At 46.6% G+C, this 72,089-nt stretch overlaps 1 long non-coding RNA gene and 3 gene segments (V, D, J or C); 3 read left to right on the plus strand and 1 right to left on the minus strand.

The window, feature by feature from the left end:
* The first annotated feature begins 4,147 nt into the window (after positions 1 to 4,147).
* Positions 4,148 to 4,871, plus strand: LOC119244064 (immunoglobulin lambda variable 3-21-like). The segment is given in 2 exon segments: positions 4,148 to 4,193; positions 4,564 to 4,871. Coding segments are annotated over 2 exon segments (354 nt in total).
* An 8,306-nt stretch (positions 4,872 to 13,177) lies between these two features.
* Positions 13,178 to 28,715, minus strand: LOC129145747 (uncharacterized). Its single transcript, XR_008551749.1, has 3 exons — positions 28,599 to 28,715; positions 13,567 to 13,623; positions 13,178 to 13,346 (listed from the first exon to the last, which is right to left on the minus strand). It is a non-coding gene; the product is annotated as an uncharacterized LOC129145747 (long non-coding RNA).
* A 22,423-nt stretch (positions 28,716 to 51,138) lies between these two features.
* Positions 51,139 to 51,869, plus strand: LOC119244066 (immunoglobulin lambda variable 3-9-like). The segment is given in 2 exon segments: positions 51,139 to 51,184; positions 51,562 to 51,869. Coding segments are annotated over 2 exon segments (354 nt in total).
* Positions 51,870 to 71,205: 19,336 nt separating this feature from the next.
* On the plus strand, positions 71,206 to 71,937 carry LOC119244471 (immunoglobulin lambda variable 3-21-like). The segment is given in 2 exon segments: positions 71,206 to 71,251; positions 71,633 to 71,937. Coding segments are annotated over 2 exon segments (351 nt in total).
* Positions 71,938 to 72,089: the final 152 nt, after the last annotated feature.

The following is a 72,089-nucleotide window of genomic DNA, read 5'->3' on the forward strand; positions in this document are numbered from 1 at the left end:
GACAAAGTTCATAGAAATACCACTCAAGTGACATCAGTCTGGATGACTTTTTTTTTTAGTTTTATATATGTATTTTACATAATTTTTCATTTTTGTACAATGTATACATTTTCATCGTTATTAGTGTCCCCGTAAAATTCCCACACCCCCCTTGATTTGATCCTACTCCCTTCTCCACCCCTGTAGTGTGTCTCTGGTTTATAGTTGCATATTGATTTTGATTTTTACATTATTATAATTAGTCGTTTTCCTGAGGTTTCTAATCAGCCCCAAAGAGCAGTGTGAACAGCCCCATGCACCTGAGCTGTACTGGTGCAGAGCAGTCGTGCACCCCACCCCACCTCAGGCAGCTGGGAGAACATTCAGGGAGAACCTGTCTCCACTGGAGGACCCCAGTCTTGGCTGTTTGCCCCCATTTTCCCTTCCCCAACCCTGCCTGATTTTGCTATACACAGAAGAGGGTGTCATTTCTGACCTTAGAAAGCCCAGGTCTAGCTCTATCCAATTCCCCAAAGGTGTCCTAGAGAATGTCATTCACCATCTCTAATTCTTTTCCCTTCCCTGTCAAATGTCCGTCAATGTTAGGTAGAGTGGGCGATGGTCACATTCTGGGGCTGAGTGAGATGACCCTGGAGCAGAGGCACAGGCAGCACCTTAGACCCCAGCTAGATGCCTGGAGATTGAAGTGTAGGGAGGGGGATAGTAACCATTACTTTGCCCTCAGCCCTTAGGTCACCTGGGAGGGGCCCAGGTCTGAATTTTTAGGTCACATCTGCCCCACCCAGCAACCTAGACACAAAGGCCCCTATTCCACTGTAATCCTATGATTACCTGGAAAATCCACCCAGTCTGCTGATATCACTTGATCCTCCTCCCAAGGTTCTTAGGAGAAAGTGTCACAGAGGAAGTGAACTATTTTTGAGTCACAGACACCTGACATCAGACAAACTGTCTTTCACATCAGACAAACCAGAACTTTCCCTGCTACAGAGAAGGGACTCATGTGCTTAATATACAAGTGAACAGTATGACACAGGCTTTAGTAGAAAAAAGAATATATTGTGACTTGACAGGGAAGAAGACATGTGGCATGGACACATCTGTCTGCCTCAGTGTGGCTCAGATTTGTTTGGTGGGAGCAGAAGAAATGAGAAAAAAAGCTTGAATGAAGAAGGTAGAGGTGGGCAGTTTAATGACTAGACACAAATCAGTCCCGGGGTGAAAGGTCTTGTCAAGTTCTGTTTGCACAGTGGCTGACTCTAGATCTAGCTGACTTGGAGTTACCTTCAGGTCAACATGTGGGGCATGCTCAGGCTGTGTGATCACCTGCCTTGGCCCCAAAAGCCCTTGAATGGCTCCCAGAGATCCCTGTCCCCGTGTCTGGTAACATGCTTTCCCCGAGGTGGCATTGGGCCCAGGCTGCTGGCACCTCTGACTTCTGGACAGAGGCTTCCCCTCCCCACCACCCATCTTCAAAGCTTCTGGCTTGGCTTTGGCACCCCCAAGTACATCAGGCAAGCAAGTTGCACCTGGCCCTAGATGTCGGGGGCTAAGCAGGGGCAGGACCAACCTAGGGCCCTTTGGTAACAGTTTACCTTGAAATAGGAGCTAGACAAGGCCTGTGTGATCTAAGCGGTTGAGGACAAATTGATTGGTTTTACCCCCAGAGGGAACTGAGTCAGCACTCCAGGATGGCCCTTCTTGTTCCTTGCTCCATCTTCCCACCTGACAGCTGCTCCCAGTGCCCCCTGCTGAGAGGGCCCCCCCACCTTTCACCACATAACACCTGCCTGTCATTTATCTGTTCTCAATAAGTATCTACAAATCACCAACCACTGAAACAAATCTTCCCTTTTATTATTTGTATTAACTGATGGAGTTCTGCAAATTCTGTTCCAAATACGAAGAAATGAAAGGCCTTCTTTGAAGTGTCAAATATACAACTGACAAATAACTGCATTACTCACTCTTGTCAGAATATTCTCCCCAGATACTAACTATTTCCTGAGATCCCAGACCTCTGTTACGATCTGGTTCTGTGTCCCACTTGGAGACCTTGCTTTCATTCATGTTAACAGAAGACCACAGCTTGGCTGCTCCAGCTCCAGCAAAGACACCCACAGCTAGCACAAATGAGCCACATCAGTCCAGAATCACAGTGTCATTGACTAGAACAGATACTTACATGTTTTGGGACAAAGGTAGACCTCATGGTCTTTCTTTCTTCCTTTTTTTTCAAATTTAAGTATTTATTTATTTATGCATACAAGACTAGGGGTATCAGCTAGCGTTAAGGAGAGGGGTTGAGTAGAGTCAGCAGACTGATTGGGGAGTGGCACAGGAAGATCTACTGAGATACACTACTGGGTAGAGCAGAAGGTAAGGCAGGAGAGGTCTGCTGCACCACGTGGATTAGTTCCCTGACCAGCTCGTGATTGAACTCATACTGCAGTGGCTGTGGATTGATTTGTAGTGCTGAGACTAAACCCCTTGGGCCACCAGGGTGGCCCCTTCATGGTCTTTGTATTCTGGCACTGACAACAGAGTCCAGCTTAGAGATGAAGGACAACACCCGGGGAGGATGTGGTGAGGACTGCACTGCATGTGCAACCACATGTGTTAACACATCTCTCTCTGGGCAGGCCATGCCACAGGAACTCAGTTGAAGTGGGCCCCACCCACAGTACAGAAAACCCTAGGAACAGGGATGGTGGGCGCTCATGCCATATGCCCAGGATGGGAGATAATCAAGAGCAAAGTGGGTGCCATGGGCATTACTGAGGGATGTTCTTCTGTCTCTTTCTTGGGGGCATCATCACCATGGCCCCATGAAAGCACTGCAGGCACCAACCCCTGAGTCTCCCCACACCTAAACTTCTTGGTCATCCTATGACTTTCCACTACCTGGTTGTTATGTGCTGGTGTCTCAGGTGGGCACTGCCCATTCCTCTACCAAATGGCGCTGTTCAAGTCTGTTTTCAGATGTGATCCTCTAAAGACTCTATGCCTAGTCTTAGGAAGACAGGGGCCAGATAGAGAGGGTAATTCAGCTGTGGGCCAGCACCTCATAGCTCAGGGAATCCCCTCCTGAATTGAAGCTTCTGAATCCAAATCTGACCAAAGGAAACCTCTGTGCCTGCTGCACCCAGTGCAGGGAGCCACCAGGGGGCAGCAGAGACCACCCACAGCAGGTTAAAGCCTCCCTGCAGCTTGTGCCTGGGGAGAGTCAGTCACCAGGAGTAACACCTGAGTGAACAGGGTCATTTTTCTGCAATGTTTCTCTTGACAATGATGTCCAAATTTCAGACTCCATGGCCCCCGATCTGAGGCTCGTAGAAATTGGCTTGTTTCTCTGCCTCTTTTTCCGGCATTTCCATACCTTCACACACAGCCCAGTCCGACTAAAGTGGCCTCACTGTCCAGGCCCTGGATGAGTGCCTGGACACAGCAGGTGTCTGATTAACTTATGTTGACTTGCTTACAAAAGAAGACAGCTTGTTACTTAATACCTCACCTCATCAACAGAACACAATTAGAGTGAACTCACAGAGGCGCTGCTCTTAGTGTCCTTCCCAGTCCTCACTCTCATGCAGCATTCCTGGATCCTGTGATGTCCGTGTGACCTGAGTGCACACGGAGGGTACTGAGGCACAGCCCCGGGACTGTTCCAGCAGCTCAAACTTGAATAAATGACAGGCCTCAAAACTCCTGGGTGGGCAAGTGAGGGATTTTATGCAGAATTTGATGCTCAGAAGCTGTGAGGACAGGGGAGGATCTGGACATACCTCAGCCTGGGAATGTCACCTGTAGAACAGGATCAGAACACACAGGCTTCCATGGAATCTGCTGTAGAAGGGCCTGTCCAGAGAGAGGCCAGGATAGAGTCTAGGGGAGGAGATTCAAGCAGACCATGAGACCAGCAGAGAAAGAGGATCCCTGAGGTGAGGGTGGGGACTCTAGAAAATACCCCTCCCCTCCCTGTGTCCTGGGGGCTGAGTCTTCTCTTAAATCACAAAGCTCCCCAAACAGCAGCCTGGGCCTGGCTGATTTGCATACCCAGCATCTCTCTCTCAGCAAGAGGATAAGACAGGCTTGCAGTGTGTCCTGCCCAACCTCAGCCTCAGGGAACAGGATCAGGGACACCACCATGGCCTGGACACCAATTCTCCTGGGCCTCCTGGCTCATTGCACAGGTGCTGAGCCAGACTCACTGCACCCCAGTGAGTGGACAAGACTGGTTCTGACTCAGGCAGCCCACAGCAGGGCTATCTATGGGGGCAGGGTGCTCATGATCTGCTCAGGATGGGGGGCTGGATTGGGTAGACCCTCACTGTGCTCACAACTTGAGGGGCTGTGCCTGCCAAGAGAAGAGGAGGGCTTGAAGTTCATTCATTTGTCCAAAATGCCATACATCAGCCAGGCTTATGGGAAGCTGCAGATAACAACGATGGAATGGGCATCCACAGGGTCAGAGCAGCCATGTGGTCTCCGCCAGGCCAGGCAAGGGGGGGTGCTCTGGGAATGGGTCCTCACGTTAACCCCCCTCTCCTTTTCTCCCTGCAGGCTCTGTGGTCTCCTATGAGCTGACTCAGCCTTCCTCAGTGTCGGTGTCTCTGGGACAGACGGCCAGGATGACATGTCAGGGAGACAACATTGGTGGTAAATATGTTCAATGGTACCAGCAGAAGCCCAGCCAGGCCCCTGTGCTGGTCATTTATGAGAATAACAAGCGGCCCTCAGGGATCCCTGACCATTTCTCTGACTCCAACTCGGGGAACACGGCCACCCTGACCATCAGCGGGATCCAGGTCGAGGACGAGGCTGACTATTACTGTCAGGTGTGGGACAGCAGCAGTGATTATCCACAGTGACTCAGGGCCATGGGGAAGTGAGACACAAACCTCTCCCTGTCCACATCACAGTCTCCTCTAGCCCCATGAGGATGGAGACACGGCCATGAGCAGTTCACCCCGGGGTCCCATTCTGAGATCCCTTGTGTCCCTGCTCCTCCAGGCAGCATCAGCACCAGGCAGGTCAGGAGGGTGAGACTGGGAAGGTAAGGATAGACAAACTGGAAGGGGGCACCCCAAGATCAGAAACCTGCTCTCACAATGCCAAGAGCTGGAGGTAGGGTGGCAGGGGTTAATATATCCATGAACCCAGTGATAGGCACTAAACTCACATCCTTAGGCACCAGAGACAGATCACCAAGCAGGAGCCCTAAGCAGGTGTCAGACTGCTGTAGGGGGTATCAGGAGCTCAAAACCTGAAGGTGAAGATAAGGAGTTTCAAGTCATTGTAGAATTTCCTGGTCCTTTCAAATTCCACATAGTTATTCAAAATCAACAACAAACAAACCACTCCATGAAGGAGTGAGCCCCCCAAAGAGAAGACTGTAGCAGTGCAGTCTCTGCACAGGCACAGGGCAGCATCATTCTGCTCACCTGTGCTTCTTCTCACCAACTCTCCCTCCGCAGGGCAGCAGCCTTCCTGCCTGCCTGTGACCTGTAACAGGCCAGGGCTCCTCTTCTTGACCTCCCTCAGCAGAGGCAGCTCTCCTCAAGGCCACCTGCTTGTGACCGTGCAGGCCTCTCTCTTAGCATACCCGTCCCTTTGGGGCAGCCCTTTCTGCCTGCTTGTGTCGATACAAGTCCTGTATTCTTCTCTTGCTTTTATAACAAACCTGCCCCTTGGATATAGCTAATGTTTCTGTGTCTTAGAGAAACTCGCCTGGGAAATTCTGCATGTACCGCTGAAAGGGGATCACTGGTAAACCTTTCCCAGGGTAACCCAAGGACCCCACTCTCCAAATCAACAACTTTAAAAGTGACATCAGACCACAGGATGGGGCTCCCATGTGCTTTCTTGCCCACAGTAGTTGTGGGCATTGAGGGCCCAGGTGGAAAGACTGAGGGTACAGAGAAGAGCAGGTGTAGAGAAAACCCTGAGCTGTGCATGACCCCAAGAGCACTGGAGGGCACTGGTGAGAGGGAGGATCAGGATGGGCTGGAGGAACAGATACCCGAGAACACAGAGAGGAGCTGCCTCTCTCTCTCTCTCTCTCTCTCTCTCTCTCTCTCTCTCTCTGCTCTCTGTCCTATAACAGATGGATCAGGATGGGCTGGAGGAACAGATACCCGAGAAACAGAGGGAGCTGCCTGGTCTCTCTCTCTCTCTCTCTCTCTCTCTCTCTCTCTCTCTCTCTCTAGCTCTCTCTCTCTCACACACACACACACACACACACACACACACACTATCATAGATGCTTTGGCCCAGTCCAGAGAGGAAAGCTCCTATTAAGGCATCAGGTTTCCTACCCAGGAGAGCTTTGTCTCAGTAGTGGGATAATGAGTCCAAACTCACAGCCATCCCTGGGCCTCCTAGAAAGTGTAAAAGGAAGTTGAGCAATGATTGAACTGTGCCCAGTCATTGTACAGATTAGAGATATTTAAAATGCTTCGAAATGAACACAGTCCTCCAGTCCCACACACGGACTCATTCACCAAACCTGGCATCAATCAAAACTTTCCTGAAGAGAATTAAGAAAATAAGGTTCTAATTAATAAGAAAAATATCAATGACCCAAAGTGGCCTTGAAATCACCCAGTGCTCTAATTTGTAGATAAGGAAACCAAATAAATGATTATGATGATTCCCACTTGTTTCTGAGAGTAGAACATAAAAAAAATATTCAGGTGTATTTTACAAATGAGCGCAGTAGAATGTGAGATTCTAACCCACCATTTCCCAAAACTCAGTAAACAACTAGCATAAGAAACAGGAAGGGTGAGGAACGCCACTAAAGAACAACAGCATTGTTTAGAACAGTGGAAGAGAGGGTGTTAAAAGTCTTCAGAGCTAAGGGGCATTATGGAAGCGGGACAGCATGAGGATGAAGCAGATTTTTCATGAGAAGAATGCAGGTGAGTGGACGGTGATTAACATCTCTAAGATGAAAAAGAAGAAAAGATCTAAAGGTTTACCCAGTTGTTTCGTTTTTCGTAATGAAAGGACAGGGTTTCCTCCTAGCAGAGCAATAAGACAGAAAACAGTAGTGAACCTCCTCAGGCAGAAGGAATAATAGCAGGGGCCTCCCTGGTGGTACAAAGGGTTAAGACAGAGCACTGTGAAGCTGTCCACAGATACTGCAGTAGGAGTTCAATCCCCAGGGAGGGAGCTACACACATGGCACAGCAGACCCCTCCTGGCTCACCAGCTGCTCCCCTCAGCAGTGTATTTCAGTCAGTCTGCCAGTTCTGCTCCCCACTCTGTCTCTGGTGAATCCTCTTCGCCCTCCAGGCCTCTGGCCTGTACCCCCAGTTCTTGTATGCATAAATAAATAAATCTTAAAAAAAAGAATAATACCAGAGAGAATCTGAATCTTCAAGAAGGAATGAAAAGTATCAGAAGTGGAACTGCAGAGACAAGACACTATTATTGAAATCTATTGAAAAGAACATCCCTCTCTCAAACAAAATGCACTGACCATGTTGGTTGGAATTTATAAAGTTGGCAAAAGTTAATTGTTTGACAATTGTAGCAATTTTTTTATAAAGATTGATTTATTTATTTATACAAGCACTGGGTACAGTCAGAAGTGTGGGAGGGTGAGAGAATTCACAGGAGCCAGAGCAAGGAACAGAACAGGCAGACTGATAAAATACACTGCTGAGGGGAGCAGTGGGCGTGGCAGGAGAGGTCTGCGCGCCATGTGGGACCCTCACTGGTGGCTGAGGATTGAATCGACGCTGCAGAGGCTGCGGGCAGCAGCATGGCGGCCCAGCGCTCAACCACTGTGCAACCGGGGAGGCCCAATTGCAGCAAAATTAATGAAAAGACGTGATGACAACCTGGTCAAGGGTCTAATCCTCTGATGTGACATATTGTCATAGCACCTAATTTAAATTGTGAAGTACAATAATAAGATTATGACAAATTGCAGTTAGTAAGCAAAGTAAAGGGGTAGATAAAGTGGAATCATAACACTATTCAAGCAAAAAGAAGCAGATAAATGAAAAAGCAAAAAAAAAAAAAAGATGGGAAAATGAAGTACCATCGATTGTTTAAAATAATATCATGGCATATTTAAAAAATACGAAGGTATATTGAAAATACATTAATGTCCACTTTTATTGTAAATAATCAAATATCACAACTTTAACAGATCAGCAGGTCAGGCTGAGCTTTCCCACCTCATCACTTCTCTGGTCACAGTCTGGTCACGGGCCGCCCCTGCTCATTGAGTGAAAGATCAACCTCCCCAGGGGACCCCTGACCATTCAGGACCCAGAGCTCTTCCCTGTGCAAAGACCATGACCCTGGGCAATTGCAGAGACCATAGAGACTAAACAGGGTTTCTTAGCCAGGTCAGGATCTCAAAAGCCTCATATCTCATATAAAACAGTAGTGAAATCCCAGTGTCATTGTCTGTGGTGTGTGAGCTGTCAAGAAGGACCCAACATGTAAAATGAAGGACTCACCTGTAAAATGAGACCAAGCTGTGATCACTCTTCCAAAGTGGATGGTTGTTTAACAAGGTAACTTCCATGCACTCAATAATGGACAAACAGCCAACAATACAGGCCACACACACACATTCTAACGACAGGCCCGGGATGGGACAAAGTGCACCTGGGATACAAGGGGAGGATGACAGGAGGAGAAAGAAGATGAGGGGGTCTGGGACTCACACCTCCTAGGTCACTGGAGTCAGATATCAACTCAGGCCCTGCTCAGCCCAGGCCTAGTCTCCTGGAAGGCCCCTGCAGTGTTGAGCCAGCCAGGACAGACCATAGGTGGGGACTACAGCTGTGTGGGGTCAAGCCCAGGAGGTGACTGTGACTGCAGAGCTTGGAGGCCAGCCTGCCTTTCTGACATGACAAGCATGTGGAAGAAGCTTAGGGTTCACCCCATTTTTCGTCAGGCACCTGTTCTACCCCACAGTTATTCCCCAACTTAGTGTGGAGCCCCACAGAAGGGTAAATTTCTATAATGGCCAAACCTTCCCAACCCACAGGGTCCCCGATGGTAGTAGGAGGGGCTTCTTCGATCCATCCCAGGAGTGAGCTACCAACACTTTCCTCAAGACAAGAGACCTAGTGCTGTCCGTTATAATCACACCTCCCCTATCCTAAACAAGGTGCTAATACTGTTTTTTTTTTTTTCTGAAATTTGTCTTTTCAGGCCTGATATGTGAGAAAAAATAGAGTCCCTGTGTGTGTAGCCTTTGGAACTGGCATTTTCACTCAGCACAACGCTCCCTAGAGCCCTCTACATGGTTGTGACATAGCAGTGACATAGTAGCCTTGTATAGACAGACAGAATGTAAACTGAGGGCTGAATGTACAAGGGAGGCGGATGAAGGGTATTGCCTGTCCTGTTAGATGGGGGCAACCAGGGAAGGAGCTGCCACTGCCGATCCCAGGTCAGACGGGGACCTAGTGACCATTAGATGCGATTCTCATGTCTAGATTATGACAGGGGCAGGGGCAGTAGGAGACCACAGGCAGCTCTTGTCTGGGAAAGTACTGCTGAGCAGTGTGGAGGACAGGGGAGCTCACCTCTTTAACAGAAAATCAACCTCTCTGTTCCATTGGAAACTCCCATTTCCAGGGCATTTTTCACAAGATAAACAGTGAGAACCACTGTACTGCATATTCTCACAGGACCCTGTACCACCTGGCAATCCCTCAGCAAACGTCACTGCCTCTGACACCTCTGTCACGTGCAAAATCATTTGGTCAGGGAGAGCCTGTGCACAGGACTCAAGAAAATAGTGATAAATCTTCACAGTCAATCTGAATTCACATGGAAATGGCAGAATGCTCTTTGGGATAAGACAAGACCTGGAGACCATGGCATCACTCCCCACTGTGATCCAGAAGGAGAAGGCAGGGGTACAGAGGGTTTAGGTCCACAGAAGACAGCTGCTGCTTGGGCACTGGAGACAGGCTTCTGGGAGGAGGGTCAGACACTGAGGGGAGGCAAGCTCATGGCAGCAGGTTTAGTCCAGGGGCTATTAACAGCAGAGACTAAGGTTCTGGAAGGAGCGACTGCTGACACCCTGAGAGCAGAGATCTTGGGGTCACAGTGTGAATTTGCTTGGACTTCAACAACAGAGAACCACATACTGGAGGTTCACAAGACAGACAAAGTGACTCACACCCTGAGGTTAAAATCTGAGCTCATGGTGTCAGCAGTGGGGGTGATTATTGCTGTGAGGAGAGTCTGGTCCAGGCGTGTCTGCAGCTTGTGGAGCTTAGTTGGCATCTTTGGCGTCCTTGTCTTGAGATTCTGCCTCCATCTTCACAGGCGCTTCCTTTGTGATTGTCTGTGCTCATATATCCCTGTTTTTCAAAGCAGCAGGCAAATGGGACTCGGGACCCAGCCTTCTCCCGTGGCACATCTAGCTAATTCCACCTACAGTGATACTAAACCTGAATTTCAACAGGAAATTTACGGAGACTATTCAACTCACAGCACTGTCTCCCTCATATTGATCCCCTCCTTATTTGGGGTGGGTTTTAGGTATCAGGTGGGCAGGCCTGAAAGCCCAGAAGGACCCTCCCCTGAGTCACCACCCCTGCGTTGACGTCCAGGCTCCACCCTCTCCCACCATGTCTTAGTGACAAGTCTCTGACATTGAGAAGGAGACCTCCTTAGCCTCCTGGTGAGGACACAGTGAGAAAAGAACCCCATTCCTCATTTGGAGTGGGTTCAGTGCAGCTGTACTGTTGCTTGTGTCCACAGGACACACTCATTGTTTCTCCTCCATCCTCAGGTCCTGGGTCTCCACTCAGCCTAGCTCTGCCGTGGCTGTGGCGACCCTTAAAGTCCACTCCACATCCTGTGCCTCTCTGGTCATGGAGGGGTCAGAATCTGGGGACCCTGCTCTCTTTTTCCTAGAGTTCCTTCCCCTGAGTGACACCAGTAAAGGCCAGGGACTCCTCATGGCTAACCTGACCACCCGGGTTCCATGCTGCCCTCTGTACAGTGGTCAGCCTGATCGAGGGGTCATCTAGGTCAGCCTTGAGCAGGACAGGTGTGCAGATTGTGAAGAATGAGGGACAGTCATCAAGAGTGAGGGGTCCAAGCAGGGACAACTCTAGGTGACATGGGATGAGAGGACACTCATCAGAGTCTGGAGAAGCATGAAGTTCCCTGTTCTGCTTCTGCCTGGATGCCCCCTGATGCTGCTGTGATGGACAACCTCGATTGTGTCTCTCAGTTCAAGTCCCAGTGAGCAGGACAGGAAGTGAGAGGGTGCCATCCTGTGCCCTGTGAAAGGGGACTGAATCATTATGTGTGTGAGTTGGTGTTGCTAGAAAGTGTGTCCTATGTCAGTGTTTTCATGACTTGACTCATTTCCCCCTCCCCATGTCTGCCATATGACAAGGATAAGGATGCTACTGGAAGGAGCAGGAGCAAATGTTCATATACATAATATCAAGCTTCATGCACAGCACTTCCTGTTATTAAACTGTTGAAGCACAAAGCTGTGAACAGAATCGTCATTTCCACAATGTTCCACAGTGGGAGCAGCAGAGGCCTGGAGAATAAGCAGCTTGTCTGAGGTCAGAACCTGACAGCCCCACCCTGCAACAGATTCTTCTGACCCCGTAGTCCTGGGGGTCTTCACCCATTCTCTGGCCTCTCATTTGCTCTCAATGCTAAGACATCCCTCCACCTGAGGTGACTGTTCTCCTCCTGTTCCAAAATGAAGTGATTGACACATGACTTTGCAGTCAGTGCTGTCCAGTAAAAATAAATTTAGTATATGTGCTACCGAAGCAAACACTGTAAAAATAAATTTAGAATCACACATGTAATCCCAGTAGCTTTATTGAAAATATCAGAAGAATGTGTGGAATCTGTGTCTATGATCTATTGTTGTTTACTTCAATTATTAAAAATACTTTATCTATATATATATTCAATATTCCATAGAGACATGATTTTTCATGACTTTTATGCAATCTCTCAAATCGGGTGACTATTTCAGAACCTCAGAACGTCTTCATTGGGACCAGCACACCTTGTGCTCAGCGTGGCCTGTGCCCAGCACACAGGACTTCGAGGGGGATCCCTGAGGTTCTAGAGTGACTGAGACTGAGGTGTGATGGGGGGAGGAGAGGATAGAGGATGAGAAGGTGGAGGGGCCTGGGTGACATGTTCCATGTGGAAACAGAAGTGGCCTGTCCGAGTCACGTGGCCCTGTCTTAGCATCACTCTCCTTTTAGCTCCAACTCCTTGAGCCGGCACACGGAGTCTGTCTGCTGTGCAGGTGCAGCACCCCAGGCCTTCACATGGACTCCATGGAGGAAATCTCAACATTGTGTGACAGAGTCACCCCATCTTCAGCAGAACTATGTTGCAAACAAAAACAATTGTTCAAATATTAAGTGTTGTACAAAAGGATTTCGTACATCAAAAAGGTTTTACCTGTGGCCACCTATGATCTCTTGCAGGAAGGGGAATGCAGACACCTGTAAAAATTGAAACCCCTAGATAAATGAGCCCAGGAGCTCCCCTGGAGAGAGTGACTGAGAGATGAAAGGCCGGAGGGGGTCATTGTAATGATGAACACTCAGCCCCTTAGCCTCATGCTGAGATGTGTGTCCTGGGAAAGGCCAGGAGTGACTCCCTGCCCTCAACATTATCATTCCTATCAGACAAGCAAATGTCCATCCTGGCCAAAAGGATAAACAGACCTGGCATGTCCACACCATAGTCTATTAATCAGCCCTAAACTGAAATGAAGGCCTCCTACATGCCACAACATGGAAGAACCTAGAACACATTGTAAAGTGAAGGAGTCACTCTCAAGACCACACAATGCATGATTCCATTCATTTCAGCCTCCTGAGTAGAGAAATGTATAGACAGAGGAATAGGCACGTATTTTTTTGGAAGTGGGGTCCTTGGAGGTAAGAACAAGACGAGGTGTGGGGTGTTTTTTAGTAATGAAATACTATAATCAGATGTGTTCATATTAGAACATTTTTTGGATACACCCGGAAAACACTGAATTGCACTTTGCTGAATTTGCTCAATGCTGGCGTATTGGCTACATCTTCAAAAAATGATGTAAGCCCAACAAGGCACACTACTTTAAGTCACATTGTGCAACTCAGAAACACATTTATCACCAGAGAGATAAATTTTAGTCCTTATTTTATTTCATAAAAACACAGTGTGTGCAGGTGATGTTGTACAAGAGTGTGAAGACTCCCTCCCAGCTGTGATCTTGGGTGAAGGTCAAGAGGACCGGTTCCCGACTCCCCAGGAAATGCCTCTTCAGAGCCTTGGCAGCATCTCCCTCTGCGTCCGCTCAGCAGGTGAGGCTGCTGCTTTAGAAAGGTCACCTCAGGGCCCCCGGATAATGTACAAATGTCAATGGTGCACATTTGTACAATGAAAAACCGGAGATTTCCTCCTCATACTCTATTGACAAGCTCCAATAGGATGTGTCATTTGTGGGAAACAATCACAGGGGGTTGGTGGAATCAACCGTCACTCACAGAGGCATCCACACCGACGACAGATATGACAGCTTCATCTTCTTACCAGCTATTGGAACAGGAGCAGGAGATTGAGGAGATTTTCTTTGCGGCATCCCAGTACCTGAGAAAATAATCAGGAAATTTCCAGGACAAAGGTCATAGAAAGACCACTCCATTGACATCTGTCTGGACAACTTTTTCCTGGGGTTTCTAATGAGCCCCAAAGAGCACTGGGAACAGCCCCCATGCACCTGAGCTGCCCTGGTGCAGAGCAATAGCGTTCCCCTCAGGCAGCTGGCAGAACTTTCAGGGAGAACCTGTCTCCAGGGTCACATCTGTCTGCCCCAGTGTGGCTCCGATTGGTTTGGTTAGAGTATAAGAGGTAAGAAAAAAAGCTCGAACGAAGAAAGTAGAGGTGGGCAGTTTAATGATTAGACAGAAATCAGTCCTGGGGTGAAAGGTCTTGTCAAGTTCTGTTTGCACATTGGCTGACTCTAGTTCTGACTGACTTGGAGTTACCTTCAGGTCAACATGCGGGACATGCTCAGGCTGCATGATCACCTGTCTCAGCCCCAAACGCCCCTGAATGGCTCCCAGAGATCCCTGTCCCCGTGGCTGGTAACTTGCTCTCCCCGAGGTGGCATTGGGCCCGGGCTGCTCGCACCCCTGGATCTGAATAGAGGCTCCCCATCCACATCTCCCACCATCACAGGTGCTAGCCTGGCTCTGTCCCCCCACCCCCAGATCATAACACAAGCAAGTCCCACCTGCCCCTAGGTGTCAGGGGATAAGCAGTGGCAAGACCAACTCAGGGCCCTTTGGTGACAATTTACCTTAAAACTGGATCTAGATAAGGCCTGTGTGGCCTAGGGGTTGGGGGACAAAATATTGGGTTCACCCCCACAGGGAGCTGAGTCAGCACTCGAGGAAGACCCTTCCTGTTCCTTCTCCATCTTCCCACCTGACAGCTGCTCCAAGTGCCCTCTGCAGTGAGGGCCTCCCCACCTCTCACCACAAAGCACCTGCCGTTCTTTTTTACCTGCTCTCATAAATATCTGCAAATCACCTACCACTGCAACAAATATTCCTTTTTACTATTTGTATTAATTGATGGAGTTATATGAATTGTGTTCCAAATATGAAGAAATGACAGGCCAGTTTTTTTTGAAGTGTAAATCATACACGTGACAAATAACTGCAATAGCAACTCTAGTCACAATATTCTCCCCAGATTCTCACCATTTCCTGAGATCCCAGATCTTTGTAATCATCTGGTTCTATGTCCTACTTGGAGACCTTGCTTTCAGTCCTGTTAACAGAAGACTTCAGCTTGGCTGCTGCCGCTCCAGCAAAGACACCCACAGCTAGCGCAAGGGAGCTCCATTAGTCCAGAATGTTTATTCATCTGAACATAATATCATTGACTAGAACTGATACTTACTTGTTTTGGGACAAATGTAGACTTCATGGTCTTTCTTTTTTTTGAGATTATTTATCTATCTATCTATTTATTTATTTATTTGTGCCTATAAGAGCAGGGATGTAGGCCAGAGCTGCAGGGTAAGAGGATCGCCAGAGACAGAGTGGGGAGCAGATCAGGCACATCTACTGAGATACACTGCTGGGGGTGCAGATGGCAGCAGGTGAGACAGAAGAGGTCTGCTGCGGAATATAGGTAGCTCCCTGGCCAGGGATGGAACTCGTGCTGCAGTGCTGGATTGCTTCATAGTGCTGAGGCCTAATCCCTTTTGCCACCAGGAAGGACCCCTCATGGTCTTTCTATTCTGGCACTGGCAATAGAGTCCAGCTTAGAGATGAAGGACGACACACAGGGAGGATGTGCTGAGGTCCGTCACCACATCTGCAACCACATGTGTCTACAGGCCTCTCTCTGGGTAGGTCCTGCCACAGCAGAGCTCATCTGAAGTGCGCCCCATCCACAGTATGGAAAACTCCTGGGAACAGAGAGGTGCATGCTCATGCCATATGCCCAGGATGGAAAGTGTGCAAGAGTAGAGTTGGTGCCATGTGCATTACTGAGGGATGTTCTTCTGTCTCTGTCTTGGGTGCATCATCACCATGGCCTCATGATAGCACTGCACACAGCAGGCACCAGCCCCAAGACTCCCAATCCAAACTTTATGGACATCCTATGACTGTCCACTACCTGATGGTTATACGCTGGGTGACTGGTGGGAAAATGGACCTTTTCATGTTTTTCCGCTGTGATCCTCTAACGACCCTATGCCCAGTCTTGAAGAAAACAGGGGCCAAATAGAAAGGGTAATTCACCTGTGGGCCAGCACTTCATAGCTCAGGGAATCACATCCAGAATAGAAGCTTCTGAATTCAAACCCAAACAAAGGAAATCTCAGTGCCTGCTGCACCCAGTGCAGGGAGCCAGCAGGGGGCAGCAGAGAGTCACCCTCAGCAGATTAAAGCCTCCCTGCAGCTTGTGACATGGGGAGAGTAGTCACCAGGAGCTAACACCTGAGTGAACAGGGGTCATTTTTCTACAGTGTCTCTCTTGGTAATCATGTTCTCATTACAGACTCCATGGCCCCTGAGCTGAGGGTTGTAGAAATTGTCTTGCTTTTCTGGCTCTAAATTCTGATAATTCTGTTCCTTTACACACAGCCCAATCTTGCTAAAGTGGCCTCACTGTCCAGGCCCTGGGTGAGTGCCTGGACACAGCAGGTGTCTGATAAACTTATTTTGACTTGATTACAAAAGAGGACAGCTTGTTACTTAATACCTCACCTCATCAACAGAACACAATTAGCGTGAACTCACAGAGGTTCTGCTCTTAAGAGCCCTTTCCAGGCCTCACTCTCATGCAGCATTTCTGGAAACTGTGATCTTTATGTGACATGAGTACACACGGAAGATACTGAGGCACAGTCCCTGTACCTGTCCCAGTAGCTCAAAAAAGAAGAAATGACAGGCCTCAAAATTTCTAGGTGGGCAAGTGAGGGATTTTATGCAGGATCTGCTTCTCAGAAGCTGTGAGGACAGGGGGAGGATCGGGACCTATCTAAGACTGAGAATGTCACCTGTTGAACAAGATCAGAACACACAGGCTTCCACGGAATCTGCTGTAGAAGGGCCTGTCCAGGGAGAGGCCAGGACAGAGTTTTGGGGGAGATTCAAACAGACCGTGAGACCAGCAGAGAAGGAGGATCCCTGAGGTGAGGGTGGTTTCTCTAGAAAATACCCCTCCACTCCCTGGTCTGGGGGTTGAAACCACAAAACTCCCCAAACAGCAGCCTGGGCCTTGGCTGATTTGCATAAGCAGCTGATCTCTCTAGCAATGGGATAAAACAGGCCTGGGGGGGTATCCTGCCTAGTCTCAGGCTAGGGAACAGGATCAGGGACTCCACCATGGCCTGGACTCCTCTCCTCCTGGGCCTCCTGGCTCACTTAACAGGTGCTGAGCTAGATTCACTGCATCCCAGCTTCAGGGCTCTGGGACAAGACTGGTTCTGACTCTGAGCTCAGCAGGGGCTACCTGTTGGGGCAGGGAGCTCATGATCTGCTGAGGATGGGGAGCTGGTTTGGGTAGACTCCCACTGTACTCACTTATTGCTGTGAGCCTGAGGGGTTGTGCCTGCCAAGAAAAGAGGGAGTTCATTCATTGTCCAAAATGGCATATCTAAGCAGGCTTATGGGAAGCAGCAGATGACAATGAGGGAAGGGGCATCCATGGGGACACATTAGCCATCGGGTCTCGACCAGGCCAGGCAAGAGGAGGTGCTCTGGGAATGGGTCCTAAATATTAAACCCCCATCTACTTTTCTCCCTTGCAGGCTCTGTGGTCTCCTACAAGCTGACTCAGCCACCCTCAGTGTCGGTGTCTCTGGGAGAGACGGCCAGGATGACGTGTCAGGGAGACAACATTGGAAGCAAAAGTGCTTACTGGTACCAGCAGAAGCCAGGCCAGGCCCCTGAGCTGGTCATTTATGAGGATAGCAAGCGGCCCTCAGGGATCCCTGACCGGTTCTCTGGCTCCAACTCAGGGAACATGGCCACCCTGACCATCAGCGGGACCCAGGCCGAGGACGAGGCTGACTATTACTGTCAGGTGTGGGACAGTGGTTTAGGGCCACAATGACACAGGGCCATGGGGAAGTGAGACAAAAACCTCTCCCTGTCGACATCACAGTCTCCTCTAGCCCTGCGCAGATGGAGAAACGGCCATGAGCAGATCACACCTGGGTCACATATCTGAGATCCCTTGGGTCCCCGCCTCTCCAGGCAGAATCAGCACCGTGCAGGTCAGGAGGGTGAGACTGGGAGGATAAGGATAGAAAAACTAGAAAGGAGGCACCCCAAGATCAGTAACCTTGTTCTCACATGAGCTACAGGTGGGGATGAAGGTATTAATATATCCATTAACCCAGCTATAGGAACTGAGATCCTTAGGCACCCTGGCCTAGATCACAAAGCACAAACCCTAAGCAGGTATCAGACTGCTGTAGGGCATGTCAGGAGCACACAACCTGAAGGTGAAGATGTGGAGTTGAGGTCATTGTAGACTCTTTGGTACTTTCAAATACTACAAAGTTATTAAAAATCAACAGCAAACAAACCAGTCCACAAAGGAGTGAGCCCCCCCAAAGAGAAGACTATATCAGTGCAGTCTCTGCACTGGTACAGGGCAGCATCCACCTGTGCCTATGCAGCTGCTTCTTCTCACCTACTCTCTCTCTCCACAGGCAGCAGTCTTCCTGCATGCCCGTGACCTGTACCAGGCTGGGACTCCTTTTCACTGACCTCCCTCAGCAGAGGCAGCTCTCCTCAAGGGCACTTGCTTGTGACCATGCAGGCCTCTCTGTTAGCAAACCCACCTCTTTAGGGCTGCCTTGCTGCCCACTTGTGTGTATAAATGTGCCCGTTTTGTTCTCTCCCTTTTATTTTATTTATTTTTCATATATAAACATTTTTTAAAAAGATTTATTTATTTATACAAGAACTGGGGTACAGGCCAGATACATGGGAGGGTGAGAGGATTCATCAGAGACAGAGCAGGGAACAGAACAGGCAGACTGATGAAATACACTGCTGAGAGGAGCAGCAGGCGAGACAGGAGAGAGGTCTGCTGAGCCATGTGGGACCCTCGCCGGCTGGCCGGGATTGAACTGGCACTGCAGAGGCTGCAGTCAGCTTCACAGTGCAGCACTCAACCACCTAAACCACTAGGGAGGCCCGCTCTCTCCCTTTTATAATAACATGTAACTAATGATTCTGTGTCTAGCAAACACATAGGGACGTGAACCATGTGCCAATGAAAGGGGAGCTCTGGTGAAAACTTTCCCAGAGTAACCCAAGGATCCCCTCTCCAAACCCAACAACTCCAAAATGACGTCAGAACACAGGACAGGCTGCCATGTGCTTCTTGCCCACAGCAGTTGTGATGGATTGCGGGCCCAGAAGGTACAGAGAAGAGAAAGTGCAGAGAGAGCCCTGAGCTGTGCATGATTCCCAAGAGCACTGGGGAGCACAGGTATGTGGGAGGATCAGGATGGGCTAGAGGAATGGCTCTCTGAGGCACAGAGGGAGCTCCCTCACACTCACACACACACACACACACACACAAACACACACTCACACACATGCAAACACACACACACATATACAAACACAAACACACACCCCATCACAGATGCTTTGGACCAGTCTAGAGAGGGAAGCTCCTATTAAGGCATCAGGTTTCCTACCCAGGAGAGCTTTGTCTCAGTGGTTGGAAAATGAGTCCAAACTTGCAGCCATCCCTGGGCCTTCTAGAAAGTATAAAAGGAAGTTGAGCAAAGATTGGGCTGTTCCCAGTCATTTTACAGAATAGAGATATTTAAAATGCTTAGAAATGAACACAGACCTCCAGTCCCACACACGGACTCATTCACCAAACCTGGCATCAATCAAAACTTTCCTGGAGAGAATTAAGAAAATAAGGTTCTAATTAATAAGAAAAATATTAGTGATCCTGAACTGGCCTTGAAATCTCCTAGCTGTTCTAATTTGCAGATAAGGAAACTAAATAAATGATTATGATGATTCCCATCTGATCCTGAGAGTAGGGACGTAAAAAATATTCAGGCATATTCTGCAAATGAGCACAATAGAATGTGAGTGTCTAGTCCATCATTTCCAAAACTCAGTAAACAACAAGCATAATAAATGCCTCTAGAGAACAACAGCATTCTTTAGAACAGTGGAAAAGACAATGTTAAAAAAGTCTTCAGAGCTAAGTGACATTATGGAAGTGGGACAGCATGAGGATGAATCAGAGATCTCATGAGAAGAAATTGCAGGTGAGTGGACAGTGATTAACATCTCTAAGATGAAAAGGAAGAAAAATTCTAAATGTTCACCAAGTTGTTTTGTTTTCCATAATGAAAGGACATAATGAAAGTGTTTCTTCATAGGGCCTCCCTGGTGGCGCAGCGGTTGAGCGCTGGGTTGCGAAGCTGCCCGCAGCCTCTGCAGCGCCGGTTCGATCCCCGGCTGCTCCACAGCCACTGGAGGAGGGTCCCACATGGCGCGCGGACCTCTCCTGCCGCCCGCTGCTCCCCTCAGCAGTGTACTTCGGTCCTTCTGCCTGCTCTGCTCCCCACTCTGGCTCTGGTGAATTCTCTCACCCTTCCGTGCTTCTGACTGTACCCAGTGTTTGTATAAATCAATCAATCAATCAATCTTGTATAAATAAATAAAAAAAAAAAAAAAGAAAGTGTTTCTTCATAGCAGAGCAATAACACAGAAAACAGTAGTGAACCTCCTCAGGCAGAATTAATAATATCAGGGTCCTTCCTTGTGGCACAAGGGATTAAGGCACAACACTATGAAGCTCTCTCCATCGCTGCAGCACGAGTTCGATCCCCAGCCAGGTAGGTGACACACATGGCACAGCAGACCTCTCCTGGCTTACCTGCTGCTCCCCTCAGCAGTGTATTTCAGTTGATCTGCCTGTTCTGCTCCCCACTCTGTCTCTTATGAATCCTCTCCACCCCCAGACCTCTGGCCTGTATCCCCAGTTCTTGTATGCATAAATAAATAAATCTTAATAAAAGAATAATACCAGAGAGAATCTTAATCTTCAAGAAGGAATGAAAAGTATCAGAAGTGTAACTGCAGACACAAGATGCTAATATTGAAATCTATTGAAAAGAACATCCCTCTCTCAAACAAAATGCACTGACCATGTCGGGTGGAATTTATAAAGCTGGTAAAAGTAAACCGTTTGACAATTGAAGCAAAATGAATGAAAAGAAGTGATGGCAACCTGTTCAAGGGTCTAATACTCTGATGTGACATGTTGTAGTATCGCCTAATTTAAATTGTGAATTACAATAAGATTGTTACAAGTTACAGTTAGTAAGCAAAGTAAAGGGGGAGTAGATAAAGTGGAATCATAATACTATCCAAGCAAAAAAGATGCAGATAAATGAAAAAGCAAAAAAAAAGAAAAAGATGGGAAAATGAAATACCATTGAATATTTTAAATAATATTATGGACCCACAACAGGCCCCTTCTGGCCAGCAGTCCAAGCCCAGAGGGGGAGCGGGCACCCAAGACGGGTAGCAGACCAGGCGCTCAGGGGAGTGCATACCTGCATCTCCTTTTTAGAACAGGGTCCTTTCTTCAATAAAGACTGCTTGAAATCAGCAGAAGGTTCCCAGCAGAGCCAGTGGGGGAAGGTTCCCTGCACAGTCAGAGGTGAGCTGAAGGCCCCCACAAGCCTGGTTCCCCCTGGCAGGAAGTTAGAGCCCAGAGGGGGATCCAGTTTTTTTGGAACCCAGAGTGCAATCCAGCTGCCCTACTTCTAGGGAAGTTTGTGGGACTCAAGACACACCTTTGTAATTAAACACAGAAGGAGGAAATATTCTGTGACAGAGACCATTAACATACTCAAAGTACCACTGCCTCACTAGCCTTCTGGCATAACAGATTTGACACTTTTGGACCACCAGTTTCCAAAACCCCACAAAGAGCACACCAAAAAGATGCCGGCCAGTACCAGCGGCACAGTGTCCCAACGCATACGGCCAATTAGAAGACAGATTGCAGGGAGAAGAAAATCTACATGCAACCTAGCAACTCCTCAGGAGAAAGACACACCACAAAAAGAAAACCACCCACCAGATGGCAACGACAGTGACTTGGAAGAATTTCTGAGGCTTCCAGGAAGAGAATTTAAAATTGCTGTGATTAAAAAACTGACAGAAGTTATAAAGGAAAACAATGATAAGGGAAAAATAATCAATGATCAGAAGAATGAAATTGAGTCTCTAAAAAGGGAAGTAAAAGAAATGCAGGAGATCAAAGAATTAATGGAGATGCTAAAGAACTCTGGGAAAAGCAATGAAAGCAGAATAGATGAAATGGAAGAATGAATAAGTACTCTTGAAGACACAGAAATAAAAAGAACCAAAACAGAAAAGGAAAGAGAAGTACAATGGATAAAGACCAAAGAAAGACTTCGGGAACTATCTGACTCCATGTGGAAAGGAAATATAAGTTACAGGAATCCTAGAAGGAGAGGAGAGAGATGTAGGAACAGAGAAAATATTCAAGGAAATAATTGAAGAGAACTTCCCAAACATGAAGGAGCTGAAAATAGACATACAAGAAGCAAGAACACCAAACTTCCATGATGAAAGGAAAAATACAGCAAAACACATAATAGTAAAGCTCCCCAGAATCCAAGACAAGGAAAAAATAATGAAGCTGACAAGAGGGAAGAAACAGATAACATTCAAAGGAAAACCAATCAGATTGACATTAGACTTCTCTGAAGAAACACTATGGGCAAGGAGAGCATAGAGGGACATAGACAACAGACTCCAAGACAACAAATGCCAACTAAGAATATTCTATCCCGCAAAGCTTTCCTTTCTCTATGAAGAAGGAATAATGACCTTCCCAGACAAACAGAAACTCTGGAATTTCATTATGACTAAACCCCCACTCCAAAAAATACTACAAGGACTCCTAAAACCAGACCAACAGAGAGATGAATAACAACAAAAGAAGGCCCCCTCAAAAAAGTTATTAAAAGAATAAATAAATAAAACCAGAGGAAAGACAAACACAACGGCAAATAAAGATACTAACATATAAATATTAACTCTAAATGGAAATGGACTAAACTCTTCAGTAAAAAGACACAGAGTTGCAGGCTGGATTAAGAAACAAAACCCAGCCTTTTGCTGTCTCCAGGAAACACATTTAACTACAGAAGATAAAAATAGACTCAAAGTTAAAGGATGGAAAACAATCCTATAAGCAAATGGACCAAAAATGAAAGCAGGAACAGCAATACTTTTATCAGATAAAACAGACTTCAAACTCAAAAATGCAAAAAGAGACCCCAACAATCACTATATTATGATCAAGGGGATAATACTTCAAAAAGAAATAGCACTCATTAACATATACTCACCAAATGTAGGAGCACCAAAATATATCAGACAACTATTATCATCTTTGAAAACAGACATCAGAGAAAACACATATGTAGCAGGAGATTTCAACACACCACTATCAACAATGGATAGATCAACAAGACAAAAAATAAGTAAAGACACTAAAGCTCTAAATAAAGATCTAGAGCGCTTGGGCTTAACAGACATCTATAGAACACTAAACCCAAAAAAATCTGAGTACACATTTTTCTCAAGCGTACAAGGATCATTCTCCAGGATCGATCCCATACTGGGACACGAGACAAACATCAACAGATACACCAAGATCGAAATCATACCAACAATCTTCTCTGACCATGAAGGCATCAAACTAGAAATACACCATAAAAGAAGGCAAGGAACTCTCCTACCTTATGGAGATTGAAACCCATACTACTGGAAGACCATTGGACTAATGAGGAGATCAAAGAAAAAATTAAAAAATTCTTTGAATTGAATGACAAGGAGGACACCAATTTCCTAAATGTATGGGATGCAGCTAAAGCAGTAATAAGAGGAAAAGCAATAGAGGCTCACATCAAGAAACAAGAAAGAACTCAAAGAAACAACCTAATCTCAAAGGTCAATGAACTAGAAAAAGAACAACAACAACAACAACAAAACCCTAAAGTCAGTAGAATAAAAGAAATAATAAAAAACCAAAGCAGAAATAAATGAAATCGAAACTAAAAAAGCAATCCAAAAGATCAATGAAACCAAAAGCTGGTTCTTCGAAAAACAAATAAAATAGACAAACCCCTAGCCAGGCTCACAAAGGAAAAAGAGGAGAAAGCACAAATAAACAGGATCACAAATGAAAGAGGAGAAATCACAACAGACACAGCAGAAATCAAAAGTATAATCAGAGACTACTATTAACAGTTATAAGGAAACAAGTTCAACAATCTATAAGAGATGGACAAATTCCTACAACTCTACAATCACCCAAAGCTAGATAAAGAAGACATAGAACACCTAAACAGACCAATGACATGCAGCAAAATTGAAATGGTAATCAAAAACCTCCCCCAAAACAAAAGCCCATGACCTGATGGATTTACAAATGAATTCTACCAAACATTCAGAGATGAATTAGTGCCTATCCTTCACAAACTCTTCCACAAAATTGAGACGGAAGGGATAATACCAAACATGTTCTATGAAGCCAACATTGCACTAAAACCAAAATCGAAGAAGGACAATACAAAAAGGAAAACTTAAGGCCAATCTCCCTAATGAACACTGATGCCAAAAATCCTCAATAAAATTTTAGCTATCAGGGTCTCCCCAGTGGCGCTGCAGTTGAGCACTGGGTTGCGAAGCTGCCCGCAGCTTCTGCAGCGCTGGTTTGATCCCCGACTGCTCCCCGGCCACCGGAGGAGGGTCCCGCATGGCGCACAGACCTCTCCTGCCGCCCGCTGCTCCCCTCAGCAGTGTACTTCGGTCCTTCTACCTGCTCTGCTCCCTGCTCTGTCTCTGGTGAATTCTCTCACCCTCCCGTGCTTCTGACTGTAGCCAGTGCATGTATAAACAAACAAATAAATAAATAAAAATGCCTCTATTGAAAAAAAAAACAAAAACATATGATAATATCAATAGATGCCAAGAAAGCTTTCGACAAAGTACAACATCCATTCATGATAAAAGCCCTTGAAATTCTTGGGATACAAGGAACATACCTCAACATCATAAAGGCCATCTATGACAAGCCAACAGCCAGTATCATTCTCAATGGTGAAAAGCTGAAAGCAATTCCATTAAGATCTGGAACAAGACAAGGATGTCCACTCTCACCACTGCTTTTCAATATAATACTGGAAGTCCAAGTGAGAGCAATAAGACAAGAGAAAGACATACAAGGATACCAAATAGGAAAAGAAGAAGTCAAACTATCACTATTTGCAGATGATATGATAATATACTTAGAGAACCCCAAAAACTCCACAGAAAAACTAATTCAACTCATCAATCAGTTTAGTAAAGTGGAAGGATACAAAATCAACACGCAAAAATCAGTAGCCTTCCTATAAACAAACAACAAATCTGAAGAAGAAATTAAAAAAAAATCCCTTTTATTATTGAAACAAAAAAAAATCAAATAATTGGGAATAACTCTAACAAAAGAGATAAAGGACCTATACAAAGAAAACTATAAAACACTGTTAAAAGAAATAGAAGACACAAAGAAATGGAAAGACATGCCCTACTCATGGATTGGAAGAATTAACATCATCAAAATGGGAGTGCAAACTGGTCCAACCACTATGGAGAGCCGTGTAGAGATTTCTTGAACTACTAGACATAGAGCTTCCATATGATCCAGCAATTCCACTCCTAGGTATTTACCCAAAAGACACAGAAACATCAATTCCAAAGAGCACCTGCACCCCTATGTTTATAGCAGCACTATTTACAACAGCTAAGCTTTGGAAACAACCCAAATGCCCAAAAATAGATGACTGGATCAAGAAGATGTGGTACATATACACCATGGAATATTACTCAGCATTCAAAAAAGATAAACACATGCAATTTGCAGCAACATGGATGGCGCTGGAAGGGATCATGCTCAGCGAAATAAGCCAGAAAGAAAAAGAAAAATACCGGATGGTCTCACTCATAGCAGGAATCTAGAAAACCTAAATAAGATATCAGGAAAAAGACTAATCGATACAAAGTAAAAATCAAAATCAACAAGCAACTATAAACGAGACACACACTACGGATCGGAGGGGTGAGGAGGGGCGAGGAAAGGAAGGACTACAGTGAAAGTAAGGGGGGGTGTGAAACTGTATGGGGAATATAACCAAAATGAAAATGCATACGTTGTTCAAAGATGAAAAAAGATGTAAGAATTGTATAAAATAAAATATTTAAATAAAAAATATATATTAAACAGTAGTGAAATCCTAGTGCCTGTATGTGGTGCGTGAGCTGTCACAAGAAGGACCCAGCATCACCTGTAAAATGAGACCAAGCTGTGATCACTCTTCCAAAGGGGAAGGTTGTTTAACAAAGAAACTACCATGCACTCAATAATGGACAAACAGCCAATGACACAGGCCACACAAGAACATTCTACGGACAGGCTCAGGATGGACAAAGTATACCTGGGGTACACGGGCAGGATGACAGAGGAGAAAGAAGATGACGGGGACTGGGGGTCACAACTGCTAGGTCACTGGAGTCTGATATCTCCTCAGGCTTTGCTCAGCCTGGGCCCAGTCTCCTGGAAGGCCCCTGCAGTGCTAACCAGCCAAGACAGACCACAGGAGGGAACTAGAGCTGTGTTGGGTCAAACCCAGGAGGCGATTGTGAATACAGAGCTTGGAGGCCAGCCTGCCTTTCTGACATGACAAACATGTGGAAGAAGCTTGGGGCTCACCCCATTTTTCCTCAGGCACCTATTCTACCCCACTGCTGTTCCCCAACTTATTGTGGAGCCCCACAGAATTGTAAGTTTCTATAATGGCCAAACCTTCCCAACCCACAAGGTCCCAGAAGGTAGTAGGAGTGGATGCTTTGGTCCATCCCAACCGTAAGCTACCAACACTTTCCTCAAGACAAGGGTCCCTAGAGCAGCTGTCCTTTATAAACACACCTCCCCCATCCTAAACTAGGTGCTAATACTAACTGGTTCTTTATTTCTAAAATTTGTCTTTTCAGGCCTGATATGTGAGAAAAAATGGAGTCCCTGCCCTGTGTGTGTAGCCTTTGGAACTGCCATTGTCACTAGTAGAGTCCTAATAGGAAGGCCCTGAAGACCTGCAAAAAGGGAAAAGGGAAGACCTGGGGCAGGAGGGTGAATAAAGTGCTCTGTGGTTGGGAATTCTAGCCCATTATCATGGTCTTCGTTATTTAGAGAAGATCACTTACTCTCTCCCTGTTTCCTCGTTTAGTCGACAGGAGCAGAAGCTGCAGTGGATTATTCTGAGTTTCTGGTGAGGGGCCCATGTCACACTCACCAAGGGCCTGGTCTCCATCAGGCTCAGAAGCAGTCATGCTGGTGACTGTCAGCACATGCAGGTTGACATTCCTCCTGTGGTCCTGGCTTGGAGACCTAATTAGTCCCAGACACTGGGCTGTGATCAAGTGTACTGGGCATAACTATTTCACCCTTTGAAGACACTCAGCTGTAAAAATCAACTTCCATATTGACACCCACACCTGCCATTCTTCTAAATTCAGGAAATCACCAGCTTGAGGCCCTTAGGCTCAGGGCTTAGACAAGACTGAGACACACACCCCAGGGACTGGAGAAGATTTGCATTGGCTGCCCCGCCTCCTGGAGCTGCAGGCAGGGAGGAAAAGACAGGAGCCTGGAGAGGCCAGTGCAGCTGGGCAGCCTCAGGGCAGAGGTTTCCAGAAACTCTTGCTGAATTTGCTGTAATGCTGGTTATTGGAGCTATATCGCAAAAAAAGTGAGGTAAGCCCAAAAAGGTAAACTTACTTATGTCACAAGTGAGCAACTCAGACCAAGTTTCTCACCAGAGAGATACATTATAGTCCTTATTTTATTTCATAAAAACACACCTTGTGCAGATGATGTTTTACAAGAGTGTGAAGACTCTCTCCAGCTGTTATATTGGGTGACAGTAAAGGGTGCAGGTTCCTGTAGCTCCAGGAAATGCCTCTTCAGAGCCCTGAGTGGGGCTGCGTCTCTGGCTGAGTCTGCTCAGCAGGTGAGGCTACTGCCTTAGAAAGGTCACCTCAGGGCCCCCGGAATGTACACATGTCAACGGTGCACGTTTTCACAATGAAAAACCAGAGATTTCCTCCTCATACTCTACTGACAAGCTCCAAGAGGACGTGTAAGTTGTGGGAAGAGATCACATGGGGTTGGTGGACTCAACTGCGACTCAAAGAGGATCCACACTGATGACAGATCATTACAGTTTCATCTTCTTACCAGCTATTGGAACAAGAGCAGAGGATTGAGGAGATTTTCTGTGTTGCGTCACAGGATCTGGCAATTTCCTGTCCGGGAAATTTTGAGGATAAAGGTCATTGAAAGACCATTCCAGTGATATCAGTCTGGACGACTTTTTCCTGGGGTTTCTAATCAGCCCCAGAGAGCACTGGGAACAACTCCAATACACCTAAGCTGCCCTGATGTAGAGAGTAGCACCCTCTCCGGCTGCTGGAAAAACTTTCAGGGAGAACCTGTCTCCACTATTTGCCCCCATTTTCCCTTCCCCAACCCTGCCTGATTTTGCTACACACAGAAGAGGGTGTCATTTCTGACCTTAGACCTCCCAGGTCTAGCTCTCTCCAATTCCCCAAAGGTGTGCTAGAGAATGCCATTCACCTTCTCTAAATCTTTTCCCTTCCCTGTCAAATGTCCTTCATTGTCAGCTAGAGTGGGCAACAGTCACCCTGTGGGACCCAAGTCAGATAAGCCAGGAACAGAGGCACAGGCAGCACCTTAGCCCCCAGGCAGCACCTTAGCCCCCAGCTAGATGCCTGGGGGTGAAGGTGCAGGTAGGGGAATAGTAACCATTACTTTGTGTTCAGCCCCCAGGTCACCAGGGAGGGGCCCAGGTCTGGATTTATGGATCACATCTGCCCCACCCAGCAGCCTAGACACAGAGGCCCCCTAAACACTGTGCTGGTGCCAGAGATCCTGATGATTACCTGGAAAATCCACCTAGTCTGCTGATATCACTTGATCCTTCCTCCAAGGTTCTTAGGAGAAAGTGTTACAGAGGAAGAGATCTATCATTGAGTCACAGACTCCTGCCATCATCACTGTCTTTTACATCAGACAAACCAGAACTTTCCCTGTTACAGACAAACGGACTCACGGGCTTTCTATACATGTCAACAGTATGACACAAGCATTTGTAGAAAGAAAGAATTTATTGTGATTTGACAGGGAGCTACATCAGTCCAGAAATTTTCTTCATCTGAACATAATGTCATTGACTAGAACTGATATATTCATGTTTTGGGACAAAGGTAGACTTCTTGGGTTTTATGTATTTATTTATTCTTACGAGAGCTGGGTGTAGGCGAGAGATGCAGGGGCGTGAGAGGGGTCATCAGAGACACAGCGTGGAGCAGAACAGGCAGATCTACTGAAATACACTGTGAGGGGAGAAGGGGACAAGACAGGAGAGGTCTGCTGAGTCAGGTGGGTAGCTCCCTGGCCAGGGATCGAACTCATGCTGCGATGGCTGCAAATTGCTTCATAGTGCTGAAACCTAATGCCTTGTGCCACCAAGGAGGACCCCTCATGGTCTTTCTATTCTGGCACTGGCAACAGAGTCCAGCTTAGAGATGAAGAACGACACACGGGGAGGATGTGGTGAGGATTGTCACCGCATCTGCAACCACATGTGTCTACTGGCCTCTCTCTGGGAAGAACCTGTCACAGCAGAGCTCAGCTGAAGTGTGCCCCACCCACAGTATGGAAAACTCCTAGGAACAGAGAGGGTACGTGCTCATGCCATATGCCCAGGACAGAATGTATGCAAGAGCAAACTGGCTGTCATGGGCATTACTAGGGAATTGTTCTTCCGTCTCCGTCTTGGGTGCATCATCACCATGGCCCCATGATAGCACTGCACACAGCAGGCACCATCCCCCATGTCTCCCCACACCAAAACGTCATTGTAATCCTGTGACCATTCACAACCTCATGGGTATGCGCTGGGTGTCACAGGAGGGCACAGCCCCTTCCTCTATCAAATGGCGCTGTTCATGTTTGTTTTCAGCTGTGACCCTCTGAAGGCCCTATGCCTAGTCTTGAAGAAAACAGGGGCCAAATCGAGAGGGTAATTCACCTGTGGGCCAGCACTTCATAGCTCAAGGAATCGCCTCCTGATTCAGCTTCTGAATCCCAACCTGAACTAATGAAGCCTCTGTGCCTGCTGCACACAGTTTAGGCAGCCACCAGGGGGCAGCAGAGAGCCACCACAGCAGGGTTAAAGCCTCCCTGCAGCTTGTGACATGGGGAGCATCAGTCAGCAGGAGCTAAGGCCTGAGTGAACAGGGGTCATTTTTCTACAGTGTCATTCTTTTTTTTTTTTTTTTTTTTTAAGATTCATTTATTCATGCATACAAGAACCGGGTAAGGCCAGACACGTGGGAGGGTGAGAGGATTCACAAGAGACAGAGTGGGGAATTGAACAGGCACAATGATGAAATACACTGCTGAGTGGAGCAGCAGGTGAGACAGGAGAGGTCTGCTGCGCCATGTGGGATTCTTGCTGGTCAGCCGGGATCGAACTTGTGCTGCAGAGGCTGCGGAAAGCTTCACAGCGCAGCACTCAACACCTGCGCGACCATGGGAGGCCTATTCTTGACAATCATGTTCTCATTACAGACTTCATAGCCTCAGTCTGAGGCTTGGAGAAATTGTCTTGTTTCTCTGGCTCTTATTCTGATATTTCCATTCCTTCACACACAGCCCAGTCCTGCTAAAGTGGCCTCACTCTCCAGACCCTGGATGAGTGCCTGGACACAGCAGGTGTCTGATAAACTTATGTTGACTTGATTACAAAAGAAGACAGCTTGTTACTTAATACCTTACTCATCAACAAAACACAATTAGAGTGAACTCATAGGGGCGCTGCTCTTAGAGTCCTTTCCAGGCCTCACTGTCACGCAGCATTTTTGGACCCCGTGATGTCTATGTGACCTGAGTGCACACGGAGGATACTGAGGCACAGCCCCTGTGCCTGTCCCAGTCTCTCTCAAATCAGAACAAATGACAGGCCTCAAAAATTTCTGGGTAGGCAAGTGAGGGATTTTATGCAGGATCTGCTGCTCAGAAGCTGTGAGGACAGGGGGAGGACCTGGACCTATCTAAGCCTGGGAATGTCACCTGTAGAACAGGATCAGAACACACAGGCTTCCACGGAATCTGCTGTAGAAGGGCCTGTCCAGAGAGAGGCCAGGACAGAGCCTAGGGGAGGAGATTCAAACAGACCATGAGACCAGAAGAGAAGGAGGGCCCCTAAGCTGAATGTGGGGACTCTAGAAAATACCCCTCCCCTCTCTGTGTCTGAGGCTGACACCACAAAGCTCCCCAAGCAGCAGCCTGGCCCTGGCTGATTTGCATACCCAGCAGCTCTCTCCAGCAAGGGGATAAGACAGGCATGGGGGTTGTCCTGCCCAGCCAGAGCCTCAGGGAGCAGAATGAGGGATCCCACCATGGCCTGGACCCCTCTCCTCCTGGGCCTCCTGGCCATTTCATAAGTGCTGAGCCAGACTCACAACCCCCGGCTTCAAGGCTCTGGGACAAGACTCATTCTAACTCTGAGCTCAGCAGGGGCTGCCTGTGGGGCAGGATGCTCTTGATCAGCTCAGGATGGGGGGCTGGATTGGGTAGACACCTACTATACTCATTTTTGGTGTGAGCCTGTGGGCCTGTGCCTGTCAAGAGAAGAGGGGGTGTGGAGTCCTTTGCCCAAAATGCCACACATCGGCCAGGCTTATGGGAAGCTGAGGATGACAACGAGGGAAGGGACATCCAAAGGGACACAGCAGCCATCGGGTCTTGGCCAGGCCAGGCAAGGGGAGGTGCTCGAGGAATGGGTCCTGCGCATTACCCCCCCTCTCCTTTTCTTCCTGCAGGCTCTGTGGTCTCCTATGAGCTGACTCAGCCTTCCTTAGTGTCGGTGTCTCTGGGACAGACGGCGAGGTTGACATGTCAGGGAGACAACATTGGTGGTGAATATGTTCAATGGTTCCAGCAGAAGCCCAGCCAGGCCCCTGTGCAGGTCATTTATAAGACTAACCAGCGGCCCTCAGGGATCCCTGACCGGTTCTCAGGCTCCAAATCTGGGAACACGGCCACCCTGACCATCAGCGGGACCCAGTCCGAGGACGAGGCTGACTATTAGTGTCAGGTGTGGGAAGGCAGCAGTGCTCATCCACAGTGACACAGGGCCATGGGAAAGTGAGACACAAATCTCTCCCAGTCTACGTCACAGTCTCCTCTAGCCCCGCGCGGGTGGAGAAATGACCATGAGCAGCTCACACCTGGGTCCCATATCTGAGCTCCCATAGGTCCCGGTCCTCCAGGGAGTGTCAGCACTAGGCAGGACAGGAGGGTGAGAGTGGGAGGGTAAGGATAGAAAAACTAGAAAGGAGGCACCCCAAGATCAGAAACCTGCTCTCACATGAGACAGAGGTGGAGATGGAAGGTATTAATATATCCATTAACCCAGCTATAGGAACTGAGATCCTTAGGCACCAAGGCCTAGAACACAAAGCACAAACCCTAAGCAGGTATCAGACTGCTGTAGGGAGTGTCAGGAGCACAGAACCTGAAGGTGAAGATGTGGAGATTGAGGTGATTGTAGAATCTGTGGTCCTTTCAAATAATACATAGTTATTCAAAATCAACAGCAAACAAACCAGTACACAAAGGAGTGAGCCCCCCCAAAGAGAAGACTGTATCAGTGCAGTCTCTGCACAGGCACAGGGCAGCATCCTTCTGCCCACCTGTGCTTCTTCCTGCCAACTCTCTCCCTACGCAGGGCAGCAGCCTTCCTGCCTGCCCATGACCTGTACCAGGCGGGGCTCCTCTTCACTGACCTCCCTCAGCAGAGGCAGCTCTCCTCAAGGCCACTTGCTTGTGACCATGCAGGCCTCTCTCGTAGCAAACCCACCTCTTTTAGTGCAGCCCTTTCTGCCTGCTTGTGTCTATAACCATGCCCGTTTTGTTCTCTCCCTTTTATAATAACACATAACTAATGATTCTGTGTCATAGCAAACACATAGGGAAGCGCGCCATGTGCCAATGAAAGGGGAGCTCTGGTGAAAACTTTCCCAGAGTAACCCAAGGATCCCCTCTCCAAACCCAACAACTCCAAAATGACATCAGAACACAGGACAGGCTGCCATGTGCTTCTTGCCCACAGTAGTTGTGATGGATTGCGGGCCCAGAAGGTACAGAGAAGAGAAAGTGCAGAGAGAACCCTGAGCTGTGCATGATTCCCAAGAGCACTGGGGAGAACAGCTATTTGGGAGGATGAGGATGGGCTAGAGGAATGGCTCCCTGAGGCACAGAAGGAGCTCCCTCACACTCACACACATACACACACACACACACACACACACAAACACATCCCATCATAGATGCTTTGGCCCAGTCCAGAGAGGAAAGCTCCTAGTAAGGCATCAGGTTTCCTACCCAGGAGAGCTTTGTCTCAGTAGTGGGATAATGAGTCCAAACTCACAGCCATCCCTGGGACTCCTAGAAAGTGTAAAAGGAAACTGAGCAATGATTGAACTGTGCCCCGTCATTTTACAAAATAGAGGTGTTTAAAATGCTTAGAAATGAACACAGACCTCCAGTCCCACACACGGACGCATTCACAAAACCTGGCATCAATCAAAACTTTCTTGCAGAGAATTATGAAAATAAGGTTCTAATTAATAAGAAAAATATCAATGATCCCAAATGGGCTTGAAATTGCCCAGCTGCTATAATTTGAAGATAAGGAAACAAAATAAAAGATTATGATGGTTCCCCTTTGTTCCTGAGAGTACGGACATAAAAAATATTCAGGCATATTCTACGAATGAGCACAGTAGAATCTGAGATTCTAAACCACCATTTCCAAAACTCAGTAAACAACAAGCATAATAAATGCCTCTAGAGAACAACAACATTTTTTAGAACAGTGGAGGAGACAGTGTTAAAAGTCTTCAGAGCTAAGGGGCATTATGGAAGTGGGACAGCATGAGGATGAAGCAGATTTCTCAGGAGAAGAATGCAGGTGAGTGGATGGTGATTAACATCCCTAAGATGAAAAGGAAGAAAAGATCTAAATGTTCACCAAGTTGTTTCATTTTCCATAATGAAAGGACAGGGTTTCCACATAGCAGAGCAACAAGACAGAAAACAGTAGTGAACCTCCTCAGGCAGAAGGAATAATACCAGAGGCCTCCCTGGTGGTGCAAGGGGTTAAGATGCAGCCCTATCAAGCTATCTGTAGCCACTACAGCACAAGTTTGATCCCGCAAAGGAGATGGCTCACATGGCACAGCCGACCACTCCTGGCTAACCCGCTGCTCCCCTCAGCAGTGTATTTCAGTCAATCTGCCTGTTCTGCTCCCCATTCTGTCTCTGGTGAATCTTCTCCTGCCACCCACCTCTGGCCTGTACCCCCAGTTCTTTTATGCATAAATAAATAAATCATAAAAAAATAATAATACCAGAGAGAATCTTAATCTTCAAGAAGGAATGAAAAGTTTCAGAAGTGGAACTGCAGAGACAAGATGCTAATATTGAAATCTGTTGAAAAGAACATCCCTCTCTCAAACAAAATGCACTGACCATGCTGGGTGGAATTTATAAAGCTGGTAAAAGTAAAATGTTTGACAATTGAAGCGAAATGAATAAAAAGAAGTGATGGCAACCTGTTCAAGGGTCTAATACTCTGATGTGACATGTTGTAGTATCACATAATTTAAATTGTGAATTACAATAAGATTATGACAAGTTACCGTTAGTAAGCAAAGTAAAGGGGGAGTAGATCAAGTGGAACCGCAATACTATTCAAGGAAAAAGAAGCAGATAAATAAAAAAACAAAAAAAGAAAAAGGATGGGAAAACGAAATACCATTGAATGTTTATGATAATATTATGGCATGTCTGAAAAATACTAAGGTGTATTTAAATATATATTAATGTCCACTTTCATTGTAAATAATCATAATACCAGAACAAGAGCAGAAGTTGTCGGTTGAAATGAAATTATATAATATATATGCTGAAGAGAGAAAAGCCACAGTAAATACAAAGACCCAAAAATAAACTCATGCCATTCACAGCCACGTGGATGGAACTAGAAGGAGTTATGCTCAGTGAAATAAGCCAGAAGGAAAAAGAAAAAAATATCAGAGAGGTTCACTTATAGAGGAATACAGAGGAACCAAATAAGACATCAGTGTAAAAAAAAATAATAACAGTACAAAACACAATAAAGCAAAAACAGACAATTATAAATGAGAGACATCCTGCAGGGGAGGAGGAGGGAGCAGGATGAGAGGGAGGGAGGGAGGAGCACAGGGGATGAGGTGATGGTGCACTGGTGCATTGGGGAAGGAAACACTATGGGGACTACACCTGAGGGGGTGGGGGAAGCAAATATTTTTTAAAGAACAATGATGTAAAAAAATAATATAAAATATATTGAATGAAAAAAAAATCTAAGCACCAGTTCAGACTAGGCTGAGGTAGAAAACCTCGGAACATGAACTCTGAGAAACGATGGTGAATAAAAACACTAGTTAAATAAGTGACTCATGAATAGTGATGGGGTGAGGGCAACTGAGTTTAGGTCAGGAAGCACCAGGAGCTCCTGGTGATGATCAGTCTCCCCATGCTGTGGGGGGAGGCTTCCTCCTGAATCTGAGTAGACATAAAGGCAGAGGCCCCTGGAGCATCACGCAGGTTCCAGAATTTTCAGTTTTGCAAATGAGCAAATATCGCCAGCTATCACTTTTGACCAGTGGGATGTGCTTCAAAAAATTGATGTGATTGCTCCCTGTGCCCCATATTCTATCTAGCTGCGTTCTGCCTGGAGGGTCAGTGCCGCGGACCAGCACAGCGATGGACGATGAGGCCGTCTCAGGGTTGAGAGATTGTGCAGGGTGGTCAGGGATTCGATGAATAAATGACACACAGACACACCTGAAGAGAGTGAAAATCTGAGTGCGTCTCTATTAAGCTAGTGGTCAGTATATATATGTTTTTCTAAAAGCATAGGAACAGTGAACATCAAAGAGATCAGTTTGCTCATAGACTTAGCTTAATTGACAGGGCAGTGATTTATGTCCGAAGTTACATCTGGACCTAGCCTCATTCCTAATTGGACAGGCTATAAATTCTTTCTACTGTTTTATATAATTATTTTCTAGTTGCACTAACTATCATTTTTACTCATAATTAATTGTCATGGGTGAATTTATTTTATAATGCAGTTACTATCAAAGGTACTAAAGTTAAGCACATAATAGAAAGATTATTAAACCAACAATTCTATTATAACACAGCGTTTAGTAATGTTTCATTTGCATTAACCTAATTATTAAATTAGGTATGTTTTTTTAATAGCAATCAATGACCAGAAAAAAGGAAAGATTTTAGAAAGACAGTTGTAGCAGAATAAAGTTTGTGGGCCTTGAGAAAGCGAGATAAGGTTCCAGGTGGTCAGCATTTCTTTTAATCATCTTTGTGGCAGCTTCTGGTGGTCATTATTTCTTGGCAGGCATTCGGCTTCTCTGCATCTTAGGGAGTTTGCTGTTCTCCCCCTGCGCGCATGGTTCCTTGCCCACGCCGGACCTCAGGGACCATGGCAACAGCCATTAGCCCTGAGGGTCACTGCAGGGGGGGGTGCAGCAGGTCCCCCTTTGATTTTAGAACGAAGTTGGTAAGCATACATGTCACACTGGATGCGGTAGATGGACCTGTGAAGTGAGCGGACACAGAAGGGAATAAACAAACAGAGAAGCAGGACAAGTAGGGAAAGAACAAGGAAGGAGAGAACAAGATGATACCAGTGAGTAGGAGTTAAAGATTGGAGAGTGGAAGCCAGAGAATGGGCAAAGGAAGAGACTGAAGTATCTAGGTCAGATTTACTGACAGCAGAGATTTCAGACTGAAGAGATGCAAGGTCATGAGAGAGGTCATTGTCATGCCAGATGCCCAATAGGTGATGTTTAGTAAGATTCCAATGTAGAGAGGAATTATAACGCAAAGGTGTAACACAAATGAAACGAAAGTGAACGTGGCAGCGAGTGGATAATTGCTGCTTAAGCAGCTGAACTTCATCTCCAATGGCAATAACAATTTCTTCCAGGGCATTTATCCTTCTTTCTAACTTGTAGTCAATGTCCCGCTGCACAGAGTGTGCCATGGTCACATTTTTGGTAAGGTCATTTACAAAAGAAGCTGTCTTAGCTTCCTGAATTAAAGCAACAGAGGAAGTAGCTAAGGAGGTAACCAGGGAAATTAGAGCAGCAATTCCTAGAATAAGGGTGGCAATAAAACGTTTAGGACGAAGAAGGGCATGTACTTCATCTAAAACTTGCATGGCAGTATTATCATACCAAGGCATATCATGTAAATCAACAGGTAACATAACATAGGGGGGTCTTTTAAGTAAGACCACCACAGGATATATACGAGCAAGAGAGGGGGTAATACAATTAGTAACAATGCAGCCAGAACAATGAATGGAGTAAGAAGTCCTACGCAATTGAATGCGTGTAGCTGAGGCATTCCCCAGAAGTATAACGAAGGGGTATCCAACGTAGGCACGCACTGGGATCTTATCGGTGTCCTGTCCAGGTTGTTTGAAGTGTACATCATTAATGGCAGTGAAAAGACGAAAAAGTTTAGGCTTTACGACAGAGCTTTCTGTTCAGGGAACCGGGTTATTCAGTCCTGTCAATGGAGGCAAGCTTTGTCATCATTTTCAGAGATTTCTGGAACCCTACGAACAAAGCAGCAGTTTCTCCACATTTTAGTTTAGCTCTATGTCAACTTCCTGGAAGAATTGTACTCAAAGCCACACAGAAGGTTAGCTCTGCTAGAAAAAGAAAAAAATATATATATCTATAACATTGTTGTAGAGTCTGGTCAGTCAAAACAAGAAAACTTTGTTGAATCAAGGCAAAATGTAAAGAAACATTTTCAATGTTATGCCAAACAAAACAGTAAAAATCAGGTGTATTTCCAACAGTCTATACAGTCCTTTGTAGAAAGATTTTTACTCTCAAAAGTTTATCATTTTGAATCAATTGAGGCCTTTTGTGTGTGTGTGTGTGTGTGTGTGGAAACAAGTCCTGCAGACATTAAACCATTGAAGTATATAATATTGCAAGGCAACAATAATCATTGACAATTTACATACATATCAGGTATTGAAAGATTTTGTTTAAGAAAACCAATGTTAACATTTTTGTACATATTAGAGTTTTTCCATTTTCCCAAGTGACAGTGCTTTCCTTGTAGTGTAACTTTACCAGGTAAACCAGATAGGATAAATTTATCTAATGTCCTTCCCAGGAGGAATGGGAGAAAGTTTGTGGAGTGTCTCTAAAGCTTTGCTGAGGTTCCACAAAATTTCCTTTAATTGATTAAATGACAGGCTACCAAATTTTACTTTAATTAAATGTTTGGGAAGCTGTGTCATAAATACTAGAAAACAGCAAAAACAACCATATTTAATCTCTATAAAAATTCTAGCCCTAAGTGATAATATTGACAATTAAATCATAACCTTTAATTGTCATCTCAAAAACCTTAGTTCTTTAGACACTAAAAGACATTATGTACCCAACATTATTAACCTAGACAAGGGCCAAGATTATACCCAATGCTAGTGTATAAGTACATGTTTTGAAACAACCCATTAGATTATAACTCAGTTACTATTAACCAAAAATTATTTCAGCTAATGTGTTCCCAAAACACTAAAATAATATAAATCATTTGAGTATACAAAATTTGTTTTCCTAAAATTCCTTTTTCAGATGTTCAACACTTTACTTAGCTTTGTTACTTTTAATTCTTTTAGACCTTTTAATATTTGTTTTAACACTTATCACTTTACTTTTAAGACCATTAAAATATCTATTTTTAATACATGTTTTTTTTTTTAGCACACATTTCACATTACATTGATTTAGGATTGTCACATCTTTCATTAGCAGTAAGGCATTATAATATAATACTGTCATCTCTTTGAACTAGATGACTTAAATGTGAACACACAAGGTAATATGACATTAGAATTTTTAGCTTTTACAAATAGGTGCAAAAAGTAAACCTGAAAGTTTAGTTGTAGTTTTAGTTTCTGTTACGACTGGAATTCCATTTTGCATGGCTGTTAATAACATAATGGCACATACCTAGGTTTTTTTTAGGCTGGCTAATAAAGAAGCAATTAGGCAAATCAATAAAAACAAAAAAAATCAGAGCACCATATAGATACTATGTACATTTTTCACATACATGTGACTCAGTAGGAAAGACAAAAGTACCTTTTATACCAGAAATTTCTTTTGAAATAAACACATTTAAACAAAGTATTAATACTTAACATAACTGTAAGGCATATATGCTTTGAATTATATTATAAAATTTAAACTAGTTTTTGTTTATTAAAAAATTGTTTGATCAAGATGTCAAGATTTGTTTTGTGATAATTTATAAAGGCGCCATCTATAATTAGTCCTCCGGAGGTAAAAACAAAACAAACACAAAGAAAGACAAACAGATACAGAGATCTCTTGATATACATTTAAAATTTTGGCCATGTGCATATATTTTGAAACATAGTTATTTTATCAATATGTGTGAAGATACTGAGGTTTTTAATGAGTTAACAGCTAAAATCTGTACACAGAATAAGTGTCTAATCTTAATTATTACCAAAGACCTTGGGCTCGAGACCACAGCAGTCATGGCAGTTTTTACTAACTTTTTTGATAAGAAAATATTTTTGGAGTTTACATTTTTAAGAAATGATTTTTTGGCTTTAGGTTGTTAACACATTATGTCACTGGGAACGGTCATATATTTAAACATAAAAGAACACTTAATTTGAGAACAGAAGAGGTAAATTTTTACAGTCTGCCTGTAAAATTTGAGGTTTAGAATTTAGCTCAAAAATGTTTGTATTATTACTTTATGTTTTACCAGGTTAGTTTGTTTTAACAAGAAACTTAATGTTTTACAGGTCCCATAAGTAAAATTAAAAGCTTTTATTCAACCAATAAGCATTCTGTATAGCTTGTTAGCAGGTCAAAAGTAACTCAGCAGTTTTTGCCTAAGACAATGTAGATTTTAAAATCAGAGAAACACAGGGAAATGGAACTTTTTGGTAGAATGAACCAAAATAGTTATTTAAGGTGGATAATAGAAAAGTTTAGTTCCCCACAGCAGGAAGGTAGTAGAGACCTGTCAGTGATCCCAACACTGGAGAAAAAGTCCAGGCAGCTGCTTGTTGAGATCAAGGGCAGCCCCCACCAGCCCACTGCAGTGGGTTTATACTATTTTAATAAAAACTTTTTATTCATATTATAGTCATATAGTCTCATACACTCATATTTAACCATTTTTTATCACTTTAACAATTGTGAATGAACTTTGAATTTATAAATGCCTTATTTATCTATTTATTTATTTTTAAAGAAACAAATGGCAAAACTCCACCAGGGGGAACCTAGCCTCCTCCCCAAATAATTAACAGGAAAAGATTGGAGCATTTTTTTTGGTTTGTTTGTTTTATTTAAGATTATGACACATTATTTCTTATTTGTTTTTGAGTTTTTATTTTTATTTCAACAATTTTAGCCAAGTTTGAGCTGGAAATTTGGGCTGGATTTTGGAATGGTCTCATAATTGGGAGCCGATGCCTCTGCAAAGAGGTCAGTATTGGCTCTAGAATTAACTTTTGGCTTTTGAAAAACAGTTTCACTATCCCAATAATCCTGATCACTTTTTTTTTTTTTAATACTGCAGGCTATTTTTTCTTTTACCTTTTGTTTTGCATGTTTTATTTTTGCCTCCAGCCAGGCAAAAATGACCTATTTGTTCAGGCAATTGTTTTATTAATATGGGGCTGTCAGCTGAGTCCTCTTTGATGTTATTTAGGGATACAGACAGCCATAAGTTTTTGAGTTTTTTATTTATTTTTTTTTTTAATTTAGACCCTTGATCTAGTGCCGCGGGGGAAGCATTTAAGGGAACTTTCATGAACAAGATTTTTATGTGATGTAGTTGTAGGTTTAGTAACAACTGGAAAAAGAGTGGTGGCTGGGCGGGAGAGCAGAAATTCCTTTAGAGAAACGCTGTATAGGAGGCTGATCAGGATGATATACTGCCGAAATTCCAGAGGAGGAAGTGTCAGTAAAAACAACGGCAGCTCCATGCAGAGGCTGTGAGGAAATAATTCTTGGAAAAGTAAAAGCAGTTTCCGTCGCAAATTTTAAAATAGGGTGTTGTGGCAGGTGGAATTTGACCTGACCAGGAAAATTGAGTAAGGCTATGCCCCAGTCATCGTCATTTTGAAGCAGAAATTCAAACTGTGTTCTAGTATATGGAACAACAATAACGGAGGGAAGTTTGGCAAACAGTTCTTTAGAACGTGTTAACCCTTTCATTATGAGAAATGCACACATAGATGTATAAGATGTGACCATTTTTGTTTGATTGTGTGCCAAATAAAGCCATTCAAGAATACCAGATTGCCACAGGTAGGCAGTAGGGGTAAATTCAGTTTTAAGAATAAGTAATTCCCATGGTGATGAATAATCAATTTGAGAAACTCTAGCTTCAGAAAGTTTTTGTTCAACCAGATGCAGTTTTGAGAGAGCCTCGGGTGTCAAGGACCGAGGTGATTTAGGGTTAGGATCTCCCTGTAATATCTGGAAAAGAGGGTGTAAATCACCTGTAGTAATTTTAAGATAAGGACGAATCCAATTAATGTTTCCAAGCAATTTCTGAAAATCATTTAATGTGGAAAGTTTATCAAGGTGGATTTGAAGATTTTGAGTCATGATGAAATCATCATGAATGGTTTTTCCGAGATAGTTAAGTGGTCTCTCACACTGAATTTTGTCAGGAGCAATGACAAGACCAAAGGAGGTTAGGTCAGTAATTAAACATTGTAAAAGCGTTTCCACACCTTCCTTAGAGGAGTGGCTCAGGAGAATGTCATCCATGTAATGAATGATATATGCATCAGGAAATTTATGTCTGGTAGCTTGTAAAGCCTGATCAACAAATTTTTGACATAAGGTAGGAGAATTTTTCATGCCTTGAGGCAGGACTTTCCATTGAAAGCGTTGCCAGGATTGGTGAAAATTTGCAGAGGGAACACTAAAGGCAAACCGAGGAGAATCATCAGGGTGAAGTTTAATAGTGAAAAAACAGTCCTGCAGATCAATAATTATAATATGATTTTGTTTTGGAACAGCTACAAGGGAGGGGAGGCCTGGTTGAAGGGCTCCCATGTCATGCATAGTGTCATTAATTGAGCGGAGGTCCTGAAGAAGCCTCCATTTTTCTGACTTCTTTTTAATTACAAAGACAGGAGTATTCCACGGACTGTTAGAGGGCTCTAAATGCCCTTTTTGTAATTGGTCAGAGACAATGTCATGTATAGCCTGGATTTTGTCAGATGTAAGGGGCCATTGAGGTATCCAGACAGGATCATTGTTTTTCCAAGCAATTTTATCAGCAAATAAATTTTCCGCAATGGCCCCTAAGAAAAAGCCTGTTCATCAATTAAATCAGGAGCAGTGAGAGTTAACCCCATAGATTCCATCACATCACGCCCCCATAACAAAAAGGGCGAGGAAGGAATCACATATGGCTGAAAGAAACCAGAATGCTCATTCATTTGCCAATGTAAAAACTGAGAGCTTTGAGCTACATTGTCTGCCATGCCTAAACCAATTAAAGTAGATAAGGAATAAGTAATGGGCCATGAAGGGCATAGAATTCTTGTACTTCTTTTCCTACTTTTTTCCAGGTTTCTAGTGATAAACTGTCTTCTTCTGGAAACCATGGGCATACCCATATTATAAATTCATAAAGTTGCAACAAAGCTTTTTTATTTACTTTAATACCACGTGTTTCAATCATATTTTTCAGTATAGAAAGAAAAAGATCTCTGTTTTTGGTCTGTTGTTGACCCATGACCTCGTGGTGCTTTGTTCACTCACACAAGATCTTTATTTCAACTGTGCTGTCCGGCCCGTGTCCCTCGCGGGAACTTGCGGAGGCGTCTTAGCTAAGGTCTGTCCGTATAAACCCCGGACCAGGCTGCTCCAAGGAGCAGATGACCGTTATGCCTTATGACGTCCTCCACGGGAACCGCGGGAGCAGCCCACTCAGACTCCGTAGCCCTAAGGCTGTGGAGCCGTAATCATGCACTCTCACACACACTCAGCACCACGAGTATGTTTTCAAGTTTAGAAAAACTTCTCACTGTCTCAAACTGATCACCCTTTATCAGCGAGCTCCGGACGCCCCAGTGAGGATTCTATCCCTGACTGTCTAAAAAAGAAGGGTATTTTAGGAGAAATTCACTCACACACTCACACAAGAAGGAGATAGCTTACCCAACGCAACCTCTTCGTTACTTACCTCTCCTTTGGGTGAAAACAATGAAATGAAGGTCAGGCCCCACGTTGGGCGCCACCTGCCGCGGACCAGCACAGCGATGGACGATGAGGCCGTCTCAGGGTTGAGAGATTGCGCAGGGTGGTCAGGGATTCGATGAATAAATGACACACAGACACACCTGAAGAGAGTGAAAATCTGAGTGCGTCTTTATTAAGCTAGTGGTCAGTATATATATGTTTTTCTAAAAGCATAGGAACAGTGAACATCAAAGAGATCAGTTTGCTCGTAGACTTAGCTTAATTGACAGGGCAGTGATTTATGTCCGAAGTTACATCTGGACCTAGCCTCATTCCTAATTGGACAGGCTATAAATTCTTTCTACTGTTTTATATAATTATTTTCTAGTTGCACTAACTATCATTTTTACTCATAATTAATTGTCATGGGTGAATTTATTTTATAATGCAGTTACTATCAAAGGTACTAAAGTTAAGCACATAATAGAAAGATTATTAAACCAACAATTCTATTATAACACAGTGTTTAGTAATGTTTCATTTGCATTAACCTAATTATTAAATTAGGTATGTTTTTTAAATAGCAATCAATGACCAGAAAAAAGGAAAGATTTTAGAAAGACAGTTGTAGCAGAATAAAGTTTGTGGGCCTTGAGAAAGCGAGATAAGGTTCCAGGTGGTCAGCATTTCTTTTAATCATCTTTGTGGCAGCTTCTGGTGGTCATTATTTCTTGGCAGGCATTCGGCTTCTCTGCATCTTAGGGAGTTTGCTGTTCTCCCCCTGCGCGCATGGTTCCTTGCCCACGCCGGACCTCAGGGACCATGGCAACAGCCATTAGCCCTGAGGGTCACTGCAGGGGGGGGGTGCAGCAGGTCAGGGGATCCCAGCTGGTAGAGGGGAGGGCTGGACTCTGTTCACCACTCTCTCCTTGATAGAGACTCTGGAGAACTTTAAAGGAAGGAAGCTCCTCCAAGGAGCTCTGTTTCAGAAGCAGGGGGCAGAAGAGCTGCAGCCAGGACAAAGGCTGGGGCTGCCCAGGAGCCTCAGAGGGAAACCTAATTGCCGGCCCAATGGTCTGGGAACCAGAACAGCTTCAGAAGAACTCAGCACAGCCAGGCCTTACCCCAGGCTGCAGTGACCACCTTCTGAGGGTCAGAATCACACTGTATCCCCAGGACACTGGTGGGACCAGCATCGGGGGGTATCACTTGGGAAATGCAGCCATAGAGCCTGTGTCCAGGGAGCTGACCCTCCGTGCTGGCACATCAAGGGCACCCGCACCACTGCCCTGTGCCTCCCTCTCCTCTGGGATGACTGTGAGCTCGGGCTGCACCTACTTTGCTCAGGTCATGTCAGGAGGGGCAGGCACACTACTCCAGGCCTCTGGGCCCTGGAAGGAGGGCTGTTTCCTCACTTCAGAGAGATGGAAGTGGATTCTCACTGTTAGGGCAGAAATCCATCAGGGAAGCGAGCTTCTCTCAGAGAGGAGGAGGGAACTTCTTATTTAGGCTTGTGGGTTTTACACCTGCAGGCCCTGGGAGATCTGTCTCCAAAGTCTGCGCCCCAAGCAACCACTTTACAGAACATTTATTGACTCAAGCAAGGGGTACAGTCATCTGGGAATGTGTAAATCAGGGTTAGTGTGACCTTGATAGCAATACCAGCTGTTCCGAGAAACTTTTAGCTTACATGTTCTGTCCCGACTTTAACAGATAAGCAGGTCAGTCTGAGATTTCCCACTTCAACACTCCTCTGGTCACAGTTGGTCACAGGCTGCCCTTGCTTATCATTGGAAGATCAACCTCCCAACGGGTCGCCTGACCATTCAGCCCCCAGAGCTCTTCCCTGTGCAAAGACCATGACCCTGGGCAATTTTAGAGACCATAGAGACTAAACAGGGTTTCTTAGCTAGGTCTGCATTTCAAAAGCTTCACATCTTATATAAAACAGTAGTGAAATCCTAGTGTCATTGTCATGAGTAAAATGAGACCAAGCTGTGATCACTCTTCCAAAGGGGACGGTTGTTTAACAAGGAAACTACCATGCACTCAATAATGGACAAACAGCCAGTGACACAGGCCACACACACACATTCTAATGACAGGCCCTGGATGGGACAAAGTGCACCTGGGGTACACGGGCAGGATAATAGTAGGAGAAAGAAGATGAGGGCATCTGGGGACCCAAACTGCTAGGTCACTGGAGTCTGATATCTCCTCAGGCCCTGCTCAGCCCAGGCCCAGTCTCCTGGAAGGCCCCTGCAGCCTGAGCCAGCCAGGACAGATTATAGGCGGGAATTAGAGCTGTGTGGGGTCAAGTCAAGGAGGTGACTGTGATTATGGAGCTTGGAGTCCAGCCTGCCTATCTAACATGATGAGCATGTGGAAGAAGCTAAGGCTCACCCATTTTTACTTAGGCCCCTGTTCTACCCCACAGCTGTTCTCCAACTTAGTGTGGAGCCCACAGAAGGGTAAATTTCTATAACGGCAAACCTTCCCAACCCACAGGGTTCCCCCGAAGGTAGTAGGAGTGGCTGCTTTGAGCCATCCCAGTAGTAAGCTACCAACACTTTCCTCAAGACAAGGGTCCCTAGTGCTGTCCGTTATAAACACACCGCCCCCATCCTAAACAAGGTGCTGATACTTATTGGTTCTTTATTTCTAAAATTTGTCTTTTCAGGCCTGATATGTGACAAAAAATAGAGTCCATGAGTGTGTAGCCTTGGGCACTGGCATTGTCACTCAGCACAATGTTCCCTAAAGCTCTCTACATGGTTGTGCTGTTAAGAGATCATTCCCAGCTTCCCTGAGTAGGATTCCATGGTCCATGGAACAATGTCGAGTTACCTGTCACCGAGTTCTCAGCAGTATATAAATTATATAAATTATAGCCCTTATTTTATTTCATAAAAACATAGTGTGTGCAGATGATGTTGCACAAGAGTGTGAAGACTCCCTCCTGGCTGTGATCTTGGGTGAAGGTCACGCTTCAGGAAATGCCTCTTCAGAGCCCTGGGTGGGGCTGCGACTCCAGCTGTGTCAGCTAAGCAATTGAGGCTACTGCCTTTGAAAGGTCAGCTCAGGGCCCCTGGATAATGTACAAATGTCAACAGTGCACATTTTACAAAGAAAAACCAGAGATTTCCTGCTTATACTCTACTGACAAGCTCCTCATACTCTACCGCCAAGCTCTAAGAGGATTTCTCATTTTTGGGAAGAAATCACAGGCGTTGGTGGAATCAACTGTGACTCAAAGAGGCATCCACACCAATGACAGATTATGACAGCTTCATCTTCTTAGCAGCTACTGGAAAAGGAGCAGGAGATTGAGAAGATTTTCTGCGCTGCATCCCAGTGTTGTAGAGCAACCCTGATACAAATGGGGTGCCTGACTGTGGGTCCTCACCTGCGTGCTTAAAAGGACTTATCAATGCTCTACTGCAGACACATGTGAATGGTTAATAAAAGGTTTATTTACAAGGGAAGGCTTTAGTCTGGAGTGGGGGTGGGGTCCTCAAAGCCTGTATGGGATTAACTTGGACATTATTTCCCCCTAACACCAGGACCTGGCAATAATCAGAAATTTCCATGACAAAGTTCATAGAAATACCACTCAGTGACATCAGTCTGGACAACTTTTTTTTTTAATTTTTATTTTTTTTTGTTTTATATACATTTTTTTACATAATTTTTCATGTTTGTACAATGTATACATTTTCTTTTTTTTTTCGATTTATTTATTGATGATTGATTGATTGATTTATACATACAAGCACTGGGTACAGTCAGAAGCACGGCAGGGTGAGAGAATTCACCAAAGCCAGAGCGGGGAGCAGAGCAGGCAGAAGGACCGAGGTACACTGCTGAGGGGAGCAGCGGGCGGCAGGAAAGGTCTGTGCGCCATGTGGGACCCTCCTCCGGTGGCCGGGGAGCAGCCGGGGATCGAACCAGCGGTACAGAGGCTGGGGGCAGCTTCGCAACCCAGCGCTCAACCGCTGCGCCACCGGGGAGGCCCCAACGTATACATTTTCATCTTGATTATTGTCCCCGTAAAATTCCCACCCCCGCCCCCTTGTTTTGATGCTACTCCTGTAGAGTGTCTTTGGTTTATAGTTGCGTATTGATTTTGATTTTTACTTTATTATAATTAGTCTTTTTCCTGGGGTTTCTAATCAGCCCCAAAGAGCACTGGGAACAGCCCCCACACACCTGAGCTGCACTGGTGCAGAGCAGTAGTGCACCCCACCCCACCTCAGGCAGCTGGGAGAACATTCAGGGAGAACCTGTCTCCACTACAGGACCCCAGTCTTGGCTGTTTGCCCCCATTTTCCCTTCCCCAACTCTGCCTGATTTTGCTACACACAGAAGAGGGTGTCATTTCTGACCTTAGACAGCCCAGGTCTAGCTCTATCCAATTCCCAAATGGTGTCCCAGAGAATGTCATTCACCATCTCTAATTCTTTTCCCTTCCCTGTCAAATGTCCATCAGTGTCAGGTAGAGTGTGCGATGGTCACCTTCTGGGGCTGAGTGAGATGACCCTGGAGCAGAGGCACAGGGAGCACCTTAGACCCCAGCTGGATGCCTGGAGATTGAAGTGTAGGGAGGGGGATAGTAACCATTACTTTGCCCTCAGCCCTTAGGTCACCTGGGAGGGGCCCAGGTCTGAATTTATAGGTCACATCTGCCCCACCCAGCAACCTAGACACAAAGGCCCTATTCCACTGTGATCCTATGATTACCTGGAAAATCCACCCAGTCTGCTGATATCACTTGATCCTCCTCCCAAGGTTCTTAGGAGAAAGTGTCACAGAGGAAGTGAACTATTTTTGAGTCACAGACACCTGACATCAGACAAACTGTCTTTCACATCAGACAAACCAGAACTTTCCCTGCTACAGAGAAGGGACTCATGTGCTTAATATACAAGTGAACAGTATGACACAGGCTTAAGTAGAAAAAAGAATATATTGTGACTTGACAGGGAAGAAGACATGTGGCAAGGACACATCTATCTGCCTCAGTGTGGCTCAGATTAGTTTGGTGGGAGCAGAAGAAATGAGAAAAAATGCTCGAATGAAGAAGGTCGAGGTGGGCAGTTTAATGACTAGACAGAAATCAGTCCCGGGGTGAAAGGTCTTGTCAAGTTCTGTTTGCACAGTGGCTGACTCTAGATCTGGCTGACTTGGAGTTACCTTCAGATCAACATGTGGGGCATGCTCAGGCTGTGTGATCACCTGCCTCGGCCCCAAAAGCCCTTGAATGGCTCCCAGAGATCCCTGTCCCCGTGCCTGGTAACTTGCTTTCCCCGAGGTGGCATTGTGCCCAGGCTGCTGGCACCTCTGGCTTCTGGACAGAGGCTTCCCCTCCCCACCACCCATCTTCAAAGCTTCTGGCTTGGCTCTGGCACCCCTAAGTCCATCAGGCAAGCAAGTCCCACCTGGCCCCAGATTTTGGGACTAAGCAGGGGCAGGAGCAACCTAGGAGCAACCTAGGTAACAATTTACCTTGAAATAGGAGCTAGACAAGGCCTGTGTGATCTAAGCAGTTGAGGACAAATTGATTGGTTTTACCCCCAGAGGGAGCTGAGTCAGCACTCCAGGATGGCCCTTCTTGTTCCTTGCTCCATCTTCCCACCTGACAGCTGCTCCCAGTGCCCCCTGCCGAGAAGCCCCCCCACCTCTCACCACATAACACCTGCTTATCATTTATCTGTTCTCAATAAATATCTGCAAATCACCAACCACTGAAAAAAATCTTCCCTTTTATTATTTGTATTAACTGATGGAGTTCTGTGAATTCTGTTCCAAATACGAAGAAATGAAAGGCCTTTTTTGAAATGTAAAATATACACCTGACAAATAACTGCAATACTAACTCTTGTCAGAATATTCTCCCCAGATACTCACTACTTCCTGAGATCCCAGACCTTTGTTACGATCTGGTTGTATGTCCCACTTGGAAACCTCGCTTTCATTCATGTTAACAGAAGACCTCAGCTTGGCTACTCCAGCTCCAGCAAAGACACCCACAGCTAGCACAAATGAGCCACATCAGTCCAGAATCACAGTGTCATTGACTAGAATGGATACTTACATGTTTTGGGACAAAGTAGACCTCATGGTCTTTCTTTCTTTCTTTTTTTTCAAATTTAAGTATTTATTTATTTATGCATACAAGACTAGTGGTGTCAGCCAGAGTTAAGGAGAGGGGTTGAGAAGAGTCAGCAGACAGATTGGGGAGCAGAACAGGAAGATCTACTGAGATACACTACTGGGGAGAGCAGAAGTTAAGGCAGAAGTGGTCTGCTGCACCATGTGGATTAGTTCCCTGACCAGCTGGTGATTGAACTCATACTGCAATGGCTGTGGATTGCTTGGCAGTGCTGAGACTTAACCCCTTGGGTCACCAGGGTGGCCACTTCATGGTCTTTGTATTCTGGCACTGACAACAGTGTCCAGCTTAGAGATGAAGGACAACACCCGGGGAGGATGTGGTGAGGACTGCACTGCATGTTCAACCACATGTGTTAACACATCTCTCTCTGGGCAGGCCATGCCACAGGAACTCAGTTGAAGTGGGCCCCACCCACAGTACAGAAAACCCTAGGAACAGGGATGGTGGGCGCTCATGCCATATGCCCAGGACGGGAGATAATCAAGAGCAAATTGGGTACCATGGGCATTACTGAGGAATGTTCTTCTGTCTCTTTCTTGGGGGCATCATCATCATGGCCCCATGAAAGCACTTCAGGCACCAACTCCTGAGTCTCCCCACACCTAAACTTCTTGGTCATCCTATGACTTTCCACTACCTGGTTGTTATGTGCTGGGTGTCTCAGGTGGGCACTGCCCCTTCCTCTACCAAATGGCGCTGTTCAAGTCTGTTTTCAGATGTGATCCTCTAAAGACCCTATGCCTAGTCTTAGGAAGACAGGGGCCAGATAGAGAGGGTAATTCAGCTGTGGGCCGGCACCTCATAGCTCAGGGAATCCCCTTCTGAATTGAAGCTTCTGAATCCAAATCTGACCAAAGGAAACCTCTGTGCCTGCTGCACCCAGTGCAGGGAGCCACCAGGGGGCAGCAGAGACCACCCACAGCAGGTTAAAGCCTCCCTGCAGCTTGTGCCTGGGGAGAGTCAGTCACCAGGAGCTAACAACTGAGTGAACAGGGTCATTTGTCTGCAATGTTTCTCTTGACAATCATGTCCAAATTTCAGACTCCACGGTTCCCGATCTGAGGCTCGTAGAAATTGGCTTGTTTCTCTGGCTCTTTTTCCGACATTTCCATACCTTCACACACAGCCCAGTTCAGCTAAAGTGGCTTCACTGTCCAGGCCCTGGATGAGTGCCTGGACACAGCAGGTGTCTGATTAACTTATGTTGACTTGCATACAAAAGAAGACAGCTTGTTACTTAATACCTCACCTCATCAACAGAACACAATTAGAGTGAACTCACAGAGGCGCTGCTCTTAGAGTCCTTCCCAGTCCTTACCCTCAGGCAGCATTCCTGGATCCTGTGATGTCTGTGTGACCTGAGTACACACGGAGGGTACTGAGGCACAGCCCCGGGACTGTTCCAGTAGCTCAAAGTCGAAGAAATGACAGGCCTCAAAACTCCTGGGTGGGCAAGTGAGGGATTTTATGCAGAATCTGCTTATCAGAAGCTGTGAGGACAAGGGAGGATCTGGACCTACCTCAGCCTGGGAATGTCACCTGTAGAACAGGATCAGAACACACAGGCTTCCATGGAATCTGCTGTAGAAGGGCCTGTCCAGAGAGAGGCCAGGATAGAGTCTAGGGGAGGAGATTCAAGCAGACCATGAGACCAGCAGAGAAAGAGGATCCCTGAGGTGAGGGTGAGGACACTAGAAAATACCCCTCCCCTCCCTGTGTCCTGGGGGCTGAGTCTTCTCTTAAATCACAAAGCTCCCCAAGCAGCAGCCTGGGCCTGGCTGATTTGCATACTCAGCAGCTCTCTCTCAGCAAGGGGATAAGACAGGCCTGGAGTGTGTCCTGCCCAGCCTCAGCCTCAGGAACAGGATCAGGGACACCACCATGGCCTGGACCCCAATTCTCCTGGGCCTCCTGGCTCATTGCACAGGTGCTGAGCCAGACTCACTGCACCCCAGCCCCTGGGCTCTTGGACAAGACTGGTTCTGACTCAGGCAGCCCATAGTAGGGATAACTGTGGGGGCAGGGTGCTCTTGATCTGCTCAGGATGGTGGGCTGGATTGGGTAGACCCTCACTGCGCTCACAGCATGAGGGGCTGTGCCTGCCATGAGAAGAGGAGGGCGTGGAGCCATTCATTTGCCCAAAACGCCTTACATCAGCCAGGCTAATGGCAAGCTGCAGATAACAATGATGGAAGGGATTTCCACAGGGTCAGAGCAGCCATGTGGCCTCCACCAGGCCAGGCAAGGGGGGGTGCTCTGGGAATGGGTCCTCACGTTAACCCCCCTCTCCTTTTCTCCTTGCAGGCTCTGTGGTCTCCTATGAGCTGACTCAGCCTTCCTCAGTGTCAGTGTCTCTGGGAGAGACGGCCAGGATGACGTGTCAGGGAGACAACATTGGTGGTAAATATGTTCAATGGTTCCAGCAGAAGCCCAGCCAGGCCCCTGTGCAGGTCATTTATAAGGATAACCAGCGGCCCTCTGGGATCCCTGACCGGTTCTCTGGCTCCAGTTCAGGGAACATGGCCACCCTGACCATCAGCGGGATCCAGGTCCAGGACGAGGCTGACTATTACTGTCAGGTGTGGGACAGCAGCAGTAAACATCCACAGTGACTCAGGGCCATGGGGAAGTGAGACACAAACCTCTCCCTGTCGACATCACAGTCTCCTCTAGCCCCATGAGGATGGAGACACGGCCATGAGCAGCTCACACCGGGGTCCCATTCTGAGATCCCTTGTGTCCCTGCCCCTCCGGGCAGCATCAGCACCAGGCAGGTCAGGAGGGGTGAGACTGGGAAGGTAAGGATAGAAAAACTGGAAGGGGGCACCCCAAGATCAGAAACCTGCTCTCACAATGCCAAGAGCTGGAGGTAGGGTGGCAGGGGTTAATATATCCATGAACCCAGCAATAGGCACTAAACTAAGATCCTTAGGCACCAGTGCCAGATCACCAAGCACAAGCCCTAAGCAGGTGTCAGACTGCTGTAGGGGGTGTCCGGACCTCAGAACCTGAAGGTGAAGATTAGGAGTTTCAAGTCATTGTAGAATTTCCTGGTCCTTTCAAATTCTACATAGTTATTCAAAATCAACAGAAACAAACCACTCCATGAAGGAGTGAGCCCCCCCAAAGGGAAGACTGTAGCAGTGCAGTCTCTGCACAGGCACAGGGCAGCATCATTCTGCTCACCTGTGCCTATGCAGGTGCTTCTTCTCGCTAACTCTCCCTCCGCAGGGCAGCAGCCTTCCTGCCTGCCTGTGACCTGTAACAGGCCAGGGCTCCTCTTCTTGACCTCCCTCAGCAGAGGCAGCTCTCCTCAAGACCACCTGCTTGTGACCGTGCAGGCCTCACTCTTAGCAAACCCATCCCTTTCGGGGCAGCCCTTTCTGCCTGCTTGTGTCGATACAAGTCCTGTATTCTTCTCTTGCTTTTATAACAAACCTGCCCCTTGGGTATAGCTAATGTTTCTGTGTCATAGAGAAACTCGCCTGGAAACTCTGCATGTACCGCTGAAAGGGGAGCTCCGGTAAACCTTTCCCAGGGTAACCCAAGGACCCCACTCTCCAAATCAACAACTTTAAAAGTGACATCAGACCACAGGATGGGGCTCCCATGTGCTTTCTTGCCCACAGTAGTTGTGGGCATTGAGGGCCCAGGTGGATAGACTGAGGGTACAGAGAAGAGCAGGTGTAGAGAAAACCCTGAGCTGTGCATGACCCCAAGAGCACTGGAGGGCACTGGTGAGAGGGAGGATCAGGATGGGCTGGAGGAACAGATACCCGAGAAGCAGAGGGAGCTGCCTGGTCTCTCTCTCTCTCTCTCTAGCTCTCTCGCTCACACACACACACACACACACACACACACACACACATCCCATCATAGATGCTTTGGCCCAGTCCAGAGAGGAAAGCTCCTATTAAGGCATCAGGTTTCCTACCCAGGAGAGCTTTGTCTCAGTAGTGGGATAATGAGTCCAAACTTACAGCCATCCCTGGGCCTCCTACAAAGTGTAAAAGGAAGTTGAGCAAAGATTGAACTGTGCCCAGTCATTGTACAGATTAGAGATATTTAAAATGCTTTGAAATAAACACAGATCTCTAGTCCCACACACGGACACATTCACAAAACCTGGCATCAATCAAAACTTTCCTGGAGAGAATTAAGAAAATAAGGTTCTAAGTAATAAGAAAAATATCAATGACCCAAAGTGGCCTTGAAATCACCCAGTGCTCTAATTTGTAGATAAGGAAACCAAATAAATGATTATGGTGATCCCCACTTGTTTCTGAGAGCAGAACATAAAAAAAAAAAATATTCAGGTGTATTTTACAAATGAGCGCAGTAGAATGTGAGTTTCTAACCCACCATTTCCCAAAACTCAATAACAACTAGCATAAGAAACAGGAAGGGTGAGGAACGCCACTAAAGAACAACAGCCTTGTTTGGAACAGTGGAAGAGAGGGTGTTAAAAGTCTTCAGAGCTAAGAGGCCATTAAGGAAGCAGGACAGCATGAGGAGGAAGCAGATTTCTCATGAGAAGAATGCAGGTGAGTGGACGGTGATTAACATCTCTAAGATGAAAAAGAAGAAAAGATCTAAAGGTTTACCCAGTTGTTTCGTTTTTCGTAATGAAAGCACAGGGTTTCCTCCTAGCAGAGCAATAAGACAGAAAACAGTAGTGAACCTCCTCAGGCAGAAGGAATAATAGCAGACGCCTCCCTGGTGGTACAAAGGGTTAAGACAGAGCACTGTGAAGCTGTCCACAGATACTGCAGTAGGAGTTCAATCCCCAGGGAGGGAGCTACACACATGGCGCAGCAGACCCCTCCTGGCTCACCAGCTGCTCCCCTCAGCAGTGTATTTCAGTCAGTCTGCCAGTTCTGCTCCCCACTCTGTCTCTGGTGAATCCTCTCCGCCCCTCCAGGCCTCTGGCCGGTACCCCCAGTTCTTGTATGCATAAATAAATAATTCTTAAAAAAATAATAATACCAGAGAGAATCTTAATCTTTAAGAAGGAATGAAAAGTATCAGAAGTGGAACTGCAGAGACAAGACACTATTATTGAAATCTATTGAAAAGAACATCCCTCTCTCAAACAAAATGCACTGACCATGTTGGTTGGAATTTATAAAGTTGGCAAAAGTTAATTGTTTGACAATTGTAGCAATTTTTTTTTAAAGATTGATTTATTTATTTATACAAGCACTGGGTACAGTCAGAAGTGTGAGAGGGTGAGAGAATTCACAGGAGCCAGAGAGGGGAACAGAACAGGCAGACTGATAAAATACACTGCTGAGGGGAGCAGTGGGCGTGGCAGGAGAGGTCTGCGTGCCATGTAGAACCCTCACTGGTGGCTGAGGATTGAACCGACGCTGCAGAGGCTGCGGGCAGCAGCATGGCGGCCCAGCGCTCAACCACTGCGCACCCGGGAGGCCCAATTGCAGCAAAATTAATGAAAAGACGTGATGGCAACCTGGTCAAGGGTCTAATCCTCTGATGTGACATATTGTCATAGCACCTAATTTAAATTGTGAAGTACAATAATAAGATTATGACAAATTGCAGTTAGTAAGCAAAGTAAAGGGGTAGATAAAGTGGAATCATAACACTATTCAAGCAAAAAGAAGCAGATAAATGAAAAAGCAAAAAAAAAAAAAAAGATGGGAAAATAAAGTACCATCGATTGTTTAAAATAATATTATGGCATGTTTAAAAAATACGAAGGTATATTTAAAATACATTAATGTCCACTTTTATTGTAAATAATCAAATATCACAACTTTAACAGATCAGCAGGTCAGTATGAGCTTGCCCACTACTTCACTTCTCTGGTCACAGTCTTCTTCTGGGCCGCCCTGCTCACTGAGTGAAAGATCAACCTCCCCAGGGGACTCCTGACCATTCAGTCCCCAAAGCTCTTCCCTGTGCACAGACCATGACCCTGGGCAATTTCAGAGACCATAGAGACTAAACAGGGTTTCTTAGCCAGGTCAGGATCTCAAAAGCCTCACATCTTATATAAAACAGTAGTGAAATCCCAGTGTCATTGTCTGTGGTGTGTGAGCTGTCAAGAAGGACCCAACATCAACTGTAAAATGAGACCAAGCTGTGATCACCCTTCCAAAGGGGAAGGTTGTTTAACAAGGAAACTTCCATGCACTCAATAATGGACAAACAGCCAACGATACAGGCCACACACGCACATTCTAACGACAGGCCCGGGATGGGACAAAGTGCACCTGGGATACAAGGGGAGGATGACAGGAGGAGAAAGAAGATAATGGGGTCTGGGACTCACACCTCTTTGGTCACTGGAGTCAGATATCACCTCAGGCCCTGCTTAGCCCAGGCTCAGTCTCCTGGAAGGCCCCTAGAGTGCTGAGCCAGCCAGGACAGACCACAGGGTGGGCTAGAACTGTGTGGGGTCAAGCCCAGGAGGTGACTGTGACTGCAGAGCTTGGAGGCCAGCCTGACTTTCTGACATGACAAGCATGTGGAAGAAGCTTAGGGCTTACCCCATTTTTCCTCAGGCACCTGTTCTACCCCACAGCTATTCCCCAATAGTGTGGAGCCCCATAGAAGGGTAAATTTCTATAATGGCCAAACCTTCCCAACCCACAGGGTCCCCAATGGTAGTAGGAGGGGCTTCTTTGATCCATCCCAGGAGTGAGCTACCAACACTTTCCTCAAGACAAGGGTCCCTAGTGCTGTCCTTTATAACACACCTCCCCCATCCTAAACAAGGTGCTAATACTAACTGGTTCTTTATTTCTGAAATTTGTCTTTTCAGGCCTGATATGTGAGAAAAAATAGAGTCCCTGTGTGTGTAGCCTTTGGAACTGGCATTTTCACTCAGCACAACGCTCCCTAGAGCCCTCTAATGGTTGTGACATAGTAGTGACTTAGTAGCCTTGTATAGACAGACAGAATGTAAACTGAGGGCTGAATGTACAAGGGAGGCAGATGAAGGGCATTGCCTGTCCTATTAGATGGTGGCAACCAGGGAGGGAGCTGCCACTGCCGATCCCAGGTCAGACAGGGACCTAGTGACCATTAGATGCGATTCTCATGTCTAGATTATGACAGGGGCAGGACAGTAGGAGACCACAGGCAGCTCTTGTCTGGGAAAGTAACTGCTGAGCAGTGTGAAGGACAGGGGAGCTCACCTCTTTAACAGAAAATCAACCTCTCTGTTCCATTTGAAACTCCCATTTCCAGGGCATTTTTCACAAGATAAACAGTGAGAACCACTGTACTGCATATTCTCACAGGACCCTGTACCACCTGGCAATCCCTCAGCAAACGTCACTGCCTCTGACACCTCTGTCACGTGCAAAATCATTTGGTCAGGGAGAGCCTGTGCACAGGACTCAAGAAAATAGTGATAAATCTTCACAGTCAATCTGAATTCACATGGAAATGGCAGAATGTTCTTTGGGACAAGACAAGACCCTGTGGACCATGGGCATCACTCCCCACAATGACCCAGAAGGTGAAGGCAGGGGGACAAAGGGTTTAGGTCCATAGAAGACAGCTGTTGCTTGGGCACTGGAGACAGGCTTCTGGGAGGAGGGTCAGACACTGAGGGGAGGCAAGCTCATGGCAGCAGGTATAGTCCAGGGGCTATTAAAAGCAGAGACAGAAGGTTCTGGAAGGAGCGACTGCTGACACCCTGAGAGCAGAGTTCTTGGGGTCACAGTGTGAATTTGCTTGGACTTCAACAACAGAGAGCCACATACTGGAGGTTCACAAGACAGACAAAGTGACTCACACCCTGAGGTTAAAATCTGAGCTCATGGTGTTAGCAGTGGGGGTGATTGTTGCTGTGAGGAGAGTCTGGTCCAGGCGTGTCTGCAGCTTGTGGAGCTTAGTTGGCATCTTTGGCGTCCTTGTCTTGAGATTCTGCCTCCATCTTCACAGGTGCTTCCTTTGTGATTGTCTGTGCTCATATATCCCTGTTTTTCAAAGCAGCAGGTAAATGGGACTCGGGACCCAGCCTTCTCCCGTGGCACATCTAGCTAGTTCCACCTGCAGTGATACTAAACCCGAATTTCAACAGGAAATTTAGGAGGAGTATTCAACCCACAGCACTGTCTCCCTCATATTGGGCCCCTCCTTATTTGGGGTGGGCTTTTAGGGATCAGGTGGGCAGGCCTGAAAGCCCAGAAGGACCCTCCCCTGAGTCACCACCCCTGTGTTGACATCCAGGCACCATGTCTTAGTGACAATCTCTGACATTGAGAAGGAGACCTCCTTAGCCTCCTGGTGAGGACACAGTGAGAAAAGAACCCCATTCCTCATTTGGGGTGGGGTTCAGTGCAGCTGTACTGTTGCTTGAGTCCACAGGACACACTCATTGTTTCTCCTCCATCCTTAGGTCCTGGGTCTCCATTCATCCCAGCTCTGCTGTGTCTGTGGCAACCCTTAAAGTCCACTCCACACCCCTGTGCCTCTCTGGTCATGGAGGGATCAGAATCTGGGGACCCTGCTCTCTTTTTCCCAGAGTTCCTTCCCCTGAGTGACACCAGTAAAGGCCTGGGACTCCTCAGGGCTAACCTGTCCACCCGGGTTCCATGCTGCCCTCTGTACAGTGGTCAGCCTGATCGAGGGGTCATCTAGGTCAGCCTTGAGCAGGACAGGTGTGCAGATTGTGAAGAATGAGGGACAGTCATCAAGAGTGAGGGGTCCAAGCAGGGACAACTCTAGGTGACAATGGGATGAGAGGACACTCATCAGAGTCTGAAAAAGCATGAAGTTCCTCTGTTCTGCTTCTGCCTGAGGCACGTGGCCCTGTCTTAGCGTCACTCTCCCTTTAGCCCCAACTCCTTGAGCCGGCACACGGGGTCTGTCTGCTGTGCAGGTGCAGAGCCCCAGAACTTCACATAGACTCCATGGAGAACGTCTCAACATTGTGTGACTAAGCTTCACCCCATCTTCAGCAGAACTATGTTTGCAAACAAATATACTTGTTCAAATAATAGGTGTTGTACAAAAGGATTTCATACAGCAAAAAAGTTTTACCTGTGGCCACCTCTGATCTCTTGCAGGAAGGGGAATGCAGACACCTGCAAAAGCTGAAACCCCAAGATAATTAACCCAGGGGCTCCCCTGGAGAGAGTGACTGAGTGATTAAAGGCCGGAGGGGGTCACTGTAATGATGAACACTCAGCACCAGGCTGGACATTTAGCCTCATGCTGAGACATGTGTCCTGGGAAAGGCCAGTAGTGACTCCCCACCTGCTGCGGGGGCCTTGCTGCCCCAGCCAGGTAAGACACTGGCAAGCAGCTAAGAAAAAGGGCCTTGCACCTTGGGGCTGAAGTTTAAAGAGCCTCACAACGTGGGGCTGAAGAAAAAGGGCTTCACAAAGTGGTGCCGAAGACTTTTAAAGAGCCTCACACCGTGGGGCTGAAGATTCCTTGTGCCTCACACAGTGGGGCTGAAGATTAAACATCCTTTTGTCTTTTGTTCTTGGTCATAATAGAAAGAACTTCTCAGTAAATACATTGGGCAACAAATTATACATATAAGAATATTGTAAGTACATGGCATGGCAAATTACTTCCTTAAAAGTTAAACACTGAATAATTTGGCCTGCTTGACAGTGGGAAATAATTATTGTGCAAGGGCATGTCTGATAACCAACCCAGAGCTGGTCATAATAATATTCCTTATGTGGAAGTTCCATAGAGAAGCCTTGTAATGAATCATAAAGTTGATTATGCTAGTGAAAGGTCCATGCAGGAGGCCAGAATGCAAAAGCCTACCAGGAAACCCACCTGGGGGGCAAGAATGAGGAAACCTTCCTGGAGGACTCAGACAATGAGCCTCCCCCCTTCCCTACCAGTCTCTTCTCAGACAAAGAACCTCTACCTGCCCCAAGAAACTCCCCCCCACCCCCCACCCAACAAACTTTTTCCCGCCTTAGGAGCCCAATTTCCCACCTGACCTCTCCTCACCCTATAAAAGTCTGCATCCCCCTGACAACTTGCGCTGCTTCACTGACCCCCACCTTGGGTCTGTGAGGTCTGCCTGGGGCTCAATGAACTTTCCCTTCTGAAAGGTCCATGCAGCAGGCCAGAATGCAGGAGCCAACCAGGAAGCCCACCTGGGGGGCAGGAATGTGGATACCTGCCTGGAGGACTCAGACAATGAGCCTCCCCCCTCCCCCTACCAGTCTCCTCTCAGACAAAGAACCTCTACCTGCCCTACAAACTTTTCCCGCCATATGAGCCCAACTTCCCACCTGACCTCTCCTCACCCTATAAAACCCTGCTTCCCCCTAACAATGTGCGCGACTTCACTGACCCCCCACCTTGGGTCTGTGAGGTCCGCCAGGGGCGCAATAAACTTTCCCTCCCTTTGAGAAATGTAGCCTGGCTCTCCTTGTCTTTACCGCGCCGAACCTTTCACCTTCCTTTGAGAAATTTAGCCTGGCTCTCCTTTTCTTTACCGCGCCGAACCTTTCAGCTAGGAGATACTGAGTAATAGAAAAAAGTTCTAATAACTGATTACCGGGAAGCACCTGGTCTCTAGCTGTAAGTCATATAGATAGAAGAGTCTCCTGATACTGTAACCTTGGCGACAGGGTGGAATCAGGGACTGTTAGCTGACATAGGTAGTTGTTTAGGCTGAAATAATGCATATAAGTTTTAATTATCTATTAATTTTTAAGGTCATTTTGTTAGGGGAAAAAGGCTGTCCCAAAGCTAATTCCATACAGGCTTTGTGGACTCCACCCCCACCCCAGGCCAAAGCCAAAGACACTGGGAACTCCAAATCCCATCACCACCAAAGGGAAGGTGGCTGGGACCTGAGGGTGGGGTTAAGCAGCCAGGTGGATACAAAAGGCAGACATGTGGGCTTTGGGGCTCTCTCCATTTTGGGGCCCTCGGCCAGCTCGCGGCGTCCGGCCAGCTCTGAGAGTGACTTTGGGTTTCCAGGTCGTGGGATCGGGTAGGACGCATTAAAGACTTTATTTCCCTATTTTCTCCCTGAGTTGTACATTTTCCTTATTTCTTTTTCTCTTGTAAATAAACCTTTTATTAACCCTTTTGTGTGTGTCTGTAGTAGAGTATTCATAAGTCCCTTTAAAGCGTGCGGGTGAGGACCCACAGCCAGGAACCCGTTTAATATCGGGGTTGCTCTATAACAATTTCTTTTCTTAAAAACACTTAGGCGGGGCCTCCCCGGTGGCGCAACGGTTGAGCGCTGGGTTGTGAAGCTGCCCGCGGCCTCAGCAGCACCAGTTTGATCCCCGGCTGCTCCCCGGCCACCGGAGGAGGGTCCCACATGGCGCGCAGACCTCTCCTGCCGCCCGCTGCTCCCCTCAGCAGTGTACTTCGGTCCTTCTGCCTGCTCTGCTCCCCGCTCTGGCTCTGGTGAATTCTCTCACCCTCCCGCGCTTCTGACTGTACCCAGTGCTTGTATAAACAAAACAAATAAACAAATAAATAAATAAAATGCCTCCATTTAAAAAAAAGAAAAAAAAAGAATTTAAAAAAAAAAACACTTAGGCAACAAAATGTCTATGGGAAAGGAATGTACTGATTGTTTTATTTTGCTTCTATGCATATGATGATGTAATCCCATTGCTTTGCCTTAACATGTAAATAAAGACCCACTGAGACCCTCAGCGGGAGATGCTTGCACCAATATAAGAGTGTATTGTGTCTGCCTAACTTTCTGCTTTCCCCTCCCCTTCTTCAGCCCCTAAAAAGTTTCTCTTATGCTGTCTCATCCTTTCAGGGACACCTGACCCGACATTTTGCCATAAGCTGGTCTTCAACACCTGCCCTCAACATTATCATTCCTATTAGACAAGCAAATGTCCACCCTGGCTAAAAGGGAAAACAGGCCTGGCATGTCCACACCATAGTCTATTAATCAGGCCTAAACTGAAATGAAGGCCTCCCGCATGCCACAACATGGAAGAACCTAGAACACATTGTGCAGTGAAGGAGTCACTCACAAGACCACACAATGCATGATTCCATTCGTTTCAGAATCCTGAATAGAGAAATGTATAACAGAGGAGTAGGTATGTATTTTTTTGGAAGTGGGGTGCTGGGAGGTAAGAACAAGACGAGGAGTAGGGTGTATTTTAGTAATGAAATACTATAATCGGATGTGTTGATATTAGAACATTTCTTTGGATACAGCCGAAAAACATTGAATTGCACTTTGCTGAATTTGCTCAATGCTGGCGTATTGGCTACATCTCAAAAAGTGATGTAAGCCCAACAAGGAACACTTACTTTAAGTCACAAGTGTGCAACTCAGAAAGACGTTTCTCACCAGAGAGATAAATTTTGTCCTTATTTTATTTCATAAAAACACAGTGTGTGCAGGTGATGTTGTACAAGAGTGTGAAGACTCCCTCCAGGCTGTGATCTTGGGTGAAGGTCAAGGGGACCGGTTCCCGACTGACTCCCCAGGAAACGCCTCTTCAGAGCCCTGGCACCATCTCCCTCTGTGTCCGCTCAGCAGGTGAGGCTGCTGTTTTAGAAAGGTCACCTCAGGGCCCCCGGATAATGTACAAATGTCAATGGTGCACATTTTTACAATGAAAAAACAGAGATTTCCAACTCATACTCTGCTGACGAGCTCCAAGAGGACGTGTTGTTTGTGAGAAATTGTAACAGGGTGGTCCCCAGGAAAGGGGGAGGTTCCCTGCCCCACCCAAGGAAGGGTGGAGCTGAGCAGGAAGAGGAGAAGCTGCAGAAGAGACTGAGGAAGGGAGCAGGATGGAGCCAGGAGACCTGGAGGAGGTGCATGGAGCCTAGAGACATGTGAAGAAACTGCGCTTGTCTTTTGGTCGTGGACTGGGTGACACAGATGTGGGTGAGACCCGTGGGGAGGTGACAATGGCAGCTTTTATCTTGATGTTGATTTTGCTCTTTTCCTTCCGGGCTTGTCTGGTTGCTTGTGACCCTTTTCTGTGGGTCCCCACTGGAAGATGCTTTAGACTTGTGGCAGGCTTTGGGGCTTTGCTCTGGGCCAATCCCATTTGGATGGACTTTTACCCACGAGGGGACGGGTAACTTTGGGTGCTTCATTTAGAAACTAGACTCTTTGCCTTACCTGTATTGTTTCCTAGTTTTATTAAAGTTCCTTCCCATTAAAGTCTTATATGTTTTGTGTTGATGCGGCGGATGGCAGAACCCATTTAAAATAGGCAGGTTTGCGGGGTTTGGGCTGACCCTCTCCCTGTCCTATAACAGATTTGGCGACCACGAAGATTTAGGACAGAGCCATCCGTGGTTAGTCAGCCCCATGGGGAAACTGGGCTTCCCTATGGCACTGGCTACCACAAGCGCAAATGTGATTTTTGGTTTCTCCGGTGTATTTGTTTCATATGTCGATTTGCTGTTGAAAAACTGGCTTGGGCTTTGTGAACCATAGATATGGTGGAATAAAAATTAAAAGGGGGGATTGTAACAGGGTGGTCCCCAGGAAAGGGGGAGGTTCCCTGCCCCACCCAAGGAAGGGTGGAGCTGAGCAGGAAGAGGAGAAGCTGCAGAAGAGACTGAGGAAGGGAGCAGGATGGAGCCAGGAGACCTGGAGGAGGTGCATGGAGCCTAGAGACATGTGAAGAAACTGCGCTTGTCTTTTGGTCGTGGACTGGGTGACACAGATGTGGGTGAGACCCGTGGGGAGGTGACAATGGCAGCTTTTATCTTGATGTTGATTTTGCTCTTTTCCTTCCGGGCTTGTCTGGTTGCTTGTGACCCTTTTCTGTGGGTCCCCACTGGAAGATGCTTTAGACTTGTGGCAGGCTTTGGGGCTTTGCTCTGGGCCAATCCCATTTGGATGGACTTTTACCCACGAGGGGACGGGTAACTTTGGGTGCTTCATTTAGAAACTAGACTCTTTGCCTTACCTGTATTGTTTCCTAGTTTTATTAAAGTTCCTTCCCATTAAAGTCTTATATGTTTTGTGTTGATGCGGCGGATGGCAGAACCCATTTAAAATAGGCAGGTTTGCGGGGTTTGGGCTGCCCCTCTCCCTGTCCTATAACAAAATGATCATAGGGGGTCAGTGGAATCAACCATGACTCAAAGAGGCATCCACACGGATGACAGATATGACAGCTTCATCTTCTTACCAGTTATTGGAACAGGAGCAGGAGATAGAGGGGATTTTCTGTGCTGTATCCCAGGACCTGAGAAAACAATCAGGAAATTTCCAGGACAAAGGTCATAGAAAGACCACTCCCTTGACATCTGTCTGGACAACTTTTTTCCTGGGGTTTCTAATGAGCTCCAAAGAGCACTGGGAACAACCACCATGAACCTGAGTTGCTCTGGTGCAGAGCAATAGCGCCCCCCTCAGGCACCTAGCAGAACTTTCAGGGAGAATCTGTCTCCACTAGAGGACCCCAGACTTGGCTATTTGCCCTGATTTTCCCTTACCCAACCCTGCCTGATTTTGCTGCACACGGAAGAGGGTGTCATTTTTGACCTTAGACAGCCCAGGTCTAGCTCTCTCCAATTCCCCAAAGGTCACCTGGAGAACGCCATTCACCATCTCTAATTCTTTTCCCTTCCCTGTCAAATATCCTTCAATGTCAGAAAGAGTGGGCAATGGTCACCCTCTGGGGCTGAGTGAGTTGACCCCGGAGCAGAGGCACTGGTAGCACCAGCTGGGTGGCTGGACCCCAGCTGGGGGCCTGGAGATTGAAGGTGCAGGGAGGACGATAGTAACCATTACTTTGCCTTCAGCCCCCAGGTCACTTGGGAGGGGCCCAGATCTCAATTTATAAGTCTCATCTGCCCCTCCCATCTGCCTGGCCTAGAGGCCCCCTATACCACTGTGCTGGTTCCAGAGATCTTTATGATTACCTGGAAAATCCACCTAGTCTGCTGATATCACTTGATCCTTCCTCCAAGGTTGTTAGGATAAAGTGTCACAGAGAAAATGAACTATTTTTGAGTAACAGACTCATGATTTCCTCACTGTCTTTCACATCAGACAAATCAGAACTTTCCCTGCTACAGAGCAAGGGACTCGTGGGCTTTCTATACAGGTCAACAGTATGACACAGGCTTTTGCAGAAAAAAAGAATTTATTGTAACTTGACAGGGAGGAAGACAAGCCCCAGTGTGGCTCTGATTGATTTGGTGGGAGCAAAAGAGGTAAGAAAAAAAGCTCTAATGAAGAAGGTCGAGGTGGGCAGTTTAATTACTAGACAGAAATCAGTTCCGGGGTGAAAGGACACTTATGGGACCAGCATCCGGGGGGCATCACCTGGGAAATGCAGCCATAGAGCCTGTGTCGAGAGAACTGACCCTCTGTGCTGGCACATCAGGGGCACCCACACCACTGCCCTGTGCCTCCCCCTCCTCTGGGCTGACTGTGAGCTCGGGCTTCACTTACTAAGCTCAGGTCATGTCAGGAGGGGCAGACACACTACTCCAGGCTTCTGGGCCCTGGAAGAGGGCTGTTTCCTCACTTCAGAGACCCTCTAGAGATGGAAGTGGATTCTCACTGTTAGGGCAGAATTCCGTCAGGGAAGCGAGCTTCACTCAGAGAGGAGGAGGGAACTTTCTTTATTTATGCTTGTGGGTTTTACACCTGCAGGCCCTGGGAGATCTGTCTCCAAAATCTGTGCCCCGAGCAGCCAGGTTACAGAACATTTATTGACTCAAGCAAGGGGTACAGTCATCTGGGAATGTGTGAATCAGGGTGCATGTGACGTTGACAGCGATTTCAGCTGTTCCATGAAACTTTTAGCTTACATGTTCTGTCCTGACTTTAATAGATCAGCAGGTCAGGCTGAGCTTTCCCACTTCATCAATTCTCTGGTCACAGTCTGGTCACGGGCTGCCCCTGCTCATTGATTGAAAGATCTCCCTCCAAAGATCCCCTCTGGGGGCTTGACCATTCAGCCCCCAGAGCTCTTCCCTGTGCAAAGACCATGATCCTGGGCAATTTCAGAGACCATAGAGACTAAACAGGGTTTCTTAGCCAGGTCACGATTTCAAAAACTTCACATCTTACATAAAACAGTAGTGAGTGAGTAGGAATCTAGAAAACTTAAATAAGGGACCAGGAAACAGAATAATTATAAGACAGAAAATATCGAAACCAACAAACAACTATGAAACAGAGACACTCTATGGGGAGTGGGGGGTGGGGAATGGAGCGATTGGGGTCGAAATAAGGGGGTTGTAAATGTATGGGGAATATAAAAATAAAATTTAAATTAAAAAAATAAATAAAAAATAAAAACAACATACTTAAAAAACAAGATGAATAAAGAAACACAATATAAATTTATATAATAAAATAGTGATCACATTAAAAAAGAACAATGATGTAAAACATATATAAATAAATTATTAAAAAGAAAATAAAAAACAGTATTGAAATCCTAGTGTCTGTCTGTGGTGCGTGAGCTGTCACAAGAAGGACCCAATATCACGTGTAAAATGAGACCAAGCTGTGATCACTCTTCCAGAGGGGATGGTTATTTAACAAGGAAACTTCCATGTTAAATAATGGAAGTAATGGACAAACAGCCAATGACACAGGCCACACACACACATTCTAAGGACAGGCCCGATGGGACAAAGTGCACCTGGGGCACACGGGGAGGATGACAGAAGGAGAAAGAAGATGTGGAGGTCTGGGGGCCACAACTGCTAGGTCACTGGAGTCTGATATCTCCTCAGGCTTTGTACAGTCCAGGCCCAGTCTCCTGGAAGGCCCCTGCAGTGCTGAGCCAGCCAGGACAGACCACAGGGGGGACTAGAGCTGGGTGGGGTCAAGCCCAGGAGGTGATTGTGACTGCAGAGCTTGGAGGCCAGCCTGCCTTTCTGACATGACAAGCATGTGGAAGAAGCTTAGGGCTCACCCCATTATTCCTCAGGCACATGTTCTACCCCACATCTGTTCCCCAACTTGGAGTAGAGGCCCACAGAAGGGTAAGTTTCTATAATGGCCAAACCTTCCCAACCCACAGGGTCCCAGAAGGTAGTAGGATTGGCTGCTTTGGTCCATCCCAGTAGTAAGCTACCAACACTTTCCTCAAGACAAGGGTCCCTAGTGCTGTCCTTTATAAACACACCTCCCCCATCCTAAACAAGGTGCTAATACTAACTGGTTCTTTATTTCTAAAATTTGTCTTTTCAGGCCTGATATGTGAGAAAAAATAGAGTCCATGTGTGGTCGCCTTGGGGACTGGCATTGTCACTCAGCACAACGCTCCCTAGAGCCCTCTACATGGTTGTGCTGTTAAGAGATCATTCCTAGCTTCCCTGAGTAGGATTCCATGGTCCACGTAACAACATCAGGTTACCTGTACCGAGGTTCTCAACAGAGAGATAAATTATAGTTCTTATTTTATTTCATAAAAACATAGCGTGTGCAGATGATGTTGTACAAGAGTGTGAAGACTCCCTCCCGGCTGTGATCTTGGGTGATGGTCATGGCAGTTGTTCCCCATGCTTCAGGAAATGCCTCTTCAGAGCCTTGGGTGGGGCCGCGTCTCCAGCTATGTCTGCTCAGCATGTGAGGCTACTGCCTTATAAAGGTCACCTCAGGGCCCCCGGATAATGTACAAATGTCAACAGTGCACATTTTTACAATGAAAAACCAGAGATTTCCTCCTCATACCCTACTGACAAGCTCCAAGAGGATGTGTCATTTATGGGAAGAGATCACAGGGGTTTGGTGGAATCAACTGTGACTCAAAGAGGCATCCACACCAATGACAGATTATGACAGCTTCATCTTCTTAGCAGCTACTGGAACAGGAGCAGGAGATTGAGGATATTTTCTATGCTGCATCCCAGGACCTGACAATAATCAGTAATTTCCATGACAAAGTTCATAGAAATACCACTCAAGTGACATCAGTCTGGACAGCTTTTTAATTTTTTTTTGTTTCATATATATTTTTTACATCATTTTTCATTTTTGTACAATGTATGCATTTTCATCTTGATTATCGTCCCCGTAAAATTCTCACCCCCCTTGTTTTGATCCTACTCCCTTCTCCCCCGGGGTAGTGTGTCTCTGGTTTATAGATGTGTTTTGATTTTGATTTTTACTTTGTTATAATTTGTCTTTTCCCTTGGGTTTCTAATCAGCCCCAAAGAGCACTGGGAACAGCCCCCATACACCTGAGCTACCCTGGTGCAGAGCAGTAGTGCCCCCCTCAGGCAGCTGGCAGAACTTTCAGGGAGAACCTATCTCCACTAAGAACCCCAGACTTGGCTATTGGCTCCCATTTTCCCTTCCCTAACCCTGCCTGATTTTGCTACACAAGGAGAGGGTGTAATTTCTGACCTTAGACCTCCCAGGTCTACCTCTATCCAATTCTCCAAAGGTGTCCTAGAGAATGTCATTCACTATCTCTAATTCTTTTCCCTTCCCTGTCAAATGTCCTTCAGTGTCAGCTAGAGTGTGCAAAGGTCACCCTCTGGGGCCAAGCAAGATGAGCCCGGGGCAGAGGCACAGGCAGCACCTTAGACCCCAGCTGGGTGCCTGGAGTTTGAAGTGTAGGGAGGGGGATAGTAACTATTACTTTGTCTTCAGCCCCAAGGTCACCTGCGAGGGGCCCAGGTCTCAATTTATAAGTCACATCTGCCCCACCCAGCAGCCTAGACACAGAGGCCCTCTATACCACTGTGCTGGTGCCAGAGATCCTGATGATTACCTGGAAAATCCACCCAGTCTGCTGATATCACTTGATCCTTCCCTCAAGGTTCTAAGGAGAAAGTGTCACAGAGAAAGTGAACTAATTTTGAATCACAGATTCATGAATTCCTCACTGTCTTTCACATCAGAAAAACCAGAACTTTCCCTGCTACAGAGAAGGGACTCATGGGCTTTCTCTACAAGTCAACAGTATGACACAGGCTTTTCAGAAAAATAATTTATTGTGACTTGACAAGGAGGAAGACATGTGGCAAGGGTCACATCTGTCTGCCCCAGTGTGGCTCTGATTGTTTTGGTGGGAGCATAAGAGGTAAGAAAAAAATCTTGAATGAAGAAGGTAGAGGTGGGCAGTTTAATGACTAGACACAAATCAGTACTGGGCGAAAGGTTTTGTCAAGTTCTGTTTGCACAGTGGCTCACTCTAGATCTGGCTGACTTGGAGTTACCTTCAGGTCAACATCTAGGGCGTGCTCAGGCTGTGTGATCACCTGCCTTGGCCCCAAAAGCCCCTGAATGGCTCCCAGAGATCCCTGTCCCCATGGCTGGTAACTTGCTATCCCCGAGGTGGCATTGGGCCCGGGCTGCTCGCACCCCTGGATCTGAACAGAGGCTCCCTGTCCACATCTGGCACCATCACAGGTGCTGGCCTGGCTCTGCCCCGCTACAAGCCCATCAGGCAAGCAAGTCCCACCTGCCCTTAGGAATCAGGGGCTAAGCAGTGGCAGGACCAACTCAGGGCCCTTTCATGAAAATTTACCTTAAAACAGGAGCTAGATCAGGCCTGTGTGGTGTAGGGGGTTGGGGATAAATTGATTGGTTTCACCCCAGCAGGAGCTGAGTCAGTACTCCAGGAAGGCCCTTCCTGTTCCTTACTCAATATTCCAACTGACAGCTGCTCCCAGTGCCCCCTGCAGAGAGGGCCCCCCCACCTCTCACCACACAGCACCTGCCTGTCATTTTTATCTGTTTCAATAAATATCTACAAATCACCTACCACTGAAACAAATCTTCCCTTTTACTATTTGTATTAATTGATGGAGTTCTATGAATTATGTTCCAAATATGAAGAAATGACAGGCCAGTTTTTTTTTAAGTGTAAATCATACATGTAACAAATAACTGCAATAGCAACTCTAGTCAGAATATTCTCCCCAGATTCTCATCATTTCCTGAGATCCCAGATCTTTGTAATCATTTGGTTCTATGTCCTACTTGGAGACCTTGCTTTCAGTCTTGTTAACAGAAGACTTCAGCTTGGCTGCTGCCGCTCCAGCAAAGACACCCACAGCTAGAGCAAGGGAGCTCCACCAATCCAGAATGTTTATTCATCCAAACATAATGTCATTGACCAGAACTGATACTTTTATGTTTTGGGACAAATGTAGACTTCATGGTCTTTCTTTCTTTTTTTGGAGATTATTTATATATTAATTTATGCATATAAGAGCAGGGGTGTAGGCCAGAGCTGCAGTGGGTAAGAGGATCACCAGAGACAGAGTGGGGAGCAGAACAGGCAGATCTACTGGAATACACTCTGGGGGTGGGCAGCAGGCGAGACAGGAGAGGTCTGCTGCGGAATGTGGATAGCTCCCTGGCCAGGGATGGAACTCGTGCTGCAGTGCTGGATTGCTTCATAGTGCTGAGACCTAATCCCTTTTGCCACCAGGGGGATCCCTCATGGTTTTTCTATTTTGGCATTGGCAATAGAGTCCAGCTTAGAGATGAAGGACGACACACAGAGGATGTGCTGAGGTCTGTTACCACATCTGCTACCACATCTGTCTACTGGCCTCTCTCTGGGCAGGCCATGCCACAGCAGAGCTCAGTTGAAGTGTGCCACACCCACAGTATGGAAAACTCCTAGGAACATGGATGGTGCATGCTCATGCCATACGCCCCGGCCGGAAAATATGCAAGAGCAGATTTGTTGCCATGTGCATTACTGAGGGATGTTCTTCTGTCTCTGTCTAGGGTGCATTATAACCATGGCTTCATGATAGCACTGCACACAGAGCAGGCACCATCACTGTGTCTCCCCACACCCAAACCTCATGGCCATCCTATGACTGTCCACTACCTGATGGTTATGCTCTGGGTGGCTCTGGTGGGTAAATGGCCCTTTTCATGTTTGTTTTCAGCTGCGATCCTCTGACGACTCTATGCCTAGTCTTGAAGAAAATGGGTGCCAAAGAGAGAGGGTAATTCACCTGTGGGACCAGCACTTCATCGCTCAGGGAATCTCCTCCTGAATTGAAGCTTCTGAATCCAAATCTGAACAAAGGAAACCTCTTGTCCATGCTGCACCCAGTGCAGGCAGCCACCAGGGGGCAGCAGAGAGCCATCCACAGCAGGGTTCAAGCCTCCCTGCAGCTTGTGACATGGGGAGAATAAATCACCAGGAGCTAACACCTGAGTGAACAGGGGTCATTATTCTACAGTGTCTCTCCTGACAATCATGTTCTCATGACAGACTCCACAGGCCCTGATCTGAGGCTTGTAGAAATTGGCTTGTTTCCTTTGCATTTATTCTGGTATTTCCATTCCTTCACACACAGCCCAGTCCTGCTAAAGTGGCCTCACTGTCCAGGCCCTGGGTGAGTGCCTGGACACAGCGGGTGTCTGATAAACTTATGTTGACTTGATTCCAAAAGAGGACAGCTTGTTACTTAATACCTCACCTCATCAACAGAACACAATTAGCGTGAATTCACAGAAGTGCTGTCCTTTCCGTCCTCACTCTCACGCAGCATTTCTAGACCCCGTGATGTCTATGTGACCTGAGTGCACACGGAGGATACCGAGACACAGGTCCTGTGCCTGTCCCAGTCGCTCAAACTAGAAGAAATGACAGGCCTCAAAATCTCCTGGGTGGGCAAGTGAGGGATTTTATACAGGATCTGCTGCGAAGCTGTGAGGACAGGGGGAGGATCTGGACATATCTAAGCCTGGGAATGTCACCTGTAGAACAGGATCAGAAACACACAGGCTTCCATGGAATCTGCAGTGGAACAACCAGCTCAGGGAGAGGCCAGGATGACTCTAGAGGAGGAGATTCAAGCAGACCATGATACCAGCAGAGATGGGGGTCCTAAGCTGAGATTGGGGACTCTAGAAAATACCCCTCCCCTCCCTGTGTCTGGGGGCTGAAACCACAAAACTCCCCAAACAGCAGCCTGGGCCTTGGCTGATTTGCATACCCAGCAGCTCTCTCCAGCAAGGGGATAAGACAGGCCTGGGGATTGTCCTGCCCAGCCTCAGCCTCAGGGAGCAGGATCAGGGACCCCACTATGGCCTGGACCCCTCTCCTCCTGGGCCTCCTGGCTCACTGCACAGGTGCTGAGCCAGACCACTGCACCCAGCTTCAGGGCTCTGGGACAAGACTGGTTCTGACTGAGCTCAGCAGGGGCTGCCTGTGGGGGCAGGGTGCTCATGATCTGCTTAGGATGGGGGCCTGGTTTGGGTAGACGCCCACTGTACTCACTTATTGGTGTGAGCCTGAGGGGCTGTGCCTGCCAAGAAAAGAGGAGGGAGAGGAATTTATTCATTTTCCAAAATGGCATACATTGCCAGGCTTATGGGAAGATGCATATGACAACGAGGGAAGGGGCATCCACGTGGACACAGCAGCCATCGGGTCTCGACCAGGCCAGGCAAAGGGAGGTGCTCAGGGAATGGGTCCTCACATTAACTCCCCTCTCCTTTTCTCCCTTGCAGACTCTGTGGTCTCCTATGAGCTGACTCAGCCTTCTTCAGTGTCGGTGTCTCTGGGACAGACAGCCAGGATGACGTGTCAGGGAAACAACATTGGAAGTAAAGTTGCTTACTGGTACCAGCAGAAGTCAGGCCAGGCCCCTGTGCTAGTCATGACTGATAGCAGCCGGCCCTCAGGGATCCCTGACCGGTTCTCTGGCTCCAACTCGGGGAACACGGCCACCCTGACCATCAGAGGGACCCAGGCCGAGGATGAGGCTGACTATTACTGTGGGGTATGGGACAGCAGCAATGATCATCCACAGTGACTCAGGGTCATGGGGAAGTGAGACACAAACCTCTCCCTGTCTACATTACTGTCTTCTCTGGTCCCGCGCAGATGGAGAAATGGCCATGAGCAGCTCACACCTGGGTCCCAAATCTGAGATCCCTTGGGTCCCTGCCCCTCCAGGGCGTGTCA

The sequence above is a fragment of the Talpa occidentalis genome, unplaced genomic scaffold, assembly GCF_014898055.3.
Source record: "Talpa occidentalis isolate TD23 unplaced genomic scaffold, MPIMG_talOcc4v2.1 talOcc4.14, whole genome shotgun sequence".
Classification (NCBI taxonomy): Eukaryota; Metazoa; Chordata; class Mammalia; order Eulipotyphla; family Talpidae; genus Talpa; species Talpa occidentalis.